The 72,089-nt window shown below is 43.2% G+C and overlaps 1 protein-coding gene across 2 annotated transcripts; it reads left to right on the forward strand.

Moving 5' to 3' along the window:
* The first annotated feature begins 11,448 nt into the window (after positions 1-11,448).
* MKNK1 (MAPK interacting serine/threonine kinase 1) lies at positions 11,449-57,024 on the forward strand. Of its 2 annotated transcripts, none has more exons than XM_084852606.1 (14): positions 11,449-11,673; positions 14,500-14,562; positions 17,529-17,625; positions 24,206-24,304; positions 25,703-25,800; positions 27,114-27,193; positions 34,965-35,038; positions 41,210-41,314; positions 45,484-45,539; positions 48,715-48,810; positions 51,842-52,036; positions 52,801-52,965; positions 53,636-53,679; positions 53,964-57,024. In XM_084852606.1, exons 2-14 carry the CDS (start codon positions 14,500-14,502, stop codon positions 54,190-54,192), a joined length of 1,401 nt encoding a protein of 466 aa, XP_084708732.1. In that variant the 5' UTR covers positions 11,449-11,673; the 3' UTR covers positions 54,193-57,024. The 2 variants fall into 2 exon arrangements, with proteins under 2 accessions (XP_084708732.1, XP_084708731.1); XM_084852605.1 differs by having other exon boundaries at positions 11,649-11,982.
* Positions 57,025-72,089: the final 15,065 nt, after the last annotated feature.

A 72,089-nucleotide genomic window follows, 5' to 3' on the forward strand; every position in this document is an offset into this window, starting at 1 on the left:
GCTCCGTTCCTCCCCCCAGAATCCTCCTTGGCCGGCTGTGCTCTGCGGCGGCTCTGCAGAGCAGCTGGCCAGGCCCAGCCATGCCAGAGCCATCCGCAGCCGGATTTCCGGCCGCGGAGGCCTCTGGGGGGGGGGGAATGTGTACGCAAATGGCGGCGGCTACGGTCGCTGCCATTTGTGTTCCTTATTTTTGACGTCTTAATCTACGTAAATATTTATGTAGACTAAGACGGCGAAAATAAGGGGAACACAAATAGCGTAGCAGACGCTATTTGCGTTCCCCTTATTTTCGCCATCTTAGTCTATGTAATTATTTATGTAGACTAAGACAGCCCAAAATAAGGAACGCAAATGGCGGCGGCCGTAGCCGCCACCATTTGCGTACGCTTTTTTTTTTTTTACCCAGACGTTTTAGGCTACGTAAAAACTTACGTAGCCTATCACGTGGGTGTAAAAACCCCCACAAAAACCTACAAATGGCGGTGGCAGCAGCCGGTCGGAAGACCAGCTGCCACTGCCGCCGCCAGAGCCGCCCGGAAGATCCGCCCCAGGTAAATCTCATCCCGGGGGGATCTGTGGAGGGGGGGGCAGGCCGTTCCACCACAGATTTCAGGGGCAAATGCCAGTGCATTCGGCCTCCCCAAGATCCGTGGCGGAATTCTCTGCCATCCCTATCTCAAGGTGGCTTGTCGGAGAAAAATGAACCACACTGCATGGTTAACAAGGGACCCTGCGGAAAATGTCCTGGGTTCAGACAACACACTAAGCCAGGGTTCAACAAACAACCCACAGCTCAACAACCCACACCCAACCACAGAGTGTGGGTTAACATGTTGTGCAAACAGTCATTGCAGTGTGTACTGTTCGTCTTTAGTGTTCCAGCTAATCAGGCAGCCTTCTTTCAAGTTATTCCATTTCATCGCATCACCCTACCTCCCTGTTGACACTCAGGATTCTGTTGCCACTGAGCATGCCCAGCCCTAATTGGGCTGTTTTGGGTTTTTGTTTTGCCCCTTTAGGGTTTCCCCCTCCCGCAAACCCGATTCTCTTTCTGCAAACCTTGGCGCTGCCGTGAGTGTGCTGATACCTTCCTCATGACTTAGCATCCGAGTTTGCTTTCACTATATTACAAATGGGATCTACAAAATAAAATATTGCCGTATGGAGTGTTCCTGTTGAGGGTTCCAGCACACAGGCACATGCACAGAACAATCTGGGTTTTAAAAAAAGGAAAAAGAGCAGCAAGCAATGTGCAGAGTGTCTGCATGAACCAGCTAGATCCTACTAATGGTTAAGCAACACAGTATAAAAGCATTCACATCCAAAGGGTAGCTATGATAAAAAGCCAAGCAATAATATCTAACAGCAATCTTACTTTTTCCCCATGTTTTTTTTTAATCTTTCTTATTTACGGATTGACCTCAAACTTACCCAGAGTCTTCGCTTATATATATTTTACTTCTGTGAAATGAAATATTGCACAAAACAATGCCTGTTGCTGATGTTAACTGAGAGCGAAACAGACAAAGGGCCTTAGTGCTCCTGACATTTGCTCATCTGTGCCTTCCCTCAAGTACTTTCCTCACACCACCTCAAAGGGAAGTATGAAACTTCTTAATTTACAGCAGCCTTCCCTGTCCTAGCACCCTTCAGATGTGCTGGACTACAACTCCCACCATCCCCAGCCAATATGGCTGCTGCCCATGGGAACTGTAGTCCAATACATCTGGAAGGCACCAGGCTGGGAAAAGATGATTTATAGACTTCTCTCCTGGCCTCATCTGCAGTGAAATTAGAGGTTCATGCTGGCTTCCTCTTTCAGTGAACAGTCGCCTGGACTGTAGGAGTGTAGGTTTCCATTGAGAAGATGCTTCAGTGTGTTTTAGAACTGTTTTGAGTAATCATTATGAATCTGATTCACTGAGATCTTCTCCATAGCTCCCATTCATTTCTGTGGGGCCTGCACAAGAAAGCTTCCTGATGATAGGAAGTTTCCTGTGTTTGGAGCTGCAAATCTGGGAAGGATTTCCCTCCTCAGGAAAAGCTTGTGTGATCATGGAGTTTTTGGTGGTCTTCCTTTGTAATACATGGCTTTGAGTCATTAGAGCAACTGAGATCATGGTTAATCAAGGATAACAATACAGGCTCTAGGATTTTTTCCATTATCTTCTTTTTATTCAGTGTTGTTCAGGGCCTTCTGTTGTTTGGAAAACTGCTTTAGAATAGATAAGTATCGCAGAAAAACCAATTTTCTTTGTGTGATCAACAGAAGATCTTGATCTCTAGACACTGTCAAATACGAAATGAAAAATGTGTAGAATCAAGATATTTATTACTTAGGATCTTAACATTAACATTAAAAGCACCACCTGCATTAATTTCTACTCTGCTTAGTTCACAGCAGTTATTTATGGAAGTGATCTAGACAAATCCTGCTGGAAGACCTGCTGACTTTCCTTGGATGAGGGCAGTCTTTGGTTGTATTCCAAGAATGATACAAGTGTGCTTGTTTCAGACAATGACCAAAGAAGTAAGAGGGTTACTAAAGCAGTCAGGGGTTGTTACACAGAAAACAAACTTGGAGACACAGAACACCAGTCTGTTTTCAAAGTCAAAGCACCAAGGAGCTTATTCATAAATTCCCTACTTGAATACAAATTAAGCTAAGTCTGCCAAAGCTAAATGTATTCCATTATCTGGGATAACCTCAGGCAGACTTCCCCAACTTGGTGCCCTCCAGATGTTTTGAACTGCAACACCCATCAGCCACAGCCAGCATGACCAATGGGCTGAGATGATGGTAGTTGTAGTCCAACACATCCATAAGGAAACAGGTTAAAGAAGACTGGCCTGGGTCATCTGAAGGTTTTGGTATGGAGGGCTATTACTTTCCTAAGGTGATCTACAGCAATGGTCTCAAAACTTTTTTGACCACACACCCCTATCAGTAAAAATGTTTTGAGCACGCACCCCCAATAAATGTATATTTATTTATAAATGATATTTATGTACTGCTGAATTAATATATTATGTACATTATAAAACATATACAAAAATAGAAATTAAAAAAGGATGAGATAAATATGAAATAAACAATATTTTTAAATGTTTTTTATTTATTAACGCTGCAAATACCTTTTGCTCTCACTAAAATGTATTATTAATATTAATATTTTTAGTGAGAGCAGTGTGATTGAATATGCTTCATTATTTTTTTAAAATCTTGGTTTAACACTTTGTGATACAGTGATTTGAAAGTCTGGTTCTAAGTTCAGTTTATTTCAATTCTTGGTTTTAATGTCTGTCATAGCTGAAAAAGACACCTCACAAAGATGTAGATCAAAATGGAAGAAGTGCATCTTTGGTTGCACTTAATAAATCATGATACTCATTTTTCAATCCCATCCACCAATTATGCAAAAGTTTTTGTTGAAATTCAGCTAGTAAAATTCCATCTTCCCTGATGTCAATCAGTTGTTCTTGCAAACAAATCAGAAGGTGTTGCATTTTTATATTTTTAACAAATGGGTTTAAAACCCACTGAAACTCTTCATTTGGAAGATTTTTAAACAGGTTAGAAAATTCCATTTCCAAGTGTTTAAAGTGTGCAAATATGAGAGTTTTGACACACTTACATCGTTTTCGGCAACAAAATCGCATACCGATGGAAACATTTCCAAACATCCATTTTCAAAATGCTCTTTCCATAGCATGAGTTTCTTTTGAAAAGCAGTTATTTTCTCACTCATTGTTAAAACATCACCTTCACCTTGAAGGGACTAAGGGCGCAATCCTATGGAGATAGGCGGCCACCTCCAAACTCAGAGGCGATCGCCTATCTAATGCAGGGCAGGAGAAGCACGGAGGGGATCGTTCGCGCTTCTCCTACCCTGCATTTGTGTCTAGACAGCCGATTGTGGCTGTCTAGCCATGGGAGCATGGCGTGGGGAAGGAGGCTGCCAGATGACACATAGGATGTGTCATACCAGCATTTCCGCCTTCCCCGCCCTGGAACACCCCCCCAGAATGCCCCGTTTCAGCTGCTCTGCGCTCTTCTTTGGAGCGTGCGGTGCGGGGCTGTTCCACACTGCCTGCAAGGCAGCACGGGGGCGGGGGGAAGGTTGGTTCTTTGGGAACCAACCTTGGAGCGTGGGCTCCGAGATCATTTCCTGGAAAACCAGATATCCTATGGCCATCTAGCTGCTGACTAGCAGCCATAGGATTGCTCCCCCCATGGGTAATATCTCCTAGGTAGGATACTACTGGCAGCCACTTCTCAAATTTGCTCTCCTTCGGCAGGAGGGCAGCTGCTCCGGTGCCACGGCCGAGCAAGCAACTGCACATTCCTCTGCCATGGCTGGCAGAGACTGGCGCAGTCGCTCTCAGTGGCCACAGCAGAGGCAGAATAGGACTGGAGTGGAGAGAGAAATGCCATGGAGCTTCCCTCTCGGCTCCCGTCCCATCCTGCTGCCACCATCATTGCACACAGTGGCAGTTCTTAGGGGCCGCAGGAGGCTGCTCAGTTATCAGGTGGCTCGCACATCCCAATGGATCATCTTGTGCACCCCGCTTTGGAGACCACTGATCTAGAGAAGTTGACACAGCAAGCCAGTTGCTCCAAGTCTTTCGGATGCTAACTCTTCCCAAGGAGCTTCCAAGGTGTCCTTTTATATTACTTTAAGGTTTCTTTTTATATTACTTCCCTAAATAAAATTGAAAGTTCCTGTGATATAGCTGATAGTTAAAGCATATCATTCTCTTTCACTGGGACGAGACAAGTGAGTAGAGAATGAACATTTTGTGGCTACAGGTGTTAGGAAAAGAGGGGAGCAGGTCATAACAAGGATGGAATTGTGGAAGATTCAAGATTGCAACCTTTTGTTTCAAGATAGCCATCCTCAGACCATCTACAGCAACCCCCCCCCCCCCAATCTGCTGCCTTCCATTTGTGTCGGACAGCATGGCCATTAGACAACACTAGATAAATTGCCATAATCCCCCTAGCTTCAAACCAGAAGAGGGCTAGAGTCTCCTACAGTCTTAGGGCTTGTCAAATGGCAAACAAACAGAAGCCCCATCTGTGTCTTGGTGCCAATTCTTAGCCCTGGTTACTTATCTCCACTCAAGTTCTTGGCTGAGTAGGGCTTATGTGCTGCTCTCACTACTAGCTAATGGCTGCCAGAGACAAAATAGATAGAACTGTGCAAATATCTTGATGTATTAATTTGCTACCTAGATGTGTTAGACTACAACTCCCATCATCCCATGCTAGCTGCAAGTGATGGGAGTTGTGGTCCAACACATATTGGAGGCACTAGGTTAGGGAAAGCTGCTATAAACTGAAGCCAACATTTCATGAAGGCAAAAAAAAAAAAAAGCCCCACTGGAACCGTCCATTTGCATGATCTGCTGCTAGGCTGCCAAAATATTGGAGTCCCTTGCAGATCCTTGCAAATCTTGCAAATCTCTAAGAAATCAACTGTTTACATAACTGTTGATTAAGTGAAAGAAGAAGAGAAAGCAATCAGGAAGGAGAAGAATATTTCAAAATGTAAGCTGTCAGCAATAGCAAAACTAGAATATAGCACATATTGATTTTTGGACTAATAAAGGTTAGCAGGAACAGAGTATGATCAGCTTCCAAGAGTGAGGCCGTGGATGTGAAAACTCTCTGTCTTGCCTCTCACAGTTCTCATCCCATCCAGAATGGACACTGTTCCACATACTTTTATTGTACACTGTAATTTTAAACTTTTATAATGTATCCTATGCTATAAGATTGATGTGAACCACCCAGAGAGCTTCAGCTATCTGGCTGTATGGAAATGTAATGAACAAATAATTGCAGCAGGTGTTTGGCTCAAAATTTTGCTTTGGTCTCCATGCATTTTCTCTGTAAAAGCAAGGTTAACCTTTACTGAGCTCTTGGCTTGCTTAGGATACAATTCATAGATCATTTACACTCACATTCTTAGCCTCACTCTAGATGGACAAGTACATTGGTTTAAGTGGTCTCTGTGTCACCCTCTTAGGGTAATTCTGCATGGGTGATTTTTGTTAAGACAGTCAGACCTGGTTCGCACGATCATGGTGGGGGAAATAAGCCATGTTGTTTCATTTCCCCACGGGGAATTTGCATAAGTATCCTCGCTGGTGTGTCATGTGAACCCGGTGGGGGTGGCTTGTTGCTGTGGTTAACAAGCTACGCAAAACCCATGGGCTGTTTTAGGGTTCTGGGGTGGCCACTGTCTTTGAGCCAATACATAACTGCCCCAAAGGATACATATCACTGTATTAGTGCATCACAGTTCAGAGCTGGAACAGCAGTGAGGGGTCCAGATAGGGAAAATTAGTCTTTATGAATAGTATCTTGACGATGAGTGTCCAGCATTATGGTTGTTCTTTCCCCATGGCTAAATACATCCCACACTATACAGGTAATATCTGATGGATGTTAATAAGATGGGAAGGGTGGGGCTGATATAGGAACTTCGTAAGTAGGAGAATGATCTGCCTGTCCCATATGATTCCATCCTTTGATCATTACTGTTGCGACACTCGATCCAGCTACAGAGAAGCAGCAATCATGTTGCACTGATCATACATGAGCTGTACATTTGACTAGTATAGTGCACTCCTTTAAAATAAGCTATTGGCAGTCAAAGCATGTACAGGGCTACCAGTGTAATATACTCACAGTGACCCATCACATGACAGAGATTCTGTGACTATTTATTTCTTAAAATAAAATAATAAATAAAATAAAATAATATGACCAAATAGTCTTCAAGGACAGTCCTACTTAGTAATAAACTCCTGAGGTTACAAAGACACAGATGACATTTGCTAGGCCTAAATCCAGCACAGCATCTAATATTTCGCAATTTTTGAGAAAAAGTTTGTAAAGTAGTATTTTAAGCAGCAGTCCTCATTTTATCAGAACATTCCCTTATCCAAGAAAAGGGCAGTTCCATCAAATGTCACAAATGCCCCTCATTGTATTGCAGATCTAACCTCAGTATTGCTCAGCTAAAGAACATCACAGTTCCCATGTACCCCTTTCATGAGTCATTCTGATTTTGTTACCTTGCCACCTGCATGCCACATCACCTGGATGTCTCCGGCATAAATATTTCAAGAGATTAGTAAACAGACACCATCGTTTGTAGAGCAAGGGTTTTAGTACTTATACATATAGGCTAAAGTTTTATTGATAATAAAAGCCCCAAAATGTATACAAGAACTGAAATGATGCAGGCTACTATTCCTAGTATGATCTTAAATTACTCTGGGCATGATGATCAGCTAAAGTTAGGCACTAAATCCCAGTGACATTTGTAAGTGTTTAACTTTTGCTAGATCAAACTCTACGTTAGTTTTAAAATTCGCTATGAAGTTATTTTCACACAGTACTGTACCAAAAGGAGTAGTGGGAAATATTTCATAACGGAATGTGAATGTATGTATACAATCACATCGCTGTTCACTGTGTTGATTAAACCCCACCTCCTGGTTCCATAGTAATAATTATGAATTCGGGTAAGAATCCCTATTTGATCTACAGAAGGTTGGCCATGTTAAGTCTGTTGCAGCAAAAACAATCAAGATACCTATACATATCTATTCAGAGGCAAGTCCCATTACATTCAATGGGACTTACTCCCAGGTAAATGTGCATAAGAGTACAGCTCGAGAGTCTCCTAGCAGTTTAAATCAGGAGTGGGCAACTTGTGGCCTTCCAGGCGTTTTGGCTTGAAATTCCCATCAGCCCTAGCCAGCATAGCGAACGGTGAGGGAAGATGGATGCCCTAGGCCCAAACATCTGGCAGGCCACAAAATGCCCACCCCTGGCTTAAAGACTAACAAATGTATTACTGCACAAACTTTCGTGGGCGTGATCCGCAAACATGCCCTGAAAGAGTCAGTGGGGAAAGCTATTGTTGCGTGTATGACAGGGTACCTAATCCAGATCAGGCCACTTTGCGGTAACCGCGCGTGTGGTCACCTCTGCTTTATGCCTTGTTGTTCAGTCGTTCAGTCGTGTTCGACTCTTCGTGACCCCATGGACCACAGCACGCCAGGCCTTCCTGTCCTGCACTCTCTCCCGGAGTGTGCTCAAGTTCATATTCATTGCATCGGTGAAGCTATCTAGCCATCTCATCCTCTGTCGTCCCCTTCTCCTTTTGCCTTCAGTCTTTCCCAGCATCAGGGTCTTTTCCAGAGAGTTTTGTCTTCGCATTAGGTGGCCAAAATATCTGAGCTTCAGCTTCAGTATCTGTCCTTCCAATGAGCACTCAGGGTTGATTTCCTTTAGGATGGACTGATTTGACCTCCTTGCAGTCCAGGGGACTCGTAAGAGTCTTCTCCAGCACCTCAGTTCGAAAGCATCAATTCTTCGGCGCCCAGCCTTCCTTAAAGTCCAGCTCTCACAGCCATACATTACTACTGGGAAAACCATAGCTTTGATTAGACGGACCTTTGTCGGCAAGGTGATGTCTCTGCTTCTTACTATGCTGTCTAGGTTGGCCATAGCTTTCCTCCCAAGGAGCAAGCATCTTTTAATTTCATGGCTACAGTCACCGTCTGCGGTGATCTTGGAGCCCAAGAAAGTAAAATCTGTCACTGCTTCCATTTCTTCCCCTTCTATATGCCAGGAAGTGATGGGGCCAGATGCCATGATCTTCGTTTTTTTAATGTTGAGTTTCAAACCAGCTTTTGCACTCTCCACTTTCACCCTCAACAAGAGGCTCTTGAGATCCTCTTCGCTTTCTGCCATTAGGGTGGTATCGTCTGCATATCGGAGGTTGTTGATAATTCTCCCGGCAATCTTAATTCCGACCTGTGATTCATCCAACCCGGCGTTTCTCATGATGTACTCTGCATATAAGTACAGCAGGGTGACAATATGCAGCCTTGTCATACTCCTTTCCCAATTTTGAACCAATCGGTTGTTCCATGTCTGGTTCTTACTGTTGCTTCTTGACCCTCATACAGGTTTCTCAGGAGACAGGTAAGGTGGTCTGGTACTCCCATCACTTTAAGAATTTGCCACAGTTTGTTGTGATCCACACAATCAAAGGCTTTAGCGTAGTCAATGAAGCAGAAATAGATGTTTTTCTGGAATTCTCTTGCTTTCTCCATGATCCAGCGAACGTTGGCGATTTGATCTCTAGTTCCTCTGCCTCTTCGAAACCCAGCTTGTACTTCCGGTAGTTCTCGGTTCGCATACTGCTGAAGCCTAGCTTGTAGGATTTTGAGCATCACCTTGCTGGCATGTGAAATGAGCGCAATTGTGCGGTAGTTTGAACACTCTTTGGCGTTGCCCTTCTTTGGAATTGGAATGTAAACTGACCTTTTCCAGTCTTGTGGCCACTGTTGAGTGTTCCAGATTTGTTGGCATATTGAGTGCAGCGCTTTAACAGCATCATCTTTTAGGATTTTAAATAGCTCAGCTGGAATGCTGTCATCTCCGCTAGCTTTGTTGTTACTAATGCTTCCTAAGGCCCACTTGACTTCACTCTCGAGGATGTCCGGCTCAAGTTCAGTGACCGCACTATCATGGCTATCAGGGACATTCAGATCTTTCCTGTCTAGTTCTTCTGTGTATTCTTGCCACCTCTTCTTAATCTCATCTGCTTCTGTTAGGGCCCTGCCTTCTTTGTCCTTTATCATGCCCGTCTTTGCACAAAACGTTCCCTTGAGATCTCCAATTTTCTTGAAGAGATCTCTAGTCTTTCCCATTCTGTTGTTTTCCTCGATTTCTTTACATTGTTCATTTAAGAAGGCCTTCTTGTCTCTCCTTGCTATTCTCTGGAACTCTGCATTCAGTTGGGTATATCTTCCCCTTTCTCCCTTGCTTTTCACTTCCCTTCTTTCTTCAGCTACTTGTAAAGCCTCATCAGACAGCCACTTGGCTTTCTTGCATTTCTTTTTCTTTGGGATGGATTGAGTTGCTGCCTCCTGAACAATGTTACAGACCTCCGTCCATAGTTCCTCAGGTACTCTATCAGGTCTAATCCCTGACATCTATTCCTCACCTCCACTGTATATTCATAAGGGAAATGATTGAGGTCATACCTGAATGGTTTAGTGGTTTTCCCGACGTTCTTCAATTTAAGCCGAAATTTTGCAACAAGAAGCTCATGATCTGAGCCACAGTCAGCTCCAAGTCTTGTTTTGACTGACTGTATAGAGCTTCTCCATCTTTGGCTGCAAAGGACATAATCAATCTGATTTCGATATTGACCATCTGGTGATGTCCATGTGTAGAGTCGTCTCTTGTGCTGTTGGAAAAGAGTGTTTGCTATGATCAGCGTGTTCTCTTGGCAAAACTCTATTAGCTTTTGTCCTGCTTCATTTTGTACACCAAGGCCATGCCTGCCTGTTCTTGACTTCCTCCTTTAGCATTCCGATCCCCTATGATGAAGACGACATCTTTATTTGGTGTTAGTTCTAGAAGGTGTTGTAGGTCTTCATAGAACCGATCAACCTCAGCTTCTTCAGCCTCAGTGGATGGGGCATAGACTTGAATTACTGTGATGTTGAATGGTTTGCCTTGGATTCGTACTGAGATCATTCTATCGTTTTTAAGATTGTACCCCAGTACTGCTTTTCCCACCCTTTTGTTGACTATGAGTGCTACTCCATTTCTTCTAAGGCATTCTTGCCCACAGTAGTAGATATGATGGTCACCTGAATTAAATTCGCCCATGCCTGTCCATTTTAGTTTGCTGATTCCCAAGAAGTCGATGTTCAATCTTGCCATCTCATGTTTGACCACCTCCAGCTTACCTTGATTCATTGATCTGACATTCCAGGTTCCTAAACAATATTGTTCTTTACAGCATCGGATTTTCTTTTCACCACCAGACACATCCACAGCTGAGTGTCCTTTCGGCTTTGGCCCAGCCACTTCACTCTTTCTGGCGCTACTTGGAAATTCCCTCTGCTCTTCCCCGGTAGTATATTGGACACCTTCTGACCTGAGGGGCTCATCTTCCGGCGTCATCTCTTTTAGCCTTGTGATACGTTCCATGGGGTTTTCTTGGCAAGAATACTGGAGTGGGTTGCCATTTCCTTCCCCAGTGGACCACATTTTGTCAGAACTCTCTGCCATGACCTGTCCGTCTTGGCTGGCCCTGCACGGCATAGCTTATTGCTTCACTGAGTTACGCAAGCCCCTTCGCCACAACAAGGCAGTGATCCATGAAGGGGTCTGCTTTATGCCTGCCCACCGTAAATTTACACAAGGGTGTCAGGATGCGACTGGCCCACGGCAACTTCCGTTCCTGCAGCTCGAGAGCGCACCCGCGGACACTCTTCCGCTTTCTTAACCACGGGCTCCACATTGCGCTTTCCGCTCTCCCCACGCGTCTTCCCTTCCTTCCAGAATTGGAAGAAGAAGAAGAGCTTCTCCCGCTCCCTCCCCCCAGGGCGTTCTGCGCATGTACGCCAACGCGGCGTTCCTTTCCAGCCCTAGCACGCCTGCGCCACTCCCACCCCCGAGCGAGCGAGCGTGCGCCCCTCGAGCGTGCGCTCGCCTTCCCCTTTTAAAAGCCTCGCGGGGAGGAGCTCGCCGATGACGCCGTCCCTGGCGGCCCCTCCCTCGGCGGGGAGCGCGGACCTGCGGCTGGGCAGGCGCCGCATCTGAGGCGGGGGGAGGCGGCCGCGGAGGTGGGTGACGGGCGCGGCGCGCTTCGCAGGCGCGGGCGTAGCTCGGGCTGGTGGCGGGGATGGCGCTGAGCGGCGCCCTCCTGCCCGGGCGAGGGCGAGAGCAGCGAGCGGGCGGGGCGTCCTGGACGCGTCTGGGGCGGGGAGCGGCGGGTGGCGTGAGTGAGGGGAAGAGGGCGCCGTGCCTGAGGCCTCAAGGAGGGAGCCTGCATCCGCGCTCACCGCGGCCCCGGCCCTCCACCGTCACCCTTCTTGCGGGTCAGGCTGTGATTGCTTGGTGGCGACGGGCAGGAACTCTGCATGTGTTCAGAGGCACGCATTATTCCTGTTTCAAATGTTCTTGGCAGACTATACCTTAGTCTTAGCACTCCCCCCCCCCCCGACATACATTCTCTTGACTCTTAATAGGAAAAGCATGGGGGGGGGCTTCTCCTCCTCCCTGATGAGAGGATGCACGAGGAGCCATTGGGTGGAGTGGAAGTGCCCCTCTGCCCCCGGTTTGTGGTTAGTCCCACCATTCTGCATGTCCCCTGTTTACTTCTAGAGGGGTACACCCTGGAATTAACTTCTTACCTTCACAAGTTGGGAATCAATAACAGGTTGAAAAAATCCAAGGCATTTTCGTAGGCCGGTCTTCCCCAACCTGGTGCCCTCCAGATGTTTTGTATTACAACTGCCAACATCCCTAACCATTGGCCATGCTGGCTGGAGCTGCTGGGAGTTGTAGTCCAAAGCACCTGGAGAGCAGTAAGTTGAGGTAGGTGGTAAAAGTTATGGTAAGATTTGATGTGCGGTTCTGATGTTCAGTAGTTGGTGTGCCTGAGCTAAGCTAAATAATAGTAGGAGATACAAGTAGATAAAATGGTATCTATTACTGCTGGACCAACAGATAGTTATGGGAGTAGGCAAATCTTTGAGTTGTGAAGAGACTCTTGTCCAGCTTGCAGAGTTTTCCCTAGCGTAGGCCACCTGGTACCTTCCAGATGTTTTTGACTACATTGCCTATAAATCCCAGCCAGCATGGCCAGTGGTAAGGGGTTATGGGAGTTGTAGTCCAACACTTCTGGAGAGCACCATGTTCCCTACCCCTGATCTAGACTAATGGGAGTATAGGAATTGTATGTAAGCCAGCCTTCCCCAACCTGATGCCCTCCAGATGTGTTAGACTGCTGCTCCCATAATTCCATGCTGGCTAGGAATCATGGCAGTTGCAGTCCAGCACTTCTGGAGGGTACGAAGTTGGGGAAGGCTAATGTGAGTTATGTAACCCATAGTTACCTTGTGGTTCATCTTGTGTAGCATTTTGTTGCCTATAGAAGCTCACCAGAACACATGATGGTGCTGGCCTTTCCTGTTGTTTGTCCCCAGCACCTGTTCAGAGGTATATTACCCCTGTACATGAAGCTTTGATATACGTAGCAGCTGTGGATAGATAGGCCTTTAGGTTATCTGTGCCTTGCTCTGAATGGAGACTTTGAGAACATGGATGTTGCTGGATTTCTGTAAAAGATTCCTGTGGAGCCAATATTCCAATCTGTTTAACTTTAACTTTCAAACATTGTTTCATCTAGCATATGTATTTTTTAAACAGAAAAAATTGTTTGACCCATGGTGGCATCCATTCCTATTTACTATTCCCCAACCCAGTGCGTACATATACTGGTAACTCAGGAAGCACTTCATGTGTCTAATGAAGTGGACCGTAACCTACAAAGTTTTATGCCATTATAAATGTATTAGTCTTAAAACTGCCTCAAGATAATTGGTCTTGTTGCAACAGACTAAAACAACCACTTTTCTGGAAATTGTTGCAAATAGTGTCACCTCTCACCCACAAATAATTGGCCAAGGCTGTCTTCTTAATTGTCTATAAAACGGCAGTGGAAGTTCTTGGAGGACAGTTCTTCATGTAGTTCTGGAATAATATAGCTTGTTGGAAAGTGTGCGTGTGTGTGTGCGCTCGCGCGCATGTTGCATAGCCGGACATTTTGGGAGTTTCTTATTTTCTAGGCTCCATACTAGAGCCTTTATTTTGGGGTAGCACTTCTTCAAGTAGGTAAAGTTGTAATCCTTTGCACACTTAAGAGTACAGAAGAGTAAAGATGCAGAGGGGCTGGGGCGAGATCTAGGGTTCACTGTTCTAACAAAAGGCAGTTTTTGTCAATGTGGTGTAGTGGTTAGGGTATTGGACTGGGACTTGAGAGATCCGGCTTCTAGTCCCTACTCAGCCATGAAGCTCACCAGGTGACTTTGGGCCAGTCATTGACTCTCAGACTAACATACCTCACAGGGTTATTTTGAGGATAAAATGGAGAGGTGGAGGAGGATCATATAAGCCTCCTTGGGCTCCTTGCAAGAGGAAAAATATTAGGATATAGATGTAATAATTTTTAAAATTCCAAATAGATACACCATGGACTGTCTAACTATAAAGTGGGGGAAATACATTGCTGGGCCTCTCCATGATTGAAGTACAAGGCCTTATCTTGTATGTAATAGGCTACCTTTTCCTTATTGCTCTGTAAGAACCTGTAATAGGTCAGCTATTTGTGATCTTATGATGCAGTCTATCTAATACTTTAAATTCATCTTCAGTGAGTCCTGGTGACAGCTTGTCAGTGTCTCTTATGAGAGATTAATTTTAGTGGCTTGTAGATTAAAACAAATATAACTGATGGCAGGCTCTTTTAAAATAGCATATGTTTCTTGTGAAATGTCTTCCAAATGCTGTGCTTCCCAAAGAGATGGCATTCAGAACTCTGAGGATCTCAGATGTATTATGGCTGTTTTAAGGGTCAGGGATAATTCTGCTGCTTTCATCTTTTCCAGATGTCTAATGTGATGAGGCATAATAACATTTCGGAACTGAAGAGCTTTCCTTGTTCCATTAAGGTAAAATATGAAGAATGCCCTATTAATTATTTGTGTTGATGAGCTTTCCAGTATTCTTTTAGGTATCTTGATACGTTTATGTCCCAAGTTTGTGTGTTATAAATATATAGCTATAATTTGGCTTTGGGAGAAGGGTTGCTTTGTCTCAAATAGTTGCTGCTTACTCATTTATATTTCAGAAATGAGGTTTCCAGGAAGTTCCAGAGTTCGAAGAGGCCTCATGTGCCATTGAGGTTTAGAAACAGGAATCCTACCCAAGGCTGTCTTCTGTTTTTTCAAAGGGCTGTGAGCTGACATCTCCACTGAGGAGCCCTTCTTAGGAAGTCGCTGCTCGATGCTCCTGCCTCCCGCCCTGGAGGTTGAATCCCCTTAGGGCAATCTTAACAAAATCTGTATCTAACCTGGTTTTAAAAACCACCAGTGTTAAGAAACTCCAGCATAATTTTTTAAATTGTTTTTTTAGGGGAGGATCTATAAATATAATAAAATAAAACAACTTGTTGCAGTGCTCCAACTTCAAAGTTCCTAATGTTCTGCCTAACTTTTGGCAGCACTATGGCGTCATTATTTCTTGTCATCTGCTTTAAATAATAAAAATGGATCCCTGCACTCCTCAAGCCAAATCTGTTTCAGAAGTCTGTTGATGTCCTCGCTTAGTTGTATTTTCTTCAAGTTACACAAACTCAGCTACTTCAGTTTTTCTTTATGTCTCATTTGTCGGTTTTCTAATCGTGTTTGTTGTTCATTCCAGCTGCTTCTCTGTTTTAAGTGTGATGAGAACGTAGTGTACTACTCCAGCAGAGACCTTGTCAGTGCCAAGTAAAGTGGGAGAAGTAATTCCTATATCTTGTATAACACCCCTATCAGTGCAGCGTACCGTTGCATTGGCTTTCTTTGCAATGGCATTACATTGCTGATTCATATTTAACTTGTCATCAGCTGTAAATCCCAATTCTTTCTGATAGGATTACTGGCCTCTTGGAACATGCCATTTTTGTGGTACAGTACAACACTACTGTCAATGCAACCTGTTTGTCTCTTCCATAGATTTTATAACAGGGCAAAAATTCATGCCTTCTCTCTCCATATTGTCTGACAGTCTGGAGAAATCTCATGACAGGTGCCTTGCAGTATAGAGAAGTAGCAGAGGGAGAGTTTTTTTTTTTTTAAATGGCCACTCTAAGAATCAATGAGTGCACTTCTAGAGGCAAGTGCGGGAAGCCCTGGTGCAATTGTGCAAAACATGCAGGTAGTGTGAGTAAATAGAGTGAAGTCCTTCACCAGCTGAGTGTGACTCAAAAATTCCCAGGAGGAGTCTACTTGAGTTTCAAGAAGGAGAGCTTTATTCTTCTCAGAAAGTAGGGAGGTAGAAATAAAGAATTTTGGTTGATATAGGAAGAACTGCTCTACCATGCTTCAGTGCTCCCAAGTTTCAAAGAACGGGTCTTTCAGAATTGTTTTCCTCTGATTTTCTGTTCACCTCTAATTGTCTTCCAGACCATCTGCGTTGCAGCAAGAAACAAACAGTGTGGGTAGAATGATTGTAGAAGAGGGATTCCTTCAAGAAACAAGCTGGTTAACATTGAAGCAATGGGGGGTGGGGGGAGCAGTGTTGCAAAAAGGTAGAAGAGCCCCAGTGGATTGTCTATAATTCTTGTACTTCAGGTGGGGGTATTATAGAAACAATATGCAAAAGTGTGTTATGAGGTAGAAAGAGAAATGGTAGGGATGTGCTGCGTGAGAGCAGGATAGCATTGCTAGCATTCCCCAGTGGTGGTTTTATGTTGTAATTAGTGGAGAGACTTGCAAAAAAAGTAGTGGTAATGGCAGTCTTTAAAAGTAACCTTTCTTTATGGCCTCTTGTCACCCCACCCCTCTCGTCCATCCTTTTCCCCCTATGAATTAGCCATTTCTTCCTCCCCCACCTGCTGATAGAATAGTTTCTAATCTTCAAAAATAATGGCAAAGAAAAGATTACAGCTGTTTGAAAAGAAACAGATAATGTAGATATTATTTTTTCCCCTTTTCCTGCAGGTGGGCTTGGGAGTGTCAGATATCTAACTTGAAAAACTGTTTTTTGACTAAGGCAGCAATCCTGTACTCACTTAACCTGGAAGTAGGTCTCATTGAACTCAATGGGAGCTACTTCTGAGAAGACATGCATAGGATTGTATTGTAAGTGAATGGGGTGAGGAAAGTCTTTAAGGTGCCACAAGATAACGTGTTCTTGAAAAACTTCTCATTGTTCTTTCAATTTTTCAGTAAAATGTATAGGATAGGGAATTAAAAAGTAGGCAAATGTCTGGCTGAAATACATTTCCCCCTTATTTTGATGGTTTTATATAGGAAAGCATTTTATAGGTTTTGATTTTTTTACATGAAAAATATTTATTTTAAAAATCTCACAGCATAAATATTGTCCACCCCTTGCCCTTATGAATGTGTAGTCTTTACCACATAAAAGTTCTCTTCTCTCGTAGAATGCTAGGAGTTTGTCTTTGCATGTAGCAAAACTCCCTGTATTCAGTCTTCTCTTTCTGAAAGGATGCTGCTTTAGTGAATGTGGCTTAGAACTTGTTAGAGAACTGGGATCTGAACTAGGTCTCAGGGGTGATAATTGTCATCTGTTGCCATATTTTATTATTTTTATATACAGTGCCATCATTGTATATGGTGCCATATAGAGTTTCATGGGCAAAAATAGGCAGCTCCTTCCTCCCAAGAAACTTACAGACAATGGGGAAAGCAACAGCAGGAGGGCAGCTGTGTTGTGATGTGAGCCTGCTTAGGCTGCATATATGTGTGTGTTAATTCCACTGCTGCAAAGAAGGGATACTGTTTCTTTTTCTGTGCAATGAATAAGTTGTCAGGGTTTGTCTTTTATATTTCCCTATATAGGGCACAATGAGCATTTTCTAGGTGCTAACCTGCCAAACTAAATAGGTATATTGTTTTTACTCTTTCAGCCACAAAGTAATCCTTCTCTGAGCCCATTTGTGGGTGAAACGTGTTGCCAGGCTACACCAGCCCTGTTTTCAGTGAAGCCAATCCAGCATAAATCAGGTATCTGCTTTGAATATTAAACTGTTCTGCTTGCATGAGCCTCATGTGGCACAGAGTGGTAGGCGGCAATATTGCAACCGAAACTCTCCCCATGACCTGAGTTCGATCCCAGCAGGAGCTGGGTCTCGGGAAGCTGGGTCTTGGGTAGCCGGCTCAGGTCGACTCAGCCTTCCATCCTTCCGAGGTCAGTAAAATGAGTACCCAGCTTGCTGGGGGAAAGGTAGTCATGACTGGGGAGGGCAATGGCAAACCACCCCGCTATAGTCTGCCATGAAAATGCCAGCGCAAGCGGCGTCCCTCTAGGGGTCAGTAATGACCCGGTGCTTGCACAGGAGGAACCTTTCCTCTGCTTGCATCTATTTCCATTGTGATTTGTCCTTTAAAATATTCAGAAAGACAAGACTGCCCATGGTTTCCTGCTCAGCAGATGGGTGGCCCAACTATGATCACCGTAGAATCCTTATCCTTATGTGTAATGCTATTGACTAACTGTATAGTGCAGCTTATTTGGCTAAGCATTTGCTTTTAAGCAGTACTTCTGTGAGTTTCAAACCTCATATTATGATCTTCCAACTTTTGATCTCCCCTGGTTCGCATTTCTTTTCTGGACTTCTGCGCTCTTATTTGCTCAGGTTTTAAAAATCAGTTTTTTAAATGTAAATATTGCTAAGCTTCAAAGACACTTCTTTGACATTCTTAACACAAGAACTGCTTCCTGTAAGTATAGAACTTTAATATTTTAATACATCTACCACTCAACATATGGCAAGGCTATATCATAATATTTCTTATCTCCAGAGCTAAAATGGCTTTAAAAATGGACAAGTCCTGAGACCATCAGGGTTGTGGAAAGCCCAGATTTAAAAGGCATGTTACCATTGATTTCTACTGCCCACTGTTGTCTGTTACTGCCTCCGGTTCTCATTACTGGGGGAGAAGCTATAGTAGTTTTGCCATGAATAAATAGACATCTGCTCGCTTTCCGAACAAACTAGAAGAAGGAAGTCATCTTGAAGCTTTTAAAAATCAAATTTCCCCCAAAGAAAAGGGAGGTGCTACATTATTGACCAGCTTATCAGGACTTCTGAGTCTCTGCTTAGTGTCAGTTCTACCAATTAAAAGTCCCTTTCCTTCTCTTTTCGACCCCCAAACTTTCAAGATTTGCACTAGTTGTTGTCTGTTCAAACGGAATATCCAAATGTGATTGAACAAGAAGTCTGTTTTTAAAAGAAAGATGTCTGCATTTCTGTCACAGAAATTGGCTTGTAATCTGCCCAATGGCTCATCAAGTCATTCCACAAAACTGAATGTTCATCCATTCTTATTCTTTCTTACAAATGTAAGCCTTTCTTACAAATATAAATAAGAAAGGTGGTGAAAGACCCTACCAATGTAGGACAGCCTTTTGGTGCTCTCCTAGTACACAATACCTGAACTCCTAGCATTCCTGACCACTGGCGAGCCTGGCAGGGACTGATGGGAGCTGAAGTTCCCATCAAACAAGGAGGGGTTGTCCGGCTGGGTCCAGGAGGTTGTAAATTCCTTCTTGAGAGTGGGAGTGGTGCCTGCCGCTTTAAAAGAGGCGGTAATTAGACCACTTCTGAAAAAGCCTAACCTGGACCCAGAGGATGTTAACAGTTATAGGCCAGTGGCCAACATCCCCTTCCTGGGCAAGGTACTTGAGCGGGTGGTTGTAGGACAGCTCCAGGCACTCTTGAATGAAACGGATTATCTAGATCCATTTCAATCGGGCTTCAGGCCTGGTTTTGGAATGGAAACTGCCTTGGTCACCCTGTGGGATGACCTCTGCCGGGAGAGGGACAGGGGAAGTGCGACCCTGTTGATTCTCCTGGACCTCTCAGCGGCTTTCGATACCATCGACCATGGTATCCTTCTGGATAGGTTGTCTGGGTTAGGAGTTGGAGGCACTGCACTACAGTGGTTCTGCTCCTACTTGGATGGCCAATTCCAGAAGGTGGTGCTGGGGGATTATTGCTCTGTGCCATGGCAATTGTGCCATGGGGTTCCACAGGGCTCTATTTTATCCCCCATGCTGTTTAACATCTACATGAAACCGCTGGGGGAGGTTATCCGGAGGTGTGGGCTGAGGTGCCATCAATATGCAGATGACACCCAGCTCTACCTCTCTTTCTCATCAAACCCAGGTGAGGCAGTGGCTGTTCTGAATCAGGGCCTGGGCATGGTAATGGACTGGATGAGGGCCAATAAACTGGAACTCAATCCAGACAAGATGGAGGTACTGTTAGTGGGCGGTTCGTCTGCCCGGCTAGGTGATATTCAACCTGTTCTGGAGGGGGTTGCACTCCCCCTACAGGATCAGGTTCATAGTTTGGGGGTGCTCTTGGATCCAGAACTGTCACTTGAGGCACAGGTGAACTCAGTGGCACGGAGCACTTTTTATCAGCTTAGGCTGGTATACCAACTACGCCCTTATCTGGACAGAGATAGCCTAGCTACAGTGATCCATGCTCTGATAACTTCTCGTCTGGATTACTGCAATGCGTTATATGTGGGGCTGCCTTTGAAAATGGTCCGGAAACTTCAGCTGGTCCAAAATAGGGCAGCAAGATTGTTAACAGGGACTGGCCTGAGAGCTCATATTACGCCAGTACTTTTCCAGCTGCACTGGCTGCCAGTCCATTTCCGGGCCCGATTCAAAGTGCTGATGTTAACATTCAAAGCCCTTAACGGCTTGGGGCCAGGTTACCTGAAGGATCGCCTCCTCCCATATGTGCCTGCCCGGACCTTAAGATCATCGTCAGCGGCCCTTCTCCGTGAGCCCCTGCCAAAGGAAGTGAGGTGGGTGGCTACTAGGAGGAGGGCTTTTTCTGCTGTGGCACCCCGGCTCTGGAATGAGCTTCCTAGTGAGGTTCGCCTGGCGCCTACATTGTATTCCTTTCGGCGCCAGGTGAAGACCTTTTTATTTTCCCAGGCATTTTAGCTTTCTAAATTTTTATCTTTGCTGTTTTAAATCTGTATTTTAAACTCCTGTACTGCTGCTAGATTTTATTGTGGTTGTATTGTTATATTGTGGTTTTAATGTTCTATATATTTTAAATTGTTTTATTGTGTGTTTGGTTTTAATTTTTGTGAACCGCCCAGAGAGCTTCGGCTATTGGGCGGTATAGAAATGGAATGAATGAATGAATGAATGAATAAATAAATAAATAAATAAGTAAGTTCCAGGTTGCAGAATGCTGACTATAATATAGGAAAATGGTGCAACTTGTTTATGAAAATAAGTGAACAGACCTTGGTAACTCTAACTGTAACTGGTTTACTAAAGTAGATTCTAATCTAGGCCATGAAAAATTATTCTATAAGTAGTCTTTAAAATAAGATTATTTTTTACTTCAAGAGACCAAACATGCCTACACCTCTCAAAATAGTTGATTCTGTAGGCTGATTAAGAGGGCTCTTTCATGGGTTGTTAGTGTTTTGGCAGTATAAGATACTGAAACTAGTCTTAGTATAGCGCAGCCCACAAACTCACAGTGACTTGGGTTCAGATGATCAGTAGGGGAAATAATGCAGTATGGGTTGTTTCCCCTGCTCCCGCACATACCGGTTGTGTGACTGGCATTTCCCTAATTACTCACACCGCGTTGCAGGTTGCTGTGTCATCCAAATCCTTCGCGTGGTGGGGGTGACTTCTTACCCACCCTACAACCCATGGCTTGCAGTAGGGGTTGTGGGGTGGTGTCAGGAGCACCCTAGCTGCCTCTTGCAGTCCCCACCAATAGGCAACTCAGGACACAGACGACGAGGAATTATTTCCAAGACTTTATTACTTTATGACTCTTTCAGATACTAATCACTAGCGACAAAGCAAGGAACAGCACTGGGGAAAGATAGCAGAGTAGCCTAAACTCCAGGTAAGGCAGTTGGTCCCCGTTCGAAGGAGAACCACGGGAAGACCCTGAACTTATGGGCTAGGGAGAGATCCTCCCTCTTTCCCTTGGGTCCTCGGGACGCAACTGTTGTTTGCATGCCAAACGAGCGCTACGCCTCCTTTCTACGCCCACCATCTGTCATCACTCCCTGTGTCTGCACCGAGCATCCAGCAAGCCCCCCTCCAGCACTCTCTCACTGCCAGGGTCACTATCTATCCCAAGAATGCTGGCAGGAGGAATCTCTGCCAGCTGCTGTGCTTGTGAGAAATGAGCGAGCTCCTCCCACGGATTGCTGTTCCTCCTCAGAATCAGAACTGCTCTGGGGCTCTATTGGATCAATTTCCACCCTGACAGGTGGATGAGAAGTGACCCTTCCTGCACACCGGATTTGTATGACACTGCAACGTGCCATGTTGTGATTAGGGAGATGCCGGTTGCGTGACTGGCACGCGTGAGGGTGGGGAAACAACCCATATTGTGTTGTTTCCTCCGCTGATCATCTGAACGCGGTCAGTGTCATGTTATGCAAATTATACTTTAGGATAATTGCCAGGGTGGGGAGAGACTAGAACAATTGCCTTTTTAGATAAAGCCTATCCTAAAGCATGCGATTGCCATAGTGCACATAGCGGGGGGGAAAAAGAGGGGGCAGTGTTTAGTTGATTCTATCAGAGAAAGTATCCTTAAAGTTATAGGTCACACAAGGATATATCTTGAATTTCTGATTACAGACCATAGGCAGAATAAATAAAGTAATACATTTTGTATGTCTGCCTGAGCACAAGTTGGAGACGTCAATGTGTGAAGTTATTTTCTGGTGTGAAACAAAACTCTTAAATCTCTGCTGTGCCAGACATGGAAGAATCTGATAGAATTCTGCTTTGAGTGTTTCTCCAGGCAATGGATATCATAAACTGGTTGGCCCAGTGCAGGTAGAAAGAAGAAATTGATTCTTTGGACTGAGGTTGTGCAGGATATCTTAAGTTGATTTTCTGGGTTGGATAAAATCTCAATTTGCCACTATTGATACAGGGATCAGAAAGCAATGGGGGAATTATTACATGTTTTTGTTTGGTTAATGAATGACATTTCATTTAAATGGTTTAATTCATTCCAAGAAAGCTTCCCCTTCTCTGAAACTAAAACCTCTAGACTCTGGCACAGCTTCTAGAACACACTAAGCTTTTTAATGACTAGTTCAGAAGGCTGTTAACAGGGATAACATTTATTTTTGGGAAATACAAATGTTCAAACTTTTGTAAGCACTAGATGTATTTGTAAGTCTAGTCAAAACCAGTAGAGGCGCTAGCATCAGACGGAAAATGTTTCTTCTGGATCATGTGGTCCTTTTTCTAGGCTCTGATAATCTTACCCATGCTTGCTGGCACAATTTTTTGAGTATTTTTAAATTGATTTAAACAATGCTTAATTCCTCTATTTTTTTCTACCAAGAACATAGTCTGGCAGTATTTGTAGGGATGATAGAAGATAATGCTTAAATCTGTGCATTGGAAGTTCTTTTTCTGTGCAATAGTCCTTATGATATAAAGGGGAAATAATTCTGTTAAATCCTTGGAGTAGGTCTGTAAGCATGAATAATAGCATTAATTAGTTGATTAAAGCTTTAATCCCACATCAAAAAGCATATTAACTACTAAAGCAAGCCACTAGTAGAACAGATTGTGTCTTTGCTTCAAAAGTACCCTTGGTAGGGTTTGGGCTATAGGGATATGCTGGGAATTGTAGGACTTTTTTCTCTCTAACATGCATAGGATTGCACCCTAACTGTAGTGAAGAGATTGGAAGTGCTGCCTTTGTTGCACCAGGCCAAACTTTACCCTTGAGGATCTTCAAAAGACACCTTATTGAGGTGCTAGAACACACAAACATTTGTAAACTTAAGCAATTCAACTTAGTAATCAGTTAAAGCTAAAGCCGTACAATTGATTAGATGAAAGGTTTTCAATTGAGAGCAATACAGATAGTTATACATTTGATGGCTGAATCATTTTCTGGAGGGCGGGAGTTTCTTGTATAGAAAGGCTATCTTATTACCTTAGTTTACTAAAGAAATAGTCATGAGAAAAGGTTAGAAGGCTACAATAATATGTGATATGGCTGAGCAAGGTAATTTCATGTTAATAGATTTGTCCTGCACTCTGTGACCTCCCTATGTTATACCCTATGGCATTATTCTCTCCATCTTTCCATCTTATGGCTTTGCTCTGTCTGAACAAATGTGATCTTATTTTAATGGAGGCAATTGAAATTGTGAAGAAGTAATACAAGTTCTATTACAAACAAGCCAGCAATCTGCTACATGGAGAATCTGCCTTTTGGCAAGTGAGGCACAATGGAGGCTCTCAAAACAGCATTGGTAGTCCTGCTGGGCCAGCATGGTAGATAAAATAATTGCCATAGTAGCAGGAGACAGAGCTACTTTTCTGAGTAGGTTCATTATAATTGCTTACTCTTTGTTGCTTTTTCCTGCAAGGAAACATAATTGTTCCTTTGGTGAAACCAAAAAATGCTGTTGTCTTTTTTTGTTATATATTAATGTAACTTCTGAACTTTAGAAAATGTAGATGCATAAAGACATATTATTCCCCCCCACCTTATAAATAGTAAACATAATGGTAGCTTACTACACCCATTCTGCTTTGTAGAGATGGTCAGCAGCCAGCCTCTTCCCATATCAGACAATGGCAAAAGGAAAAAGAAAAAAAGGACCAGAGCTACAGACCATTTTCCTGGAAGATTTGAAGGTCCGTTACATTTTGCTTTGTTTGTTGATCCTCATAGTAGCCTCAGTTTAAACAGTTGCAACAATGTTACAGTTTGGTTTATAGTGAAACTCCTTTAACCAGTGTCTTTTGTAGCCTTTTGGATTGCATCATGCTTTATGTATTGTGTAGGTTCCATTTTGGCCTTTGCTTTCTTTCAGAGGCAGCAGAATATAAATTTATTTTTTATTTATTTCAGTTCCATACCACCCAATAGCCAAAGCTCTCTGCGGAAGTCGAGATTTTATCATTTACAGAGCAGTGCTGTGGCTCCTAGACAGCATCTGGGGTGCCATAGGATGTTTCATATCTACTTCTCCATGCCTGTAGCCAGAGGTACAAGTGTGGAGATGGAGATCCAATCATGGCTGTTCCCTCCTGCACACCCCCCCCCCCCCGGCTACAGAAAGCTTCTCTTATGAGGTCACAACTGTAACCTTGTAAGATAAGTTGGAGAGGGAGAGAAGGGGCCATGCTGGTGGGCGGGGAGGGAAGAGAGGAGAAGCTGGGATATGTAGCATCCTATGGCCTCTCCAGTCCCCTCCCTACCCACCAAAAGGTAAATCAGCTAGATGGGCTCAGAGGCCCACCTAGCTGTTTTTTGTATTTTAAATGAACAGAGACAAAATCACCTCTGTCCTCCTCCCACCCTGCCTGGCTCTTGCCGGCCAGGCATTGGATAGATGGAGGGCTCCGAACTTTGAGCTCTGTCTATTGGAAATGCAACCCGTAGGATTGCACTGCAAATGAGTCCCACTTCTACTTCAGTGGAATTATTTCAGAATAATTTGAGAAAATAGCAGTTGGTATTTAAGGCTGCATTTCCATGTATACTTACGTGAGAGTAAGTTGCTTTTTAATTTTGGGAGGCTTATTTCTGAGTAAGCATACATTGGGTTAGGTGGCACTGAGCACACTAAATTCAGTGAGACTTCACTCTCTCTGGAGTGCATGCATTACGCGCGCTCATTTATTTGAGTTTTGTTTCCTAGATGGAGGCTGTTCCAGCTGTAGATATTTTAAGATGTTAACATGAAACTGTGCTATTGTCACATATTTCCCCTGGAGAATAAGCCACAGTAAGCTTGAAATATTTTGGCTTATGTCTGTTAAGTTGACTTATAATATAAAATACATAGGATTTCTGAAGTTAATATTTCTATGTGGAGAAGGTTTTAACTTCACTGTCATGCTTTTTGACTTATTGATTTGAACAGGTCATTAAATTAAAGCTGCTGTCTCAAATCTCTTTATTAGCAAGGGAGCTCTTGCTCTTATCTTATTATTGGGGATAGTTGCTAGATCAGTAGCTTTTCCTTGCAGTTCACTGAAGTGTCTTCTACTAATGAGTTCTGTATGTATGCTGAATTTCTTTGGCAGATTTGTACAAACTCACTGCAGAGTTGCTTGGTGAGGGGTCCTATGCCAAGGTGCAGGGAGCGGTTAGCTTGCAAAATGGGAAGGAATATGCAGTTAAAGTAAGTAATGTAGCCCAAGGTTCTTTTTGATCATTTTAAGGTCTTCGCTGCCTGAAAGTGTCATTGTTAGACACTCTTGCTACTGTTTTTAAAGTATCCTGTCTGGAGTGATGAGAAATGTAGATTATAGATAACATTATGGAATTCTCAGATGTGGCACCCACTCTCTGGAACTTCCTCCCCCATGTGGTTCAGCAGGCATAAAATGTGGTGAGTTTTAAATGCTTCCTGAAAATGTATCCATTTACACAAACTTTCCCTGGCTTGTAATTGATTATCATGCATGTGCTCCATTTGATTTCTGATTTTTTAAAATTTTTAATTGTTTCTGTTATTTATCTTTGTAGTTGAAATTTATTGATTGAGTATTTTAATAGTGATTTTTAATGCTTTGGCATCAAAACTGCTTAGATTTTATTATATAAAGCAGTATACAAGTATTAATAAAATAAATTTTAAAAATAAACATTTCTGATTCTTGAAACCATGGTATAGAGGATTGGGAATGAGTTCTGTGTTCATATGTGCCCCCTCCTGCCATGGCTTGCCTGCTTGGCTTAATGAGTTATGTCCTGGCTTGAGCAAACCATAGTTTGCTGTTACATCAGAACCGGCAAACTAAAGTTTGGTCAAAGGCAGGAAGCTTGTCATTATAAGCTGAATGTATGAGATAATGGAGCACACAAGCACAGGTCTCATTCCTGATTCCCCAGGTCATGGCTTGGAAAGGTCTGAACCATTCCAATAATTTTTAAGAGCTGAAAGTGATTTCAGGAAACATTGTTTCCATTGTGAACTCGCATTTCACCTCTGGTTAAACAGATTGTGCTGGTTTTCCAAACAATGCAAAACTTGTTTAGCAAAGATAAAACTGAAAGCAGGAATGCTGCTCATAGTATGTGCATTCATCCCAAACTACCTAGAATGCTTTGGAAAAAAATGGTCAGTTTCCAGCCTTAGACAGGGTTTCCTTCCCATCCTGTGTTAATCAACATCCAGGACCTTGCCCCTCCCCTTGTCTGTCATGTTCCTTGTGCTGTACCTCTGTAGGAGATCAAGAACAATCCTCTTCTCCTCTCTCTAGCTCCAAGTTTGATTTTGAGCTTGTTTTTTTTAAGTATTTAATAACCTGTTAGAAATAATGTCATTAGAAAATGAGAGCACTGGAATATTAATGACAATAATGTCACAATAATTTTATTGCTCTTACATTCCTGTGAGAACTTCTGTTCAAAGTTTTAAAAAAAATACTGTGTATAACTGCTCACAGGTTTCTTTTTAAAAAAAGAAATTACTTTGTATCTTTGTAACAGATAATTGAAAAAAATGCTGGGCATAGTCGGAGTCGGGTGTTCCGAGAAGTGGAGACATTGTATCAGTGTCAGGGTAACAAGTGAGTAATTGTTTCAGCATTTAAGAATGCACTCTTGACTTGTTATAATTATTTATTAATGTTTCCACCGCACGCATGATCTGAACTAATAATTTATTCTTGGTATATGTATCAGAAACCAAAGCTAAAATATTGTTACTTGGCAAACTATGTTCATTAAGCACATGGAAGAACTATTATTTGAACAACTGCTTCTAGATCAGTATTCTCTTTTGTATCTTCTTGGTTGCCTGTTTATTGTTTTAGCAGGCTTTGCTAAAGAAATATTGCATATCTCAGTTGGAGGAAGGCAAATGGATTTTTCTCCATATTTGTGTAGGTGCTACTCTCTGCCCAGTTAATTTGAGAAATGTGTACTTAAAATCCAAATTCTAAAATTACTCATGCCCAAATCAAGATGAACAAAATATTTAACTGGGTGTAGTGGAGAAATTAACTTTTTTGAGCTTTATAGCTGGGATGTAAGGGCATCATTGCCCTTATAATTTGGATTGGTGGGTGCTGGGATCTGTAAATACATGTCTGGGTTTTTAGTGTTCTCTAGACACAGACGGAATTCCAATTTCTCTAAGGAAGCAGAAAAGTTAAATGGCTGTTTGAGGTCTTTCCATAATAAATTGTGAGTCTGGAATGCTATAGGATATATTACCAGGAGGCAAAGTAGTTCAGATGCTGGCAGTATTTTAAAGGCTTTTAAACATTATATCTATTAAGAAATCTAAATTATATGGCAGAAAGGGGCAAGATGTCTGTGCTGTCCTAGTAGCTATGTGGAGGCTCGGGCCCTGTGCGCTTACAGACCATCCTACCACCTTTCTTAAAAAGTATTAATAGGAAACTACACTTTTTGTTTGTCCTTTTTCAGGCTCCGCCGCCACCATAAAATGTGAATCCCTTTATTTATTTGTTACCCTTATTCCTATAGTAACTAGGTATAGGTATAGGACAAAATAGACCAGAGATTTGTATTTCTAAATAAAACATAGATATAATAAATTCATTTTTTTAAAAAAAGATTATAGTTAGAATCAGACTTCAGTGAGCAAAAAACCTGCTGGCTTAAAACCAGAGTTAAGACTATCTCTTGTTGGCTCAAGCTCCACAAAGCCAGGAAATGGAAGCTAAAGCTGATGTCTTAACTGACATGCCCTGTGATCAGTAATGATGTTGTGCAATGTCAGAAATTGTATTTGCTTAGAACTTGCCCGCCACCCACACTTTTTCTTGGTCTTTCAGGCCCAAATCCAGGTGGGAAGGATGGAGTGCCTGGGACCAGCAAGGATGCCCCACATTGTCCTGGTCCTGTATTGCCTTTTGAAGCATCTGAGCCTTACTGATTTACTAGAGGACTGCTTCTGTGAGTTGATCCATGACAGTTTGTTGCTTACATATGTAGCTCTCAGAGGGGTTAAACAGTGAGATGGAGCCCTCTTCTAGCAGTAAGGTGATATGCTTCATAAGGCAATACAGGACCAGGACAACATGGGGCATCATTGCTGACAAAGGAAAAGTGTGGGTGCATGGAGGATGGCACATAGAAGCCCTCTGTAATGGAATTCCTCTGAAAACACTGGAGTACTGGCAACGTTCCAGCTTCATAGTGTCAGGTTTCCCGATTCCCCCAGCGCACACACTCAGGTAGTCTGACACTGGACACCCAAATCAGTGAGATTTCTTTACTGCAGGAAATCCCATGGCAAAAGCTTAATGGTTACACTCTTCAGAAATCATATAGCTGATGGTCAGTAGCAATAGGCTCGATGTAATTCCAGAACAGTCCAAAGCTAAACACCGCTACCATGACTGAGATCCACAGTGTGGATTTCTCCGTTGCCATCTCCACAATTCTGAACACATGGGAAGGGACTCTGGATTCCTGGGTACCTAACCCAGACAATCCTTTCGTGGTGCTCCAACCCCGGACGTGGAAAGGGAATGATTCCTGGAATGAACCCATCAGGCAATCAGAGGATAACTTCTTTTAAGGCCTAATAACCCACAGCCATAGAGAGTCCAACTTTGAATCTTTTGCTGATAACTCTAGGCTACATGGTCAAGGCCCATCAAGATCAAGGGAAGGGCTTGCCCACTCATTCAAGGAGTTTCAGGCTACTGCTTTTGCATTGGCAACTCCACGCTGCATGAGTTCTGGCAGAGGGAAGTCCAAAAGTCGTAGATCAAACCCAGCGTGCCATACACTGAGCTGACTACAAACACAGATGCACAAGCCACAGCTGTGAGAGTTCGAGTCTATGAAAAGCCTCACAGTACTTTTCATGGCAAGTTCTTAACAATCCAAAGTTCCAGTCCATGTGCAGAGTGCCTCCAAAAACCCAGGTGATGATGGTTCCAAACAGAGAAGGCCTCTGGCAATGAAGACGAGATGTTCCTAGCAAAGGCTGTTCACCTCTGCATCAGCTTAAAAGCGAAGGCGTGACTGTAGGACACCCCCTCCAGATCCCTTGACAGACACGGGCCTTTAGCCTTTCAGCAAGGCCCCTGTCTGAACAGGGCGGCACTGCTCAGCCCTCCAGCAGTGACGCTTCAACCTCGGCGACCCATCTGCAAACCCCACTCCTCCTCTGTCAGGTTCTCACAGACAGCCTCCCTGCCTGCCATGGCCAGACCAGCAGGTGGACAGGGAGTTGCGTGACTCTCCCTGGCTCTGCCTGAGAACACTAACAGGGATAAGCTCACACAGATTCTGACATTCCAGAAACTGAATAGGCCCAAGCCATTCCAGGCTACTTCTAATCATATTGGATTCCTGCAATGAGCAGGGGGTTGGACTCGATGGCCTTGTAGGCCCCTTCCAACCCTACTGTTCTATGATTCTGTGATTCTAAATCCTGGCTATAACCTATAAGCATGTATTACGGAGACCTGGTTGGCCGACGCTGCTGCTCCAACTCTAGCAGCCATTTGTCCAGCTGGATTTTCGTATGCACAGCAGCCGAGGGCTGGGGATCGGGGAGGGGGAGCGGCTGTTATCTACCGAGAGTCCTTGGTCTTCTCCAGACTCCCTCTCTGGGAGACCAAGGTTGCTGAGTGCATGTACTGGAGGTTGGGCCCGAAGGGCAGTCTGGGGATTCTGCTCGTGTACCGTCCACCCCGCTGCACGACTGACTCCCTGGCCGAGGTGCTTGAGGTGGTCTCTGATGTATGTGTACAGTCCCCTAACTTACTGGTGTTGGGGGACTTCAACGTACATTCAGAGGCCATCTTCACAGGAGCACCTCAGGACTTCATGGAGACCATGGCTTCCTGGGAGCAGCACCATATTCTAACTGGGCCCACCCATGTTGCCGGTCATGCACTAGAACTTGGGTTTGTTTCTGGAGAAGCGGGGAGTGATCTGGAAGTTGGGGGTATATCCACCCCCCCCTTGTCATGGTCAGATCACTATCTGGTGATGTTAGACTTCTCGGTTCCACATCCCCTCAGCAGGGGTGGAGGACCCATTAAAATGGTCCGCCCCAGGCGTCTTATGGATCCGAATGGATTCCTGAACGCGCTTGGGGATTCTCTGGAGCATGCCAGTGGCCACTCGGTTGAGACCCTGGTGGGTGGCTGGAATGCCGTAATCACTGGGGCATTAGATTGGGTGGCTCCAAAATGCCCTCTCCCCTTGAACAGGGCTCGGGCTGCACCATGGTTCAATCCGCAGTTACGAGCTCTGAAACAGTAGGTGAGATGGCTAGAGTGCTGGTGGTGGAAGTCTCACTCCAAAGACAATCAGACACGGGCTAGAGCTGTATCTTCAGCCTATCATGTGGTGGTGAAGGCAGCAAAAAAGGAATATTATGCTGCCTCCATCGCGTCTGCAGAGCGCTGTCCCAGGAGGCTGTTCCAAGCGGTCCGGAGCCTGGTCGGTCTAGTGGCTCCGGAACCACTGGAGCATTCTAAGTCCTCCTGTGAGGCCTTAGCAAGGCACTTTGCAGATAAAATTGATCAGATTAGGAGTGTTACTCCGCACGCTGTGGATACAGTTAGTGAGCAAGAGGCGGCCTGTGGCAAACCGGTTTTGTGGGATCGGTTCCAGCTTCTTCCTTCTGATGAAGTGGACAAGGTGCTTTCATCTGTAAGGCCGACCACCTGCTTACTTGATCCTTGCCCATCTTGGCTCATTATGGGCTGCAGAAAGAGACTGGGTGAGGGGATTAGGGCGGTGGTGAACGCCTCCCTTGAGGAGGGAATGATGCCATCAGCCCTCAAGGAGGCAGTGATAAGACCGCTCTTAAAGAAGACCTCCTTGGATCCCCATGTTCTGAACAACTTTTGCCCAGTCTCAAATCTGCCATTTTTGGGCAAGGTGATTGAGCGGGTGGTGGCGATGCAGTTGAAGGCACACTTGGAAGAAACCGATTATCTAGACCCATTTCAGTCAGGCTTCAGGCTTGGGCATGGGACAGAAACAGCCTTGGTCGCCTTGGTGGATGATATGAGGAGGGCTCTGGATAGGGGTGAATGCTCCTTCCTTGTTCTCCTCGACCTCTCAGCGGCTTTTGATACCGTTGACCACGGTATCCTCCTGGACTGCCTGGGGGGGTTGGGCATTGGAGACACTGTATTGCGGTGGTTCCGGTCCTTCCTCTCTGGTAGGTACCAGGGGGTAGCACTGGGAGAGGAGGTTTCGGACCCGTGGCCACTCACTTGTGGGGTGCCACAGGGTTCCATCCTCTCCCCAATGCTATTTAACATCTGTGTGAAGCCGCTGGGGGCTATCATCAGGAGGTTTGGGGTGCAGTGTCATCGATATGTGGATGACACGCAGCTCTACCTCTCGTTCAAATCCTCACCAAGGTTGGCCATAGAATCCCTGTCCAAATGTCTGGAGATGGTGAGTGGCTGGATGGGGAGGAATAAGCTGAAGCTGAACCCTGACAAGACTGAGGTACTTTTGGTGGGAGACAAGAGGAGGCTGGGGGATGTTGACCTGGTGTTGAATGGGGTACGGCTACCCTTGAAAGACCAGGTCCGCAGCCTGGGGGTCATTTTAGACTCCCAGCTGTCCATGGAGGCTCAGGTGTCAGCTGTGAGCCGGACAGCGCTGTATCAACTCCATCTGATACGGCGGCTGCGCCCCTTCCTTCCTGACCATCTGCTCCCATCGGTAGTACATGCCCTGGTCTCCTCTCGTTTAGACTACTGTAATGCGCTCTACGTGGGGTTACCCTTGAAGACAGTTCGGAAGCTGCAGCTGGTACAGAACGCGGCAGCTCGCCTGTTTAAAGGCAGCCGCCGGCAAGATCACATCACTCCAGTGCTGAAGGAGTTGCACTGGTTACCAGTTGTTTTCCAGGTCAAATTCAACGTGTTGGTTTTGACCTTTAAAAGCCTATATGGTTCTGGCCCAGCCTATCTTAAGGAGTGCCTCCAGCAACACCAGACAGGCCGCTTAACAAGATCAGCCTCGGATGGCCTTCTCTCTGTCCCATCAGCCAGGACAGCTAGACTGGTGGGGACGAGGGAGAGGGCCTTTTCTGTGGTGGCCCCCACTCTGTGGAACTCCCTCCCTAAGGAACTTGGTCATGCCCCTTCTTTAATGAGCTTCTGCCGTGCATTAAAAACGTGGTTGTTCAGGCAGGCATTTGGGGTGGGTTAGGGTATTTTAGAAAATGTTTTTATTGTAGAATTTTATTGTTTTAAACTGTTTTATTGTATGCTGTACATCGCCCAGAGTGGCTGGGTGACCAGCCAGATGGGCGATTAATAAATGTAGTAAATAAAATAAAAAATCAACAAGGCCCACTGCACTACTGAAGCTGGGCCCTGACACATAGAAACTGAACATGCCCGACATAGCTTTATTAGTAGTTGATGCCATAGGTTTTCATGGGGTAGAATAACCTTAATAGCTTTTGAACTGCTGCTCAGAATTTCACCAAACCAATGAAAGGCACACCACCTCAACAAACCAGAATACACATCAGTGGTTTTCACCAAAATCTGAAAGAAATATGCGATACACCTACAGCTTGGAAAAAAGTATAAATGTGTCAGTTTTCAGCACTTTAAACTTCCTCTACCTTTGGCAATTTTTATCAGATCAGTTTGAAATTTTGAACAATTGCAGACCTCATCAGGTCATGGATTTCAAATTTTTAATTCAACAGGTGCCATAAGCAGTAAAACGTTGAGGCTTATAACGGCCAAACTTTTTTTGCAACTCACCTTGGAACTCATCTTAACTTTAATATGTGTACTTCACAGTAAGGTGTACTATTAGTATTATTATTAGTTACCATTTATTTCTGTTTAGATTGATCATTCCTAGACAATTATAGTATTACTTTCACTTTAAGAAGTTGGCTAGGTGATGGCTGTAGCCCCTACAGTAGTTCCGCTTACTATCTAAAATCTTAAGCCAATTCCCTTATCATATTCCACCCCAGTTAACTCACAGACTGTTTTAGAGGGCTTTGGAGGAAGTGAAGTTCACTGCACTCAGGTACTTATTTGACTTCTCCCAGGACTTCACCTGCAGTCTTCAATCTGGACCAACAACCGCTGTCACCTCAGGTCCATTGCAACCTGCTGTCTTTCTGGTCACAGCTTCTTCCTTAAGGTTGTCTTTGGAGTCTCGTACTCCTTGCCTGCAGACCTTTCCCAGCTATTGCCTCAAGTGATTTCAGATGCTGGGTTGGTTCGTCAGTCTTCCTTTAGCTCTTAGCCGTCGCTGCTGCTGCTCATCTAGACTTCTAAGCTGCTTCTGAGTTGCTTCTTGAATTCCATACTGTACATCACAGTCCATCAAGGACCACCTGACTAAGCCCCGACCAGTGTTGAACCTGTCCTTGTATTCCCTCCAACTAGGAACCTCCAGCCAATCAACTCATTTTTGGTGGAATTCCACATCGTGACTGGTCTGTAATAATGGACCAATAGATTTAAATGGAATGTCCACAAACTGACCAGTCGTTAACCCAGCGTTTCTGATACCACTACTCCTATTTTAAAAGGCAGGGACCTAACTTGACATAGGGCCAGTTCACACAAACAAATAGCCCACTGTGGCGCATGCTAGTAGCATTTTGCATATTCAAGCCATGACCACAGCTTGTGTTGTCTGGACCCAGGGACTGTGGGTTATGTGAGGGTTAATCCTCACATTACTCATGGTCTCCAGATTCAGACAACATGACAAGCTGCAGCTGCTGCTTTAATATTCAGGATGGTGCCCATGGGCACTGCAGCTTGTTGTGGCTTAAATAAGCCACAATGAGCCACTTTGATCATGCAAATCCAGTCACTGTCAACTCACTGGAACTCTAAGCATCCGTGACAGTTTAACCATCACTTGGCAGACTGCCAACCTAACCTTTATACTTTGTATTTCTTCTTTGGTCCTAATCAGGAGTAAATGATCCCTTTTTTCTTCATCCCACAGTTAACCATTCATACAACATTCCCTGTCCATAATGTGTGATGTTAACTTTTAATTCAGGTATATGTAGTTTCTTCACGAAGCCATTCATATTTTGAGGTTCAAGAAAAGTGTTTTCACATTAATTACAGAATTTAGAAGTTTGCTATTCATTCAGTTTAATTGCTAGTTAAATTAAGCCTAGTAAACAAAAGTACATTTTAAGTTTTGGAACTGAAATAGTGGGGTCCACTTAATGAAGGTTGGACATGTAATAGTTAAATTTTATTTGTACTGATTTTTGCTGTGATTAGGAGATTTTGATAATGTTCTCTGTGTACTTTGGAAATGATGTGCTTTTTTATATAAAGAAAAACATTTAACACAACATATCTTTTTTTTAAGGAACATTTTGGAATTAATAGAATTTTTTGAAGATAATGCAAGATACTACCTTGTCTTTGAAAAACTGCATGGAGGTACATATCTACATCACTTTTTTGTAATTAGTTTGTTACTGCATTAATTTAAAAGCTCAACTCAGAGAAAGGAGCATGGTGAAAAGACAACAGAATTATTTTCTTGATGTGGTATCAAAATGGAGCTCAGTGGTAGAGCACATGCTTCTGCATGCAAAAGTTTACAGGTTCAGCCCTTGGCAGGCTAAGAAAGAAGCTGGGATATAAATTTTAATAAATACCCCTTCAGAGGAATAATTTACATTATGTCATGGCAGGGGTATGCCATATGATCTTAGAAACGAAGTTATCTTAAGGTGGAAAAAAGAGCACATAGACTTTGTATTTCTTGCTTGCTGTGATATAATCTGCAACTTGAAAAACACAATTTGCACTGGAAAGAGTGTGTAAATATTCCTCTAGAATTCTAATCAGATATACATGGATTTACATTTTAAAGATCAGAGGGAAGTGATCTTTATTGGGTGCTATTTGAGAACAGCTCAAATAGCGCCCAGTAATAGTTAATAGTCTTCAAAAAATGTAGGAAGAAAGCTGACTATAAAGCGCGATGTCTATATACTAATGCCCAGAGTATGGGAAACAAACAGAATGAACATAAACTCTTAATACAGGAGGGAAATTATGACTTGATAGGTGTAACTGAAATTTGGTGGGATGACTCCCATGACTAGAATCCAGCAATTGAAGATATAACTTGTTCAAAAAGAACAGAAGCAACAGAAAGGGAGGTGGAGTTGCAGTATATGTTAAAAATACATATCTCTGCACAGAAATACAGGAGAAATACACAAATTACTGATTTGTGTTGCTGATAACTTCCTCCTACAGAAAGTAGAGGAAGGAACTAGAGGATCGGCTATCTTTGACTTGATCCTAACTAAGAGAGATGACTTAGTGGATAAAGTAGCAGTTACGGGAAGTCTGGGGGAAAGTGACCATGTTATACTTGAGTTCTTGGCTCTAAAGGAAGCAAAAGCTGAGTGTAGCCTAACTTGTATCCTGGATTTTACGAAAGCTGATTTTAATAAACTCAGAACAATGATCAGTAAGGTCCCATGGCAGACGACTCTGATGAGAAAAGGAGTCCAAGATGGGTGGGAGTTTTTAAAAAAGGAAATTCTCAAGGCACGATTATAAACAATTCCAACAAGAAAAAAAGGTGGAAGACAACAGAAGAAGCCAATGCAGCGTCACAAAAAGCTTAGAGATAACCTGAAAACAAGAAGGGACACATATAGGAAGTGGAAGGAAGGCCAAGGCACAAAGGATGAGTACAGGCAGGTAGCACAGAATTGCAGGGATGGCGCCAGGAAGGCTAAAGCTGAGAATGAGCTGAGGTTAGCGAGGGATGCCAAGAGCAACAGCCACATTTTTAATGCATGGAGGAAGCTCATTAAAATGTTTTTATTGTAGAATTTTATAATTTTATTATTTTAAATTGTTTTATTATATGTTGTACATCGCCCAGAGTGGCTGGGTGACCAGCCAGATGGGCGATTAATAAATTTAAGAAATAAAATAAAATAAATCAACAAGGCCCACTGCACTACTGAATCTGGGCCCTTTTTTTTTTTTTTTTGCAAAAAGGAGGAACCTGGGAACTACAGACCAGTCAGTCTGACATCAATCCCAAATTCTGGAGCAGATGATAAAGCAATCCATCTGTAAGCACCTTGAAAACAATGCCGTGATTACCCGAAGCCAACATGGATTTGTCAAGAACAAATCCTGTCAGACTAATCTGATCTCAGTTTTTGGATCAGGTAACCTCCCTTGTGGACTGTGGGAATTCTGTGGACATCATATACCTTGACTTCAGCAAAGCTTTCAACAAAGTGCCCCATGATCTCCTGATTAGCAAACTAGCTGAAAGTGGGCTAGATGAAATAACTATCAGGTAGATCCACAGTTGGCTACAGAATCGGACTCAAAGAGTGCTGGTCAATGGGATTTTCTCAAACTGGGGAGAGGTAACGAGTGGGGTACCGCAGGGCTCAGTCCTGGGCCCACTGCTCTTCAACATGTTTATTAATGACTTGGAGGAGGAGGTGCAGGGAATGCTTATGAAATGTGTGGATGACACAAAATTGGGTGGGGTAGCTAATACCTTGGAAGACAGAAACAAAATTCAAAGTGATCTTGGTAGGCTGGAGTGCTGGGCAGAAAACAACAGAATGACATTTAATAGGGATAAATGCCAAGTTCTGTACCTAGGAAAACAAAACCAAATGCACACTTACAAGATGGGGGATACGTGGCTCAACAGTACTACAAGCAAGAAAGATCTTGGAATTGTTGTCGATCACAAGCTGAATAGGAGCCAACAATGTGATGTGCCTGCAAAAGAAGGCAAATGCTATTTTGGGCTGCATTAATAGAAGCATATCCCGTGAAGTGCTAGTTTCCCTCTACTCAGCACTAGTTAGGCCTCATCTGGAGTACTGTGTGCAGTTCTGGGCACCACACTTGAAGAAGGACGCAGACAAACTGGAGAGGGTTCAGATGAGGGCAGCGAAGATAATCAAGGGACTGGAAATAAAGCCCTGTGAGGAGAGACTGAAAGAACTGGGGATGTTTAGCTTTGAGAAGAGAAGACCGAGGGGAGATATGATAGCGCTCTTCAAGTACTTGAAAGGTTGTCACAGAGAGGAAGGCTAGGATCTCTTCTTGATCATCCCAGATGCAGGACACAGAATAATGGGCTCAAGTTACAGGAAGCCAGATTCTGGCTGAACATCAGGAAAAACTTCCTGACTGTCGAGCAATACGACAGTGGAACCAGTTACCTAGGGAGGTGGTGGGCTCTCCCACTCTTGACGCATTCAAGACGAGGCTGGACAGCCATCTGTCAGGGATGCTTTGACTTGGATTCCTGCATTGAGCACGGGGTTGGACTCAATGGTCTTATAGGCCCCTTCCAAGCCTACTATTCTATGATTCTATGAAGTGTATGAATCTGTTTTTAAGAAATGTGTGTTTTTCTGTATTAGAACTTCTGCAAACATTCAAAGCTCTACTCATAATAAATAACCCTTCATGCCCAAACATTTAATTATAAGTCTTTATAAACTTTTCTGTGGATAAACAGGTAAATATATAGGGATAAATCTGATAACTTGGTCCTTAATCATGGCTCAACTTACCTCCCCATAAAGAGGCTTAACTTGATTTCCTGATATACTGAAAAACTGTCTATAAAAGTCTATAGAGATGACATGCTCTATTCTGGTAGGTTTCAAATCTCAAATGTTTGTAGGATGATCCAGAACTCAGACAGGAAAATTGTGCTCACATTTCATCTTGGGATTTCTGTTTTGTCCCCAGTTTTAATAACTTATTTGTGCTGTATCCCAAGATGAAAATATTGTTGAACACTAGTACATGTTGTCATACTAACGATTAAAATAGATCAAGCAATGACCATATCCTGCAAATGAGTCCATAAAATCTCATTGGTCTGGCAGGCAATTCTCAGAGTCTTTCGATGGTGGCTACAGCTGCTGGTTTCACACTGGATGTTTGCTACATCGCATCAGAAATTTGCTTGCTGTGCTGATGAATAGCAGTTGGCGTTTTGCCAGCCTTTTATTAATCCTGGTGGGATGTTAAAGTGCACAGACTTGAGTGAGCCTGATGGAGAGACTAGCAGAAATCTTGACTCTTACATTACTTTCTAATTAAATGCAAGTTTACTGGGGTGGTGGTGAAGAGTTGAATGGCTGGCTTTCAGAATCACAGTAACAAAAAGGCTCTGGCTTCTCCAAAGTCAGTGTGCTTCAAAAAGTCACTGGTCCATTGTGCATTGCTATAAAAAATGTTACTTCAGTAGTGCTAAAAACTGTCACTAAATATGCTGCTTTCTTGATCACAGCCTGCCTCTCTGTCTTAAATGCCACTTGGGTTCTCTTACTTTCTCCTGTTCTATCCAACATTAGGTATTAAACATGTCAGAAAGCATTTTCAGAATGCTGAAATACATTTAAAATATGTATACTGCAATTTTCCAGTTTCAGACACCAAACCAGTGTACAGTGTGACATAATTATCTATAAAATCACATTAACAAGAAAAAAAAAACATGATCAAGATCCTTCTATACCTGCATAACTGTAAGTGTGCGACACTGGATCTTGCCATTAAGGTCATGGAATATACAGAAATCTTGATATTAATTGGCATTAATATCTTTTAGATTTCATGGTTGTAGAGAAAGGCGCGCGCGCGCGTGTGTGTGTGTGGTAACTGCTAAAGGTGCAGAAAGCACAGGAGGAATATGTCGTGTTTTTGCAGTTTGTAGACAACCACCTTTCTCTAACCTGGTTCTCCCCATATGTGTTGGGCTGCAATTCCCATCATCTCTAGCCAGCATAGCAATTGACCATGCTGGCTATGGATGATGGGAGTTGTAGCCCAACACATGGGGGAACCAGGTTGGGAAGGGTGGTATATCCATCTTCCTCAGCATGGCCACTCAGCTCTTTTGTTTGTTCTTTTATACCAAGTGGAATAAATTTGGATAATAAAACCTAGACAAATATGCCTTATGTACATAATTTCTATTAGTACTGAACTCTAGACTTTTTGAAGGAAATACACTGTCTACCTTCATCCATGCATATTTAATACACTGTCTACCTTCATCCATGCATATTTAATAAAGTTAGCCTTTATTAATAACGTTAGCCTTTACATGTGTTTAAGCGCCATGCAAATTCTCATTTCCCTTAGAATTCAATTTTACTTTTGAATTGTGTTACTGCACCTTGAGATTTTCAGTCATTGCCTACTTCAAAGACTCTGCTGATGCACATGTACCAGATATGATACCCAGATAATATTGCCCATTGGCTGGCTGCCAATTTACTACCAGGCTAAATGTAAGGTTTTGGTATTAACCTATAAGGCCCTAAGCAACTTGGGACTGGGATACCTGAGAGAATGCCTTCTGTATAAACCTGCCTGGCCTCGGCAATCACCCAGAGACCCTTTGGGTTATGCCACTTCTTGCAGATGCCCATCTGGTGACAACCAGGAAGAGGGCCTTTTCTCTGGTAGTGCCCGCTCTCTGGAATACCCTCACCCCAGAAATAAAACACGCACCAGCTGTAATGTAATCCAGGCACTTCTTAAGCCTTATTTTAGTCACCTTGGCTTTTGATGATTTGTAATGCCTGTCATTTTAATTTTTTGTTTTCTGATGGTCACTGGTTAAATTTTACTATATTTTAGTTACATTATATATTTATGCTTTTTTATTATGGTTTTAATGTTGTGCTTGGCCTGGATATGTTTTACAGGTCGGGTGATATAGAAATATTTTTGAACAATTTTTAAACAACATTGGGTTTCTTAGACTTTTAAGGCAGATTTCCCCAACCTGGTGCCTTCTGGATGTGCTGGGCTACAACTTCCATCATAGCCATGGTAGGTGGGATGATGGAGTTGTAGTCCAACACATCTGAAGGGCACCAGAGTGTTTTAAGGTGTTCTGATAGCCAGGGGAAGTGTTTGTTTTGGGAGATTGATAGAGATATAGATGCAGCAGGATAGGAAAAATTTCTGCATGCCACCTGTGCTGGTGCAAAATTAGTCTCTGAAAGGGTTCTGAAAAGGTTTGGACACTCATGGTTAAACTTTTGATTTTGCTTCCATTCAAGATTAAGGCAGTAATCCTGTATGTACTCTTGAATTAATCCTGGTTGAATTTAGGACTTGTGGCTCAGTGGCAGAGCACATGCTTTGCATGCAGGATGTCTCTGGTTCAATTCCCAACATCTCCAGGTAGGGATGGAAATACTCCTGACTGGAGAGCCGCTGCCAGTCAGTGTCGACAATACTGGGCTAGATGAACCAATGGTCTGACTCATTATAAGGCAGACTCCTATACTCCTGTGTTCCTATGACTTGGTTCTGAATAAACATGCGTGGATCAGGCTGCACATTCTCTAACCTTTTACTGAGCTGTGAAATTGTTGGCTGTTACAGCAATTGCTCTACAGTAATTACCTGTGGCCCTGTTCAGGTTGAGATAAGAGCAGTGCTATTCAATGTGAATCTAACACATCTGTTCACACTACAGTTTCTGTTGGATGTTTGGTGTCTAGAATTGTTTGCTTTCAAGTAGCTCTGTCTTTTTAAAAAGCACCTGCTTGCCCTTTTTCTCCACAGGCTCTATCCTGGCCCACATACAAAAGCAAAAGCACTTTAATGAGAGAGAAGCCAGCAGGGTGGTGAGAGACATTGCCTGTGCTCTGGATTTTCTGCACACAAAAGGTAAAAATATGCATCCTCCATTTTACCAGCTCATTAGCCAACAGCCTTTGGACCAGGCAAAGTCGGCTAGTATAAATGAGAGATCAGCATGAAACTTGCGGTGTTTCTGTGTTTATTTTTTTTTCCCACACAGGACATATAATAACTAGCACAGGGGCTTTGGTGCTACTGTTGCTGGCTTTGTGTTATGGTGACTATGGTTAGTGAAGAGATGAGCACAGTCCCTTTGTGAGTTACTGGGCTCAGACATGATGATTCAGTGTAAGCCTAATGGTATCTGGAGAAAATGAATAGTATTTGTAGTACTGACTTCATGCTTTAAGATGGCCATTGTGTCTGGTAGTCAAAGTTGTAGTGTGTGAAAAAGCATAGACAGCTTGAACAACCTTTTCAAGCTCTTAGGGGCTGGTGTGGGTCAAATTATTTAAGATAGAGCATGACTTATCCAATCTAACATCTTATGAGCAATAAGCTTTTAAAAGGTTCCAGTCTATTGCTGCAAAGGTTCATGAGACCAGATTTTGGGGTTTAGTTATAAAAGTAGGCTATGTATGCGTAGCTCTGGGGAGGCAGAGGGAATTGCCACATTATTTGTTATATTGACCAATTTAAATACATGCAAGATACAAAATAACTTCTGTCAGCTTTGAGAAAAGAGGTGCAATGTCTGCAATATCCCCCAAACAGCATATATTTCAGTTGGTAAGTACCCTGCTATCACAAGATGAACGGCAGCTTTTTTACATGTACAAAATAAGGGTCAAGTGTGTTGCTGCTGGAGTTACAAAGCGAATAATATATTTTCCTGGATTTTTAGGTATGGGTTTGAGGTTATTGTATAACATTAGTTGGTGGTGGCTGCTTGGTTTTGCTGTAGGTATTTTATTCTATTGTACCGTATACATGGTCAATACTTTACGCATTACCTTAAAAAACCCTGAAATTTCACAAATCATCAGCAATTGATTCCAAGATGAACAGCTTAGGCTGTGGAAAACTAGCTTGAGAAACCATTTCCATAAAACATTTATGCCAGACATGGGCATCTTGCTCTTTCATCTCCAGCAGCTTCTCTTTTTGATGTTTACTCACTTAAATAAGTGCAAGCTAGAGGAAAGATCATATGTTTTGTTTAATGAGAAAAAACCTGATCAATAAAAGCTGACATGTTTCTGCTTTGTCTAGTATTCTGTGGTACCACTGTAGCAACAACTCTCTAGTGTGCAGCAAAGTTAATATTGTTCCATTAGAGGGCATAGATATGGATGGTCTCAGATGGCTAGTCTGCTAGAGAAATTGATTTGTGGAAATACCATTGCTGAGTTGAATAGCTTGGCTTGTGATGGGGGAAGTGTTTAGAAAACAAATACTGAAGCAGAGAAGCTTTGTTTGGTGTGGGCTACAGCTTACAGTGAACAACAACCGGGGCAGACTAAAGGAGAAAACAGCAGGGCTGCGGGGGTGTTTATTTCTTGAAGTAATTGGAGGGGGATGTCTGCCTGACTTAGGCTGAAAAGGAGTAAGCTTCCGAGAGAGGTCATCGGGAGTTTGTGGGGGCTGGTGTCATCAGAATGTTGATGACATCCAGCTTTGTGTATTCTTTCCATCTGACTCTGGGGAAGCTATGGAAGTGCCTGAGATCTGTGAAGGACTGGATGTCTGCTAACAAACCGAAGCTCAGTCCAGATAAGATAGAAGTTCTGACAGCAGTAGTAGGAGACCATTTGGGAAGAAATGTTCTAAATATTCTAGATGGGGTTGCATTCCTCCAAAGAAGCATATGCACAGTTTGAGGGTGCTCCTGGGTCCAGCTTTGTTCCCGGTAAACAGATGGTGGTTGTGGCCAGAGACATTTCTGCCCAATTTCTGCACCAACTGCAGGTTTTCTTGGAGAAGGCAGACTTGCCACAATTGCCACATGTCCTAGTTACTTCTAGGTTAGAATACTGTAGCATGCTCTTTGTGGGGCTGCCAGAAGCCTCAACTAAAGCAATAGCAGGAGCCTAGTCATAGAACTAGGTAGATCTACTGCACTGGATCCCAATTTGTTTCCAGCCTCTATTATGCTGCTAGTTCTTGCTTTTAAAAGCCCTAAATAGTTTGTGACCTGAAGGATTGTGGACTTATCCACACACTGAGATAATCAAAAGAGATCCTCTACACATCCACCCTGTGAAGTGTTGAGAATGGGGTGCATCATCGGGCCTTCTCATTAGCAACGTTCAGCTTATGGAATTCACTGCCCCAAGATGTTCAGCTCTGTGGCACTTTGAGTACAAATGTCATGTTAAAAGGTTCTATTTGAACATATTTTTTATGTTACTGTTTCATACTATGTTGCCCTGCTCTTTCTTTGTATGGGGTGTGTCTATGTGCACGCGCTTGTATTTTGTAGTGGTGATGTTTGACTTAATTGTTTTTATTGTTTTGTTACGCTCTTAAATTGATTGTCAGCCATTCTGAGGATGTGATTTGAGTGGAAGATAGGGGAGGTATGCATATTTTATAAACAAATACACAGTGAACTAGAAATAATGTAAATACAACTTGGTTTGGGATTCTGTGGTTTGCTTATTTTTAAAGTATTCATAGAGCACGCTCTATTCTGCTTAAGAAATGATAAAAGCACTAATACCCCAAAGACTGCAAGCAGTTGCTAAAATTATGTTTTGGGAAAGAAGCTACGCAGCAGGAAGAAATGCTTTTAGAATTATCTCCTGTAATATCTCTGACTTTCTCATTTAGTTTGTGGTTCCACTGTGTAGCATTAACTTCCTTATTAAACAATGGTGCACACAATATTAAACAAGAAGCTGAAACATTTATTTTGGTTGACACTTAGGCATTTTGCTGTTTGTAAACTGATAGACTTCTTGGAAGGGGTGAGAGAGTTGATAATACTGTTTCAGCTAGCATTGTTTCATTTCGCTTTTGTAACATAAGACTCTGTACCACAGATACTTTAATCATGCATAGCACACAGAAAGATCAGTTGTGTTGTTGTTTCTAAGAAGCCATTAAACCATATTTGAAACATGGTTTATTTACACAAACCTACCTTAACAATGGTGCTCAGTTGCTAAGTTTTAAATGACATATTTATATAAAAAGAATGTTTACCTTGAAATCCAACAGGTTCTTCCTCTGTAGGAAGTGGGGAAGAAAAGATCTAAGGGAGTTATTTTCTTACTTGAATTGAGCCAAGAGGATAGCCTCCTTCATGCGTTAAGTCACATGAAGAGGGCCACACAATTAAGAGGTCACTGGGACTGTGCTGCTGGTTCACCCTTAAGGTCATGTGCCTTCTTTCTGCTCATGTGTTGGGCATTGATATGTGCAGCCTTTGTGTGTTGGCTTCCATGTGAACTGGGACCCCAGTCATGCAGGTTTCCAGTTCCCATAGAACACACATGGATGGGAGAGAGCAAAGACACCACGTGGCCTCACCCCGATGCCCCTTTAATCATGTGAGTCCTTCCTGCCATTACTGTGTGAAGGGGGTTGGTGACTGGCTTATCCAAATGATGGCAGAAATTTAAACATGAGCATAAAGACAATTACATAAGAGTAAAAAAAAAATCCCAGTGTTTCATACACAAACGCTCCTTACTGGGATATAACAAGAATATAATTTAGTCCCTCAGATAGAAAATACTATACTCTTATACTGTGACCCTCCTGCTAACATTATTGTACACATTTTGTTTTGTATTCACTTCTTAAATGTCCAGATGAGGATTCCCCGTGGAGGGTTAAATCTTCCCATTGAAGCCCTTTTTCATGTTACCACTAGTGTCATGAGGACTGCTACAGAATGGCTCCTTTCTAAGCTGCTTCGAAATATCAGACGCTCATGTTTACATGGGAGGGGGTTATGCCATTACTCCATCCCACATGGGTATCACCCTTTCCAAACAACATATGATTAGCAGAGGCAGAGGAAGGAGCCATGATGTGGACTCTACCATATGACTATGCTCATCTAGGGCTTATCAAAGACTATTCACTGCTGTACACCTGAGCAGTGTACAGAAAAATTGGTGAGCACTTTGATTAAAACTTCAGTCTGTTTGTAAACAACAAAAACAGAACACTGTTACACAAGGTTTTTTTCATGTTTGACATGACTCTACAAGGCCTGATGCATTCTTCTCTTTGTGTTACCTTAGGTATTGCTCATCGAGACCTAAAACCTGAAAACATATTGTGTGAATCTCCCAATAAGGTAACTGCATGCTTTATAATCCCTTTTTCCCCATTAGGTGGTCTTCAGGATTGAGTTCATCATTTTAATGATGATGAGCAGGGTGAATGCAATTCGATGATTTAAAAAAAAAAATGTAAATTGGATTTTAAAGTTGAAATCAATTAAAAACATGTAGTAAATGAAATACTAACTTTCTACCTTAAAAAATAACAGTTAGAATTAAATCATATAATGAACATACTAACGCTAACTTACAGATTGATAAAATGAAGTTACTTACCAATCAAACATGCGCATTAATTTTGGTTTTTCATCTCATGAAAATAGTCTGTCCAGCCTACCCACCAGCTCTTGCTTCTTGAAAGTTCTGGGATTTCAGGTTCTCTGAGTAAAGTCACATGTGCAAAGACATAGCCTAGATAGGATTGTTGTTCTCTGCTCATATGATGATGGAGTTGGGCCAAGCAAGGCAGAGGAGTTAAGATGATATAGCAGGGTGGATAAAAATTAATGCTTAAAATAAATTTTATTTTTATTTTTTCTAATACTTTTTATTCTACTTTAATCTTTATAAATGAACCAAAGAACACCAACAATATAATCATCGTCTACAGTTTCCAACTTTACAGTATTCTTAAGAGGACCCCTCAATAATGAAATAAGGGGGGAAAAAGAGAGGAAGAAAGGAGATAATTAATATAAAAAGGAGAGAGAAGAGCAAAGGGGAAGGAAACAAAAAAGAAAAAATGCAAAAAGAGAGGAAAACAAAGCAAAATATAAACAGAAGTTTACATAACAAACTTAAATTTAAGCTACATTACACATAAATTTCAAATATCACTCTACTTAAATATTATACCAATCTTACAGGTCAATACAGCATAAATAATCAATTTCACTATTGCGCCTTCAGGCTTATAACAAAGAAGAAAGCTTAGAATTCATTTCTTTTATCTTTTTTAAAAATATCTTTTTATTTATTTTATCTTTATAAATGAAATAAACAATACCAAAAATACGGACAACCTGATCAATACTACAGTTTCCCAGCAACACAATATTCTGATGAGGACGCCACAATAACAAAAAGAAAAGGAAAAAGAAAAAGGAAAAGAGAGGAGGAAAGGAAGTAAAGAAAAAGAAAAGAAGATTCTTCCCCCTCCCTCTCCTTCCCCTTTAAAGAATTAAGATTAAACTCCATTACCCCCCCCCGCCTCTGATGCCATTCTATTTTAAAAACTATATAACCTTAACAATCTTACAGTTTAATAAACAGCCTTACATTTCAATATATCATCAATCTTAATAAACAACCTTACGTTTCAATATATCATCAATCTTATATCAAAGAAACAGGTCTACAGTTCATTCCCAGTAGCCAATAATAATAATAATAATAATAATAATAATAATAAAAATAGTGTTATATAATAATAAAACATTGTTTATAGTGTTATAAAATAATAAATAGCCTTCTTTTATCAACAACTTCTTTAGTGTAATCCGGAAATAACATAACTCTATCTTGTTTTGATCCCTAAAAAAGATTTCCCCCCTGTCTTGCCAAACACAGGATATGATTTTTTTGTGGAGACTCTTGCAAATTGAACTATAATCATATAGTCAGTCCCTTTAGCATTTGGCACACGGAATGTATGCTCAGTATCAAGTACATAATCAGATGACAAAGGAAGTAACTCATGCAGGAGCCCATCTACAAAAGTGAACAAATTTGTATCAGTAGATAAATCTTTGATACCAATAATACGCACATTTGCTCTGCGTGCGAAAGCCTCCAATTGCGAAATTCTTGCAGAAAAATTATTATGAAAAGCTTGCGAGACAGTCTCCTGTGCTGCCACTTGATCTTGCAGCTCGTTAACCTTTGCCTTCATTTTTTGCGAAGAATTATTAATTAAATCCACAGCCCCTTGCAGGGTGGTGATGGAATTTTGGATTGAATCCAATCTCTTAGCCTGTTCAGCAGATTGCAAAGACAAAGCTTTTATCAGAGCATGTAACTCCTCTATATTTTCATCGCTTCTCGAAGCCTTTGCCAAGGGAGGTGTGGGAAGGGTCGATGGCACTTTTCTCCTCCTTGGTGTTCCCATCCTTCTTTTTAAACAAATATTGTAGGTCCTTGAATATTGCTGGTATTCCTTAGTCCATAAACACTAAAAACTACATTGGGGCACGTCAGCCCTGGTTCCTCCTAATTAGATAGGAGTTTTCAAAACAACTTTGAGCGGTGATTAAGCTTTGGCAGACTTGCCTCATAGTCCAGCCTCTCTGCTGCGTTGCAAAAAGAGCTGTCTTTCCAAGGCTTCATCCAGAATGCTGCTCTTGCTTCCGCCTTTCATTCCAGGGGAAGATAAAAAGGTTTTTCAACATTTTCAAAGCTGTTTGAGATAGCGTCCCGCAGAGACTCCGCAGAACGCCACCAGGGCAACATTGGCTCCGACTGGAAGTCCTTAAGTTTTTACTTAAAATAAATTTTATCAATGAATTTTTAAAAATTAAAATTGGATTTTGTTTTCAGTCTAGGAACTATCAAACCTTTCTTTTCCTTTTCAGTCATGGGCATTTCATTTTTGTTTGCTGTTTTATGCAAGGGCAAGGCTGGGCCAAGATGGAGTGAAGCAGAATGGAGCAACACTAGAAAGAAAAAGAGAAGACAAAATTGTTCAGTGTACATCTTCCTGTATTCTCATATTAAAGCTGCAGTTCTGTACCTACTTACCTGAGAGCAAGCTCCATTAAATTCAATGGGATCTTGTTTCTGAGGAGACGTGTATAGGATTGTTCTGTTAACCTCGAGCTGTCATGGGAGCTGGTCATAAGAAAGGTGCTCTATGGGCATATTTTGAAGACATTCCCTCTGTAGGTAAAAGGGATAGCATGCAAAATATATATAGTAAGATAAAGAGATGCAAAGTCTACTTGTGAGAATGAAACAGTGTAAATAATATTCTATTTAGTTGTAAATTAACACAGCTTTGTGGTCAGACCTGCATCATTGCTCAGGAAATACCTGAAAATGTTTCAGTGGGAAACCTGATTTAAATCAGTGATCTAAATGGACCTTTTTCCTTGCTGATTTAAATCAATGATTTAAGTCGCCTTAATTAAAATCAATCCACACTGGCGATATGTGTTGCTTTTTTTGGTTTTGTTTCCCCTTCCTCCATTTCAGGTGTCACCAGTGAGAATTTGTGACTTTGATCTTGGAAGTGGAGTAAAGCTCAACAGTGCATGTACTCCAATCACTACTCCTGAGTTGACTACTCCAGTATGTAGACCATTACATTCTTCTGCTGTTAGCTATACTGTAGGAATCCAGGGGAGAAGATGGGTATTTTATCAGTAAAATGTAGTATTTTGTGCACCAAAGTTGTGCAGATGTGCATAATGATCATGTTGCGGTTTAGTAGCATTGCAAGAGATAACACTTCACACACACACACACACACACACACACACACAAAACACACATGTTGATTACTCCCATTTATTGCATAGTTCAGATAGCTTGTGCCTTGATAACTGCTCGTTCATATATATATATATATATATATATATAGAGAGAGAGAGAGAGAGAGAGAGCGCGTGCGCACTCAAAGTAAACTGACATTTTTCAAGGAATCCATCCATTTAGCAGGCCTCATCCACCTTCAAAGCTGTATCCTCATGTTCTGGAGCTAAGAGAAGATAATTTCCTACATAGTTATGGGGCCACTGGCCCTAGTTCTAACATACATGATATTACACAGTCTGACTTCAAAAGACTGGTTTGGGAGATGTGTTTGTCTCACACATGTTTTCTTTCTCTGTCTGAAAAACTGGATAGCATCTCATGCATGGGATTTGTTTCCAGGTTAATGGGACCAGAGTGCTGCCCAGCATTTGCTTGAGAGCTCCTTGGTCCCAGGACTACCATGTGTGATATTGTGCTAATGACGTATGCTAGAGAAGGACTTAACACTAGGAACGCAGGATGCTGCATCATGCCAAGCCCGACCTTGGTCTATCTAGCTCAGTATTGTCCATATTGACCGGCAGCAACTCTTCCTCTTCAGAAAGGAATCTTTCTCAGCCCTACATGAAGATGCAGGGACTAAACCTGAGGGACTTTGCATGCATAGCATGCGCTCTACCACTGAGCTAAGGCCCGTCCCCAAGACAAGGCCCAGGGCTCTATTTATTGCAGGGGTGAAGAACCTTAGGCCCAGGGGTCCCAATCTGGCCCTGCAAGGATTCACCCCCTTTTCCCCAACCACCAGTCTTGGTTTCCTGGCTTTTGCAGTGTTTCAACATTCTAAAAGGTTGGAATACCTCTTCTAATGCTTAATTACTGTCAGTAAGAGCTTTAAGCTAAATATGCTGGGTTTTGCCTTTGGCCCCTCCCCTTTCTGCCTTTGGCCCCATCCACCACTGGAATGCAGCCCCAAGAGCGTTTCAAACATGGAATTCGTCTCTTGGGCTGAAAGAGTAGATACAAGCATGTGGGGATTTTGAGCTATGGCATGATACTGTTGTACTAGAGGCAAGTTAACCAATAATTAATGACATCAATAAAGTTTCACAATACATTTAGAGAAATATTGATCTTGAGGGTTTTAAAAAATCTGGCTGAAAAATGAATTTGCTTGATCTGAAAGGCATTAACTTTATTAGTATTGGATATAGCACCATCCATGTGCTGGGCACTTGAGAGTAACAAGAAGAAAGACCCCGGGGAGGGTGCAATCTAAAATGTGATACCCTAGGCAATCGGGAGAAGGCAGGAAGGTGGAGGCAAGGATTAATAGGGTATGTGCTGGATGTCCATTCAGGTACACATGCTTCAGCTTATCTTGCATGCAGGATAAGGACCAAGGGGTTGTTTCAGAGGCTTCACAGAAAAAGTGGATTTGATGGAAGAGAGAGGTGTATTGAAGCTGTTCTGGGAGGCGGTTCTAGACAATAAGAGCAGCAAAGGAGAACGGGTGGGAGCCATTTAAAGGAGCAGGAGACCTGGACATGTTTGAAGGTGATAGAGTTGCAGGAGCAAAAGTCTTTGTGGACTGGCCAACCCTGCTTTGTTCTTCCTTTTCCATTGGTCTTTTCCTTCTCCCTGGTACCTGGTAGTGGCAATAATAAGGAACCTCTCTCCCCTCCCTCTTTTCAGTGGCTAGAATGCTTCACCAGTCCTGCAGGTGCAAGGACTCCTGGGAAAATGCAGTCTTCTGTTTCCCAGGGGTTCTTGCACCTGGCATGCTGTTGTGATGCAGCATTCTAAGTGCCTGAAAGATGGAGCCTTGGTGATAGTGGGCAAGCCCCCAAATGAGACAGTGCTAGTCCAAGCCCAAATTTCAGTGGGATCACTCCATACTGGAGTGAGCATTTCAAACAAACGAGAGTCTGAAGTGTTTTTAACTATGTGTTAATATAGCCCTGAACTTCGTCTTGCACAGCCTTGTGTGGAGGTTGTAGTGGCAAACTCAGCCACTAGACTTCACCTTTTGGAGACTTGAACTAGTAATGCTGTCTATATGTTAACCATGTGTACTATTAGACTGGGTGGTGCCACCATAGTCTATAAATATATCCCTATTCAAGTACTGTGTATCAAAAGACCTAAGAATTAAAATTCCTGATGATTTCATTTGCTTCTACATAATTCTTCCTGTTGCCCAGCAACTGTATGGTAGCTTATTGCCTCCCACAGCTCTGGCAATCTCATGCTTATTTGCATGGAGTGAAATTTGCCATGAGTGAAAATGCTTGTCTTTAAATGTGTTGAACTTGTATTGTATTATGAATGTGAATTAATGTACTGTATCTGCCTGCCTTAGAGTGTATGATTTGGAGTAAGTTGAATTCCCAGAGTGTTAACTGCCTTGTTTCTTTGAGAAAGTAGATGGTAACACAGTAACTCTATGCAAAGAGATCGATCCCTCCTGACCACTACCTCAGGACCTTCCCATTACCTGGCTGCTCTCTTGCCTTGGATTTTTATGTTTAAAAGTATCAGCAGGAGAATTCCATGTGTTGGGCTTATATTTTGCCAGCTTTGTATGAAAACAGGAGGTATCCATGGAGCCACAAGGTTTTGGCAGTATAATGATAAATGATAATTTGAAGTGGTAATGTTGAAAAGACCAAATGAAATTCCCTTGAACTGCCTCTGTCTCCAGAAGCAAGCATGGAAATGTGTCTTAGATGCACCTATGAAAACAAAGACCTCGGATATTTATCACAAATTTCTCATTTTCAGTCAACCTTGAATGTGTCTGTTTACTTTCTGAAAACTTTCTAATATGAGTTCTATATCTTGCTAGTGTGGTTCTGCTGAGTACATGGCCCCTGAGGTGGTTGAAGTCTTCACAGAGGAAGCCACATTCTATGACAAGCGCTGTGATTTGTGGAGCTTGGGCGTGATTTTGTACATCATGCTAAGTGGCTACCCACCTTTTGTGGGGAACTGTGGCACAGACTGTGGCTGGGACAGGGGAGAAGTCTGCAAAATTTGTCAGGTAACAAGTTAAGCATATTGAGCTTGTGTAGAGGAAGATTATGGGAGTGTTGTAGTGTACATGGGCTGACAAAGGAGGTTTTGTTGACTTCCTTCTATTCCTCTAAGCATGCTACTGACTTGAAGAGTGAGGGCTATGGTAGGACCATGGCTTAGTGCAGCCTACCCCAACCGAGTGCCCTCCAGTGATTTTGGACTATGGCTCCCAGCATTCCTTATCATTGCCATACTGGCTGGGGCTGATGGGAGTTGAAGTCCAAAACCTCTTGAGGGCACCAGATTGGGGAAGGCTGGCCTAGTACGTGCATGCATGTACTGACCAGGATCCCTGCTTCAGGATCCTCTTATGTAGCATCTCACTTCCTCTTACATGGTAGACTCCATTCCTAGCATGTATCGTTATACTGTTTTATGCTGATTCATAATGCGTACTAGTGAGGTAGGGGGTGTTTCAAACTAGTAAATTATTTTCACACTTGCACTCAAACTTGAATTGTGCAAGCTCATGATGAATGTGAAAGTTTGATATTCTTAGACAATGGTTCATCTTCAAAAAATGGCTTGATTGGAGACGGGATGTATGCTGCTCCCCTCAAGACCTGACCCATTGGTAGTGTTACGAACATTCCCCCAGCAAAATGTGGGGAGATAAGGCTGTGGGGATTTTAAGATGACTGGGGCCATTTTGTCAATGGTGAGAAGTGACAACTTCAACACTGAGCTGTTAACCTCTAAACCAAATAAATGTGTATTTGTTGTTGCTAGAACAAACTCTTCGAGAGTATCCAGGAAGGCAAGTATGAGTTTCCTGATAAGGACTGGTCTCGTATCTCCAGCGACGCCAAAGATCTCATCTCAAAGTTGCTAGTCCGTGATGCCAAAAAGAGGCTTAGTGCTGCTCAGGTTCTACAGCATCCATGGGTACAAGGTGTAAGTAGTTCCTTTCAAAGCCACTATATTTATTTATATAGCACCATCAGTTTGCATGGTGTTTTATAAAAAATAAAATAAAATAGAAAACACAGGTCCCTCCACAGGTGTTCCTTTTGTCATGGAGAGAACCAATTTGTCCAGAGCTGGGACACCCTAAGCTGTAAATGTGAATTGTGATCAAGCCTTCTGGCTCAAGATTTTAATTAGTTTAGCTACTTAGGATGGCCTCAACTGAAGGCCTAAATTTTACCTTAATACAGAGGTACTCAACCTTTCTTATTCTGACTAGATGTGGCACAAGGACTGAAGCTGGTTCCCTTCCTCCACAAGCATTTTTTTTTAATACTCAGAAAACCATAGACTTTTCCTGTTCATCAGCAAGAACCTATTTCTAGTGAATGTTCAATATGGGAAGAATCAAATTCTCCCTATGTTGATATGGCTGAATGCAGAGTGTTCATGCATATTTTTGTTTAATGCACATTTATATAAACATCATAATTGCCTATATCTGGCCTTCTAATTCACTTGAAATGTAACCCATTCATAAATGGTTGTCCAGAATAGTGACCTCTAAAACTTAAGGATCATTTGCTTACCCTTTGGATTAGTAAAGCTTTTCTCCAAGAATCCTCAACTTACCTTGCAATGTTTCCATCACGTGCAGCATGCTTCTGAAAGAGGACTGCCTACACCACAGGTTCTTCAAAGGTAACCATTTCTGAGTACCTCCTATTATAACTATTGAAAGAGTTAGTTGGAGGGTAGATACAATCAAATCAGAGGAATTTGGGGAGTAAGCAGTTGGCTGCCTTCTCTGTACTGGATAACAGGTTTTTTTGTGTTTGGAGAACTACAGTTTATTGCAGTTATCTCTTATTTGGGCATTAATCACATAACTTGCTTATTTATAAGAGGTAATGAAGAGACAACTTGTGTATTTTAATCTCCATGGTATAAACTGATCTTCTCTCCTCCCTCCCCCCGCCCCCCAGGAACAGCAGCACAAAAGAACTGACTCTCTTCGCAGCTGAGGCTATTGCTTTAAACCGCCAGCTCTCCCAGCATGAGAATCATCTCAGTGAAGAGCAGGAGATTATCACTCAGGCCATGTGCTCCATGAAGCTTTCTCCCCCCTCCAAATCCCGCCTGGCAAAACGCAGAGCTATGGCTCAGGTCACAAAAAGCAGTGACTTCCAGCCAGCTCTCCATGCAGCCCTTTGATGCACATTTCCCTGTTAGGGTTAGGTCAGCTTTTGTATACTTATTTTAAAGGACTCATGAGTATATTAATGTTTAAAAAGAGCAGAGCTTGTGATGAAGTAATTTAAAGGATAATTTCCTTGGAAATGCCTTTTTAGAAAGTTGATAAATGTGGTGAATTATAGGAAGTTCTTAGGTGACATTGCTGCTGTGTTAATGATAACAACGAATGACTTAGGCATGTTTGCACAAGGTCCTCTAACCAGAGGATAAACCTTCACTGCTAGCCTTGTGACTAATGGAAATATGGCTCTGAGTTCAGAGGCTCTTGAAGGAGCTTGCAATCCTTACACAACTCCAGGTCTCTACCTGCAGCCACAGAATAATTATGGTGGCCATCCTCCCAGAACCTTCGCTCACCTGCATTTTTGTGAATAATTACTACTTTCTCCACTGCAAAATATGTCAACGTATTTCATCTTTATCTTGGGTCACCTCCTATGTTACCTTTTACTGATTTGGGGCCTTAACTTGCCTAGATGTCTGTAGAGGTGACTTTGGAATGCTAGAGGCATATCTATTTCAATGCGAAGATGATCTCATCTGAAATGGCCCACATCTCCCCCCTCCAAAGGCATGTTTTGTCACTGATACAGAGTATAGCTTAAAGCTTTTGTTGACAAAGAGTAATTTTGGAATCAGCCCTCAGGATGCAGTCTTCCAATCCTTAGTAAGGCCTCTGTTTTTGTTGCAATTTCCAAGTGATCTGCTTGGGGAATTCTGCTTTTAATTGCTTGAAGTGTTTGTCCCAATTTCATGTACAGCATTTCTCTAAAGATTGGGCCTCACTAAGACCTACAAGAGATTATCAAAACATTACTTTCCCCATGTGAGTGCCACTGGAAAGGTCTTCTTCATGGTGATATATACAGAAATGGGAATGTCTGAAAGCTTTTTATTGTGTGCATCCACCCAAATGTGTGCAGCACAGAACACGCAGTGCTAGTGCGGGATGCTGCATGTGTTCAGACAGCTGTATGCAGTAAGGAGCAGCTTCTATTTGGAGTGCCACCAGTGGAAAAAGCTGCTTGGTGGTGCTTTCATTCAGTAATTTGTACTAGCCCTGACTCAGGAAGTGATGAGGTATTCCCCCAGTCCCTTGCTTAGATACTTTCTCCACATAACAATTGGTTTAAAATAAGGATTGTCTTGTAAATAAGGATTGTGTTGTAGCACGCAAAGAGTTTAAATATAGTCATCGTGCATATTTGCAGAATTATCTTTACCATCTCTCTAACAATCTGAGGAGCACCTAATAGTTTTGACAGCAGTTCTTCAGGTTAAATGAAATTTCTACGTACGTGACAGGAACAGTCTTTTCTATTCCACTAAACAAAAAGATATACCATGGAGTTGGGTAAACCAACATAGGACCGCCTTTGGCTTGGATCAGCTTTGGAGTGGTTGTTCTGGCTGTTGAGACATACATTCCATAATCTGCCTAATGTAAGGACATAAAGTTGAAGGTGGAGAAAGGGATACTACAGTATCGGTGCATGACATTTTTATAAGCTGATGTAAACACATTTTTTCATGCTCAGCTGTGACTGCTTGCTCTGCTGTTGCTGTTTTCTTTATCCCTCCCCATATTCCTACACACAAGAGAATTAGATTGGAGTAGTTTTACATCTCAAACCTTGTCTGTTTTTGAGTGGATTATGGCAAGTGATGGGAATAATGTCAGATTGGTTTTTAAGTGTAACATACCACGTATGTAACTTCTGTTGAAGTGTGGTGGCTTGAGAATCGCTCATGGTTGTACAATGGTTATTTTAAAACCAAACCAGTGAGTTTATCTTGAGCATCATAGAAAGCTTTTCTTTATTAAAAGGTGCTAAAGCTGTTCACCTCGGGGAAATTCAAGTCCCTTTTTAATCAAGATTAGTATTTAAATTTGGCAATTTTTGAAGATCAGTATTGATATTGAAGGAGCAGGATATAGAACAAATCCAATCAGCTAGAAGGATTTGAGTTGAGGTTATCCTAACTCTGCCTGCTAGAATAGCTTCACCTTTTGCCTTTAAATACAACATGTGTATTTATACAATTTTAGAAATTATTACTGCATACGGGTGATGAATATGAAGAATGGCCGCTAATTTTATAGATTGTACCATTGGTGAAGGTTATTTATTATACTTCTGTTTTTAGCATACTTTAAGCTGTTACAGTTGCACTATACTCCATAGTTAACAGGTTTTTTAAAGCATTGGAAAGCTCAGGAAGTAACATCCCTCTCTATGTGACGCATTTATTAATGTTGTGTACTGAAAATTAAACTTACGTCATTTCTAAACTGTTTTGTTTCCTTGTTGATCTGTTGAGTTACACAGTATGCCCTTTTCTCACGCTGGCATTCATAATGGAGCACTGGCCTTATTTCACCTTGCATAATACATGTCACAGGAAAAAAAATACTCCAGCAACTCTAGCCAGTGTCTCATGCCAGAGCTGTTTTAATATTATGGTTGGAAGTGAAAAAGATTTTTTTTTTTCTTTTTAATTTCAGGCATGTGAAATCTGGACTGTGGCTGTGGTCACGGAGCATGTAACGAAATAAACTAAATGTAGTATATAGTCATCATTCTGAACAAGAAATACAAATAAAACTGAGGCTGCAGTCATGCTCACTTACCTGAAAGGAAGCTCCATTGAACTCAGTGGGGCTTATTTCTGAGTGGATAGATAAAGGATTGCACTGTGAGACATAAACATAATGTGAGCGGAGAGTGATACACAATTTTTAAAAATTATATAAAAGTATTGGGTTCTACACTTAAAGGTGGCCTAAAATCATTTAAAATAAAATAAAAGTAACAATTATAGAAAACAAACATACCAGGTAGTATAATAAATGCACTGTATATCTCCAATATAAAACCAAATGGAAGAAAATGTGTGTATCTAGTTCCAAATAGTATCTTATTTCCATAAAACAAGTAGGTTACCAGGCATTATGAAAGGATTATTAACATACCCTATTTTGTCTTGGGGTTGTTAGCTTCACGGCATACTCTTCTCTACTTTGTTGTTGGGCATGATGTTTTTCTTATGACACAAATCTCTACCTTGGAGTAAAAACGAAACAAAACCTGTCACCAAATGCATTATGCTGCTCTATGAACAATACACCACCAGAGGCTATTCCAGCTCCACTGGTTGCAGGACTAGAAGTAGAATGTAGAAATCCAAATCTCGGTGGTATTAAAATGAATAGTGAGTGGTTTTGTACTGTCATTAATGAGGTGGAAATCTCTAGGAAATAGGCTTCAGTAATTAGGTGGCTGTGGTCATGCTTCTGAGACTGGTTGGTCAGGGGTAAGCCACAACTGTGAAAGGGCTCTTGGAATATATTGTAGAATCATACTAAAAAAGGAATTGGAGGAGTAAGCAGCACATAACTTCGTAAAGAAAAAACTGGCTAATTGGAAGATGAACAGTATGTATACCCAAACTCTGCAACAACAATTTTAAATATCAAAGAGGATTAAAAACCCATATTAATCTGGATATGGGATCGCTCTTCTTAAACCCATATGGATTAAATTCTTTGCAAAGACGTCCAAACACTGTAAGATTCCTTTTGAAAGCTAGGACAGGTAACAAATTATAGCGGCAGCTATTGGGAATGAGAGAACTCCTAGGGTTCATAATCGGAATGGTTACACACCCTTCTCTGAATGTGTTCTTGATTTGTAGCAGCCTTTCATTCTATATCTGTTCCAGATTACTTGGAGCTGACTTGGGCTGCAATTCTTTATGTACGTAGATGATGGTAAGTCCCATTGAACACAGTGGGAATTACTTCTGGGTAGACATGCATAGGGTCGATTTGTTCATCTGAAATATCTAAGCCTGGCTGGTGGAAATAGAGTTGATTCCTTATAAAAGAGTACCAGAATTACAAATACATGAAAAGAAAATTGGAATAATTTTTTTAAGTGTGTTGATTAAATACTTGATTAGTGGTATACTTAATCAGACACAAGGACTCTCTCCTGCTCTTTCCGGTTCCCCTGTTCCTGCATGTGTTTGCATATCTGTATCTCCTCCTTTAACAAAAACACAAACTGCTGATTACACTGCTATAAGGAGAATTGAAAATAAATTATTTCATTTCTATACCGCCCCATAGCCGAAACTTTCTGGGTGATTTACAACAATTAAAAATGTTAAAAATACAGCATACAACATTTAAAAACCATTTACTTAAACCACACAGACAGTATCTAAAATGCCTTTGAACACAAAATGAAATTGACGTTGACACTGTAGATGTACTTCTATACTTTCTGGAGAATAGGGGGTTATTAGACAGGAGGGAGAGTTGTTACTATCATTTTTGCTTATTTTGATATGTATTATTTTTATATCAAAACTCAGTAAGGAAAAATAGCCGATTCGGAAGGCTGAGTACTGACAGGGTTGGTACCAGAATGGGGCCACTTGAGAAGAGGGAGGTGTCTGCATGCTCAGGTAAACCCCAAGGTATGCAGAAGTTAAAACATTTTTTAAAAGACAACAAAAATGGGGTAGCCTTCCACCCAAAAACAGCCTATTAAAGACTGAGCCTGCCCATTGACCTGGAACCACAGAATGGTGAGTGTCATTTGGAAAAGAAAATTGAAAACGGGGGTGGGGAGAGTGAATTGGCCTGCTCGAGTTCCTTACAGCTTATAGTACCTTGGAGAAAGGACTGGCTGGCTGGAACAAGCCAGTACTCCTGCTAGGGTGTGAGGATACGCTACAATATGGTTGCAGGCCCCACTTGTGTCTTAATTTCAGCCATACAGTTGAAATGGCAATTGGATGTTGATTTTTTTTTTTTTAGCTTTCTTTTGGATCAACTCACCTAGTAAACATGTTTGCGCTGTGTGTGCGTGCACGTGTCTGTGTAACAGTGAGAGCACACAAATAACCCAGCAAATAAATACTGGAGCTTGTACTCCTGCAGTGTAAGTTTTCTGCTGTGTCCCTGCATGGGTTGTTGTCTTTTTTTTTTTTTTACTATGCGTATCCTTAAAGACTCTGATGCTGGGAAAGACTGAAGGCAAAAGGAGAAGGGGACGGCAGAGGATGAGATGGCTAGATAGCATCACCGATGCAATGAATATGAACTTCAGCATGCTCCGGGAGAGAGCGCAGGACAGGAAGGCCTGGCGTGCTATGGTCCATGGGGTCACGAAGAGTCGGACACGACTGAACAACAACAAAAACCTTAAATTGTATAATTCCACTTTCCAGAGGTGGACAACTTGCATCCCTCCAGATTTTTTGGCCTGCAGCTCCCATCAGCCCTAGCCAGCGTAGCCAATGATGGATTATGGCAGTCGTAGGCCAAAACATCTGGAGGGCCACAACTTGCCCACCCCTGGAACAAAGCTCTAGGAAAACTCTTCCCTGCCCCCATGTTACTAGAATTAAAAAGCTCTATGCATCTTAGACCCATGTGGGCATGATTTACCTTTATTAATACTAATGTTACATAGTGTCTACCTTGCAAATTAGGAGGGGGGAATTTTGCTTGTTTAATTCTTGAGAGGAATGCTTTTTCTTCTACACTATTGCAGTGGTAAGCCACAAACCTCTAATTTGGTTTCTTTAGAAACATGCTGCCATGGCAACTGAAGGCTTGACAGTTCTGAGAAGCATATGTTGGTGCCCACTCCCAAAGCTTCTCCATGTCTTATGATGTCATTTATTCCTCACCATTTGCTACTAATTTGTACAATAATGGAGTCATTGCAATATTTTGTGGCTTTTGTGATTAAGGGGAAGGCTCAGTCTTTAAAAACTCGCAGCCTTTTTCTCTGAAGAGGCACTTGAAGGGCATTATTTCTTCTGCCAATAGGAACATAATACAATAACAGTTTTTTCATGGTTAAGAGACACAGTGCAGATGGTACCACTTAATTGATGTGGGCTAGGAGGGCTTGACTCTGAATAGGGAGCATGCATTTCCTTGCACATTTGCTAAGGAGGTGCTTTTTCATTACTGTTTTCATCCCAGAATATCATGTAAGGTCTTCTAATGTTTATTGGCCCAACTTCTGTTATAGAGAGTATGAGACCTTGGAATTGATGGAATGAATTGAAAAATGGAGCTGCTTATTCTGTTAGAAGAATTCTGAGTTTACAACACACACATCTCTTAATGTTTTTGTGTGTGAGGGGCGGGGAGTGGGGGACAAGGAAGCAAGAGCCACGTTATTTAGTATATGCGCAGAACTGGATTGGGTGGATCAGTGTTGAAATTGTAAGAAAAAATGTATGGCACTTGCTGAGATGGAAAAAGAAGAGGAATGTTTGGACTGTTCTTCCCTGCATGGTAGGAGTCTCTGTCAGCTGGTGCCTGTGAGAGTAGTGAAAGGTCTTTGGTTCAGGAAGCTGGGTTTTTCCAGGGCTGATGCTACCCTTAGGCAGAGTGAAGCAGCTATCCCAGGCAGCAGATGTTGGGAGGTGGAAGGAAGGTGTTAGAAGACAGACCTGTGTGCCATAGGCCCTGCTCTGCACCAGCTACATTAGCCTGCTGCCTTCATGGAATGGAGGATTCACATTTCTCAAGTTCCACCCCCTCCTCCTGTCATGGACAAATATAATAGTACTTTGCATGTCAATGGTATCCAAGCCTTCAATAGTTGAGGGTTACTTACTTTATACTAGGGGTGTGCACAGAAGGCAAACTTTGATTTGGACTCCAATTTGGAAGGGCCTTCAATTCATTTCAGACTGATTCAGAGGCCAGCTGCTTCATTTTTGGCTCACTTCAGAAATCCGAAGCTTTGCCTGTCTCATCATCTATAATGAGGAAATCAACTTCTACAACTTCTTTATTTCTTGGTAGAATTGGCTAAAACTTGCAAGCATAGTTGCCCCCTCCAAGGGGATCAAGCTATCCAAATTTCAGAGAGATACGCATGGGAAATTTTGTGCAAGAGGAGTCTTTAATGTCTGGGTTCTTAAAAAAAAAAAAAAAGATTCACTTACTCCACCCACTCTGTTTTTTGTGGGCAATTTGTATGAAAATGACATGAATCATAGTGTCCCGTGTTAAGTAACCTGCAACATTTCAGAAGGGTAGATGCAGGGGGGTTGTGCAAAGAGAGTCTTTAACATTTGCAAGGAAGGGATTTGCTTCCCACTTTTCCCCCTGTTGATGTTTTTGTCAATTTATATGAAAATAGCATACATCACAGAGGAGAAGAACCTGAAAAATTTCAAAAGGATAGGTGCAGGGTTTAGGGAGTTATGATGCATGAAAAGGTGTTGGAGGTGGGAGTTGCTTTTGTTTTCTCTTCATCTGACAACACCAAAGTCATAGGAACATTAATTACTTCATCCTTGATGGAGTGGATGGATGACAATTAATTGAGTAAATATATGTATATGTACATTGTAGAGCTTGTGTTCACCATACAGTGCAAGGGAAGCCTTCTTAAAAGAGATTCCTGTCCCCCTTTTTGTGGCCAGTTTGCTGTGTTCTGTGACTGTGTTTTGTGTTGTGTGACTCTGTCTCCCTCTCTCTTGAATTCTGCTTAGTGCAATCAGTGGTACAGTGAGGGCTGGACCTTGGAGCCAAAGTCAGGGCCCTACAGCCCCCAAATGACCACCCAGAGAGTGGTAGGGGATGAGGGCATCAGGGTAGCAGAAGCAACTCCATTTTATTCCTGTAGTCATGATGGTGCTGTTATCTGAGTTAAAAATGTAAAACTGCACATGCTCAGAGTATTCTTTTTTTTAAGCCAGATTCCCCACTTACCAGGGAGCTGAGATTTGTGTGGGAGGGGAGGAGCGGCTGCTCAGCCACCATGTCGGCACCTTCCCAGGGAGAGGCCTCTTGAGCCATTCAGTGCTCTGATGGGTTTGATGGGGGTGTACCACAGGGGCAGACGAACCGGAGTAACTCTTTGTCCTCACTCTGCTTCGACCCTAAAAGCAGGCCTCTGACGCAGCTGCAGCAGTGCAGTCTCTGGCTTCAGCAGTCACTGACTTTCTCAAGAGTAAATCCATGGGACAAAGAGCACTGGGCTTTCAAGAGAGCTCCAGAAGACGAGTGGGATGAGGAGCACGTCTCCCTGCCTGCTGACAAAGGAGGAGCTGGCAAAGCTCCTTGTCTAGAAGCCAGACAAGGAAGAGCAGTGCCACCACTTGCCACAAAGACAAGGAGTGCACCTCCCTGTTCGAAGAGCGAAGGATGCGGAACACTGGTGAAGTAAGGGCTTCTGGCACCGGCAGAGACTCACTTGTTCTATAGGGAGGTTTAGTGATCTAGGAGCTGGGGAAGATGGTTCTGGGGGCGGGGGGAAGGCAAATCCTGCCAGGCTAATCTGATCTCATTTTTGGATCAGGTCACCTCCCTCGTGGACTGTGGAAATGCTGTGGACATCATATACCTTGACTTCAGCAAAGTGCCCCATGATATCCTGATTAGCAAACTAGCTAAAAGTGGGCTAGATGAAACAACTCTCAGGTGGATCCACAGTTGGCTACAGAATCAGACTCAAAGAGTGCTGGTCAATGGGATCTTCTCAAATTGGGGAGAGGTAATGAGTGGGGTATCACAGGGCTCAGTCCTGGGCCAAGCGCTCTTTAACATTTTTATTAATGACTTTGATGAGGTGCAGGGAGTGCTTATGAAATGTGCAGATGACACAAAATTGGGCGGGATAGCTAATACCCTGGAAGACAGAAACAAAATTCAAAGTGATCTTGATAGGCTGAAGTGCTGGGCAGAAAACAACAGAAGGACATGTAATAGGGATAAATGCCAAGTTCTGCACCTAGGAAAAAGAAACCAAATGCACAGTTACAAGATGGGGGATAAGTGGCTCAACAACACTACAAGCGAGAAGGATCTTGGAATTGTTGTAGATCACAAGCTGAATACGAGCCAACAATGTGATGTGCCTGCAAAAGAAGGCAAATGCTATTTTGGGCTGCATTAATAGAAGCATAGCTTCCAAATCCCGTGAAGTACTAGTTCCCCTCTACTCAGCACTGGTTAGGCCTCATCTGGAGTACTGTGTCCAGTTCTGGGCGCCACACTTGAAGAAGGATGCAGACAAACTGGAGAGGGTTCAGAGGAGGGCAGCAAGGATGATCAGGGGACTGGAAACAAAGCCCTATGAGGAGAGACTGAAAGAACTGGGCATGTTTAGCCTTGAGAAGAGAAGACTGAGGGGAGATATGATAGCACTCTTCAAGTACTTGAAAGGTTGTCACAGAGAGGAAGGCCAGGATCTATTCTCCATCATCCCAGAGAGCAGGACATGGAATAATGGGCTCAAGTTACAGGAAGCCAGATTCCGGCTGAACATCAGGAAAAACTTCCTGACTGTCAGAGCAATATGACAGTGGAACCAGTTACCTAGGGAGGTGGTGGGCTCTCCCACTCTTGACGCATTCAAGATGAAGCTGGATAGCCATCTGTCAGGGATGCTCTGACTTGGATTCCTGCATTGAGCAGGGGGTTGGACTCGATGGTCTTATAGGCCCCTTCAAACTCCACTATTCTATGATAGGATGAGTCCCAAGCCCCAGGTACTGTCATATAGGACTGTGAACCACTTCAGCCTGAAGCCCAAACTCCAAGTCTAAGCGGGGTGCCTCAGGCTGCATTGGGCCGCCTCCAAGGCAAGACGGAGGGGACCTGAAGTGGCCCGAAGTGGATCAGGTCACTCGGAAGCACTTTGGTGCGCTTTGGAGCAATCTGGAGGCCCAGTTGCCATGCCACGGCCACTGCCACTGCCGCCACCCAGCCCCCAGCTCCTGGTCCTCTGGACGTGCGCCGGCAGCTGTCTTGTTCCGGGGAATGAGAGTAGCCATTTTTAAAATGGCAACTCCGTGTAATTCTGGAGAAACAGGGAGTTGCCATTTTAAAAATGGCTCCCCCCATTCCCCGGAACAAGACGGTTGTTGGCGCACGTCCAGAGGGCCTAGGAACTGGCGGTGGCAGCAGCTCATCCGGCAGCGGGGGCAGCCCGCCCTCATTGCAAGCTGCCACTGCTGGCCTCACCCGAGCCTTCTTGGAACCCGTGAAGGCTTGGGCAGAGGCAGGAATCGGCCCCCAACCAGGCGCCCTGACCTCCTTGCACGGAAGGGAGAGAGCACAGTTGGAGGGCAACTTCTGCCCTTGTACCTGTTGGTGGGCTGCAGCAGGCAGCAGTCTCCCCGGCAGCGCCTTCCCCAGCAGCTTCCCTGGCAGCTGCTCCCCCGGGCATAGCGGTGGCAGCAGCAGCTCCCCTCGTGTCGGTGCCCCCCCCCCCGGGACAAGGGCCCAGGTGAGGAGCAGGGGGGGGTCAGCATGTTGGGTGTGTGTGTGAAGCGGGATTTGGATGTCCAAATCCTGCTTCGGCTTCATAGGCCAAGGAGGGTTCCCCCACCCCCCCCAAGTCAGCCTGAGCTGAATTGGGCCCTCTTCAGAAGCTCTGAAGCGGCTTCTGAGTCAGATCGGGGGGTCCATACACAGCCCTACTGTCATACATGCACTGTTGATAGTGAAGCTTCAGTGCCGTAAGCACACTGAAGTGTATATTTTGTGCCTCTGCTGTGTCTTCCGTCATGGTCGCATGTGCCTTAGTTGCATCCTGTTTAGACTCCTGTAACATCCTAAGCGGGCTGCCTTTAAAAATCTTTCAGAAACTTCAGCTGGTCCAGAATGCTGTGGCCAGACGGTTGACCAGCATAACTCTCTTGTTACAACTGTCTGTTTCCAGACACAATTCAAAGTGCTGATTATGACCTCTAAAGCCCTGAATAGCTTGGGACCAGACTACCTGAAAGACAGCCGTCTCTCCTACAAACCTGCCTGGGTTTTAAGATCTTTCCGGGAGGTTCTTTTCTTGGTCCTGTAGCCATTGGAGGTGCGTCTGATGGGGATGTGAGGGAGGGCCTTCTCAGGGCCCACTCCCAAGCTCTAGACTTCCTTGCTGAGAGGGGTAGGGTGGCCTCCTCTCGGTTGTCCTGTCAGCAGCAAAGAGGTTTTTATTCAGGGCAGCCTTTTGGCATGTAAACTGGTCTGCTGCTGAAGGGAGAGTTCGATGCTGTTTCTTTTATTGCTATTTTTAATTGTGTTTTTATGGTTCTGTTTTTATGTTGTTTTAATTAAGATTTATGTTTTTAACTTGTATGTTATTATTGCTAGCCACCTTGACCTCTGTTTTGGCAGAAAGGCAGGAAATAATAATTAAAAATAATTATCTGTGTAACGAATTCCTCCCCATCATCAGCATCTAGGAATATGCTTTTGATTCCACATGCTGTGTGCCAGATGGCAAGAATACACATCCACGCAGAAGGTCAGATGGAATAATCTAAGTAATCTTGCCTGACTTGATATATGTAACATAAGACTGGCGGGAGTGCTGCCTTGAGTCATGGCACCCTATTTTTAGAAGCAGTTGCCTGAAGACCTGTTGTTGTATGACATCATTGAAGACTTGATTAAAGAAATAGTCTAGTTTCTAGGAGCATAGTTTATTATTGGATGAAGGAGCTTAGTATTGTGGGACAATAAGAAACACTTTCACTCGGCACCCCTGCTCATTAACAGGAATAAAGGAGTTGCCGTTTACTTGAGAGGTAAAACTTGCACTTGTTCTGTGCTCCTCCCGGTGCTTGAAACAGCCTTGTCCTTTTTGTTAGGAGGGAGGAAAGCGTAAGAATGTAAGAAGAGCCTATCTAGTCCAGCGTTCTGTTCACACAGTGGCCAACCAGCTGCCCACAGGAGGAAACCCACAAGCTGTGCAGCAGCACCCTCCTGCCCATGTTCCCCAGCAATTGGTGTACATAGGCATACTGCCTCTGATACTGGAGGTAGCATAGCGCCATCAGGCCTAGTAGCCACTGATAGCCTTCTCCTCCAAGAATGTGTCTAGTAGCTTGATTCTCTCTCTCTCTCTCTCTCTCTCTCTCCCCCCCCCCAAGGTTCACTTCAAAGGCTTCTTCTGAAGCCTCCCCCCTCCCATGGGCCAAAGATGTAGTGAGACAGCTTATTTGCTCACTGGTCTCCCCCTTTATTTGTGAATGGGGCCACTGTGGGGGTCTAATTTTTAACATCAAAAGAGGCATACAGGGGAGGAGAGCTGAACCCTTCCCTATCCTAGGGTGGCCATGAGTCCTCCCTCCATCCCAGAAAACAGTCCTCGAATTGAGGGGCTGCCAAAGGGACTATCCTCTGTTTTGAAGGCACCCTCTGTTTGAAGGGTTGTCCAGTTCAAGTCAGGTTTAAAGATAAAGGACCATCAGAAGGGAGAGCAGCAGGGGCCTTAAAGTTGCCCATCAACAGTTTGCAGCTGCACGACAGACTGAGCAGGCACACAGGTCGCCTGGTCACAGTCTTCCACGCTATGGTGAAATGCACTGTATTTCTACTTCAATTATAATAATTTTCTAAATTTGCAGCTCTACATACAAATTAACATATGGAATGTTATGCAAAGCAGTGCTCTCTATTGATGATGCATTTCTTCTTTTTAGGTAATTTAGAAGTGTTCACCCTACTTATATCCCTACAGTCGGCTCCAAGTAGGGGTGGACGAAAGTCACTTACCTGTCGTCGAAGCTTTTCGCGGTGGGGGGGAGGCACTTCGCTGCTCCCCCCACGAAGTTCAGGCCGGGGTGGGGAGGCTTTCCGCCTCGCCCCGGCCGAAATTCAGGGCGGGGAGGAGGCTTCCCGCCTCGCCCGGCCGCGAACTCGAAAGGTTTTTTTTTTTAAAAAAAACGCCCCCGTGATAGGCTACGTGACGATTAACGTAGCCTATCACGGCTAGATCTGCAAAGTCAGCCATGATAGGCTACGTTAATCGTCACGTAGCCTATCACGGGTGACTTAAAAAAAAAAAAAGCGCGTACGCTAATGGCGGCCCCCATAGGGAGCCGCCATTCGCGTTCCTTATTTGGTCGCTGTAGTCTACATAAATCTTTACGTACACTACAGCGACCAAATAAGGAACAGGAATGGCGGCTCCCTATGGGGGCCGCCATTATCCGTACGCGCTTTTTTTTTTTTAAAGTCACCCGTGATAGGCTACGTGACGATTTACGTAGCCTATCACGGCTGACTTTGAAATCTAGCCATGATAGGCTACGTGACGATTAACGTAGCCTATCACGGGGGCGTTTTTTTTTCTTTTTTCTTTTATTGGAATGGCGGCGGCAGCCGGTCGAAAGACCGGCTGCCGCTCCCGCCCCCGCCCCGCACGAACACCCGCCGAACCGCCGGCTGGACCCGCCGCCGGGAGGGACGTTCGGCAAAGGTAAGTCCCATCCCAGGGGGGGGGTGCGGGGTGTGGGGGGTGCGGAGAATTTCTCCCCGAAACTTGTTCGGGGGGCCGAACACGTTGGCACTCGGCCCCCCAAAGTTTCGGGGAGAAATTCTCCGCCATCCCTAGCTCCAAGCAACAGACTGTTAATGCTTCTTTCTCATATAAAGTGACTGAGGTGGGGAGTGGAATCTTACTCACTGGCACCCTTTCTCACACCCTCTGTCGGCTGCTGGTTCACTGGTAGTAAAAGGGGCCATACAGATTTTATTTGTGTGTGCGTGTGTGTCTGTATGTGCGCGTACCCCCCCTCCCCAAATAAGCAAGTCATGGTTCCTGCTTCTGCGGAGGAGCTATGTGCATAAGACCCTTTTTGCACTGCTGCTAAATATGGTGTGGGGGCAGGAGTGTCGGTATGGGCAGCTTCTGGTACTGGAGCCGAGCTGGGGCAGGAAGCGGGATGGAATTCCAGTGACAAACTGCAAGGAAGGTTTTGCTTCTCTCAACTATGGCATAAAATTCAGGCTCCTCTCTCCCTCTCTCTTTCTCTCTCTCTCTCTCTCATATTACATGAACTGGCCTAACACGCAAACAACAACTGCAACTACTCACATCAGCTTTGGTCCTAAGCCTCGCTTGAACCTGCTTTTCTAGCATCCCCTTACTTTCTCCCTCCTCCTCTCTCACCAATATGTTGCTGGCATCTAAACTAATTGCCAGCTCTCTGCGGAGGAGCCTCGTCGCTTTTATGTTCTTCTGTAAAGCGAAATATTAAATCACATTAATATCCACAGAGGGACAGGGTATGAAAGCAGGATCCAGGCAGTGCTGCGTGTGCATAAATGAAACAAAACAAAACAAGAAAAGCTGAATTCTATAACATGTTTTCTCAATCTGCATAGAATACATACATCATTTTGTATAACTGAGGCTGTGTCTGCATTTATCTATGCAGCATAATGAGGTGCTAGAAAGGAATGAACCAGTTTGGACTACAGGTGGGGGATACCCCCTTTGAATGCCTACACGTATTTAACAAAATTGAAAACCTCTCCCTCTCTGCAAATAGAAAAGCAGCCTAAGAGGGGGAGAGGGTCTATTCTAGGCCTTTGCCTACTGTACTGGTTGTGTGGGGTGTGTTTAATGTACAGGAGCATTTTAAAAAATGTAATCTCCCACCTACAGTGCAAAATGACGCAGTTAGTTCTTGGACCTCGACAGACTACCACCTCATTCTGCTGCATGTTAGCCTAAGCATTACTTTGCTGCAGCTAGAAAGGGGGAACTGCTTGGGACGCTAGTCTCAGCCAAGTGACTCCTAAGATTCCAAGCTAATTTTGGCCCTTTGGGCACTCCATAGCTGCTATGGACGCCATTTTAAAAAAAAAATCAATTGTATTAAAACAAATGATGCCCATGGGGGCGAGAGGATGCACCCTGCACTGGGGCATTGCAGTGTGTGCGAGAAAATGATCCCCAGACCTACCATAGTTGCTCACCTCTGATCTATGTGTACATCCCACTATGTTCTATCTACACCACTGGGTGTGATATAGCTGCTGTGGGTGGGGCCGATTGAAGGTTAGCAGACAGCCAGTATAATCATTGTAGTGAAGGGGTGCAGAACCTCTTTCAGCCCAAGGGCCAAATGCCACTGGGCAGGTCTGAAGAAAAAAGGGGCGGGGTCAAAAACCAAACATAACAGCGTATTTAACTTTAGTGCTTACTTGTAGTAACTAAGCCTTAAGAGAAGCATTTCAACCTTTTAAAATGGGGAAAAACTGAACGAAAACAAGTAAACCAAACCATCAGTGGTTGGGGAAAAGGGGGCAGGGCCAGGGGAAGAGGGTGGGGCCTTCTGGGGAGCCCTGGAGGGCTGGATTCGCCCCCTGGGCCTGAGTTTCTACACCCCTGATGTAGTGGGTGCAATTTTATGACCCTGTTTATTTTTAAATCAATCTTTTAGTTGTTGCCAAAAAGTTTTCGAGCTATTTCTTTTAAGTGAAAGATTTATAGTGCTATAACACCATAATGGCATAACATTTTTTATTCCCCCACCCCTTTCTGGTTATTGCTTGATAGTGACTGGAAAGCTTTTTATTATGTTCTAGCACCGTAACACCATAGCCCAGAAATTAACATTGTGTTATAGTGATACAGCGCTATACTTCTTTCACTATAAAAATCTAGCCAGAAAATGTTATAGCAATCATTAAAAGATTGATTAAACAAAACAAAAACAGGGCCATAAAATGGCATTCAGCACTTGAGTTGCGATAGTTTGTTTTCTGATACATCACCACCCATGACAAAACACCACCCTTTAAAAAAAGATGGTAGAATATTCCTAAAGGCATCTATAAATGTGGAGATTATGCTTCTGTTTCTAAAGATGTGTGTGTTGGGGGCAGGGAGAGAGAACTGGAGACTCTGAAGTCTGAGAGGAGATAGAAGAACCACAGGGAAAATGCAGGATGACAAAGACTGGTTGGTGGAAACCCCATAAAAAGTGAATAAAGGTAGCATGGCGATTTCACATGAAACACCCAGTATGGAAACACCTCAGATTTCTGCTACTGCAACTCAACTAAGGGTTAAACTACATATTATGTTAAATACGTAGCATCTAGCTGATCCTTACTGTACCGTAAGTGCATGGTGACTTGATCTAAAGTAGGACTAATGCACATAAGTGGGGGGAGGGGTTATATGTTCCTGTCCAGCTGCTTCCCCCCCTCTAAAGGGCTAAAGAAAGGGAAAAAAAATAACTCCATTGGCACCAATGGATTTCCCTCCTTCCTTTAGCCCCTGTGCATGAGAGAAGGGTGAATTTAAAGGGGAAAATAACCTGGGTGGAAAGGTATAATCCCCCTACTCACATGTGGTTGTCCCAATCTGGATTGGGCCCCAGCATGCTTATGTAAAGGGGCCGTGGTGGCTTAGTGGTTAAGACTTTGAACTGCAGACTGGAAGGTCGGCAGGTCAGCAGTTCGAGACCCGAGTGCTGCGTGACGGAGTGAGCTCCTGTCTTCAGTCCCAGCTTCTGCCAACCTAGCAGTTCAAAAGCAAGAAATTGCAAGTAGATAAATAGGTACCGCCTCGGCGGGAAAGGTAACAGTGTTCCGTGCACCTCGGTGTTCAGTCATGCCGGCCACATGACCACGGAAGCGTCTTCGGACAACGCTGGCTCTTCGGCTTAGAAACGGGGATGAGCACCGCACCCTAGAGTCGGACACGACTGGTTGGGGACACCTTTACCTTTTACCTTTATGCTTATGTTAGAGTAAAAAACCCTGGATGCTACACATTTAATGTTGTGTCTAGTTTAGTCCTGAGCCTCTCTGACTCTCAAGATTTAGGGAGCAATCCTAACGGGATAGGCAGCCGCCTCCGAACTTGGAGGTGACTGCCTATCCAATGCAAAGTGGGTGGAGTGTGGAGGGAATCTTCTCCTCCACGTCCAGCTGCCCTGCATTCACGGCTGGATGGTCGACTTTGGCTGTCTAGGCGTGGGACCTTGGAGCAGGGGGGTGGGGAGGCTGGATGGCACATAGGAAGCATCGTACCAGCCACCCCCAGGAACGCCCCCTTTTGCCCACTCCATGCTGCTTTTATGAGCCCAGAGCCTGGGGATGTTCCGTGCTGCCTACAAGGGGGCAGGGAGGCAGTTCCCAGAAACTGACCAATTCTATGGCTGTCTAGCCGCTGTCTAGCAGCCATAGGATTGCGCCGTTAGGGTGCAGTCCTATGGAAAGCTTAGGGAAGCTTACAAACATGTATCGGACTAGTAAAGGTGTTAGGATGTTTCCAGATGGAGGTTCTTAGCGCTACCAATCAGAAGGCATTGTGCAGTAATTCCATCTTTTTTTCCTTGACAGATTTTTTGCAGTAAGAAAAACAAGAAGTAGTGGGAAAATACGAGAGGTCTACAACTGGAAGCTGAGATTGGCTAGACTGCCTGTGAAATTTCATGAATGTGGCATGGTGATGGTGCTATAAAAGCTATGGTGCATGTCCGTGCGTGTGTGCACACTCACCCTCGCACACACATACACATGCCATTACTGTTCTGCCTTGGGCATGAAAATGTCTTGGGCTGGTCTGAGTAATTCTTTCTGTTGGGCATGGTTTTGTTAGTTATGTTTGACTTTGCTGTTTTTCTATTTATTTATTTTTGTAATCTCAGAAGGTTCACTATGGCTCTCCTGTTCTGTTAAGAACAAGCTACTCTTTTATGGGGGTCCTTGAAAAGAAGGGACATTTTATTTGATAAAAATGATTGATGTTGGTTCTGTTTCCTGGGTAAGGCAGCTGACCCAATAATAATGGTTTTAGTTATCTACAATACTCCCTGGATCAAAGTTATAACATCACAATCTCAGCTGCATAGAAATGAAGCTGAACTTTCTGGAGGGCAATGCTTTAAATGCCATGCTTAGCATGGAGGTAAAAACTAACGAAGCAATAGCCCCCCCCCCCCAGGTAGGCCATGTTCTAGATAATTTGTTTCTAATCAACTGATGTCCATTCAGAGGATTTGAAAGATCGAGGACTACCTGCCTGGAATACTACCTTGATGTAACCTTTACTAGGGAT

This window comes from Heloderma suspectum, chromosome 4, assembly GCF_057233095.1.
Source record: "Heloderma suspectum isolate Gila_16-S chromosome 4, 16-S_ref, whole genome shotgun sequence".
NCBI classification, from domain to species: Eukaryota; Metazoa; Chordata; class Lepidosauria; order Squamata; family Helodermatidae; genus Heloderma; species Heloderma suspectum.

Bases quoted from the DNA above. Each gene is read 5' to 3' on its own strand.
- MKNK1 (XM_084852605.1), top strand. The intron at 25,801-27,113 runs GTAAGTAATGTA...TCTTTGTAACAG, and splicing joins GGAAGGAATATGCAGTTAAA to ATAATTGAAAAAAATGCTGG. The intron at 35,039-41,209 runs GTACATATCTAC...TTTTCTCCACAG, and splicing joins CTTTGAAAAACTGCATGGAG to GCTCTATCCTGGCCCACATA.